A 72089-nucleotide genomic window follows, 5' to 3' on the forward strand; every position below is an offset into this window, starting at 1 on the left:
CAGCTCCAAAAATGGCTGCTGTGAAGTGTAGTGTTTAAATAAATGTATGCATCACTGTAATCATTTTGAATTTGAGGCCCAGGCAAGTGACATTATTATTATTAATAACAAGCAGTAATGTGGAAATGAGATAATAATGATTAGAAGATTGAGATTTATTGACATGTGGTTTTGGTATCTAGTTTGAGCAAATGAACTGTTATGATAATTGTGTATTAAAAACATCTTTAAAAGAAATCACATTTCTTTGCATAACCAGGAAAAAAATCATTAGATACAGCTGTAGGCTAAATTCTACCTAGAGTCATGTATTGAAAGATTTAAGGTTATCCTCTCACACTGGTGCTGGTTTTAACTAACTGCTAAGCCTGTCCCTGAGCCTGGTTCTGCCAGAAGATTTACTCCCGTTAAAAGACATTTTTTCCATCCCACTGTTGCCAAAGCGCTTGTTCATTGAGTGTTATCTAACTGTTAGGGTTTGGGGCTCTTTATGTTTTCTCTGTATTATTATTGTACAATATAAAGTGCCTTAATGTCAACATTTTGATAACCCTCAGGGTCAAGCATGACTTTGGATCAGTGGTTGGCATATTATACTGAGAAAACTGCAAGCAGCAGTACCAGTGACCAAGACACTGGCCAATTCCCAATAGGCACTTTTGCAATAGACTAACCGAGGTACCAGAGCTAAATTACTGCAGGACTAGATACCAGAGTGACACGTTGTTGTGGTTAGTCTGGAAATTCAGGTTAGTGGGAAACTGGGGTCAGGTCGTTTGCCATACACAACTGTGGATTCTTTTAGGCTAATTCTAATGTTATTGGGGGTTGTTTGTAGTAAAATAGGTAACCATGTGGTTGCCATATGGAAGAATAACATTTACCATAAATAACCACATAGTTTTGGATGATTATTCACATTTTATAGTATGGAGTTACGCTGGGGGGGGGGAGTTGGGCTCATTATTAAAATCCTAGTGCTTAGTTGTCGCTTACTCCGAATGCCAGTGGCAGAACAGCTGCTGTGTTGAAGTGTAGAGGTGCTTAAAAACCACCAAATTCACTCTCTCAGATTTTTATTGCTTGTTTTTTTTTTTTCTTTACTTGGATAATGTTTCTGTGGTTCCGGAGGCCTGGTGTAAAACTGAACAGTTAAAGCTGTCATGTCATGGACAAGTTTAAGGGTTATTAATTCAGTTCAATGAATATTTTGCACAGAGACCTGTGGATTTACTGCAGGTCTTATCTTCTGTCATTTTCCCACTATTGACAGTGTGTTGCTTGTTCCGGCTCACTTATGCTTTCATATTCAGTTAGAGTTCTTCTCATTCAAAAATTCTTATGTCCTCTTATCTCGTCAATCGTTTTCTGACTACCGTCCATGGGCCAATCAATCTAAATATCCTTCAGGCATATTTTTGCTCACTCAACCACTCCCCCATCACCACATAGATCTTTAGATTATTCTGGGAAACTTACCACCAGTGTCTACATTCCAGACAATATTATCCTTTATCTTCATTTTCAGCCTGTGTCTAGCTGTGACCTCACCCATGAGTCTGATTGTTACAAGCTCAACCCCGGGATTCAGTTTAAAGTTACTGAATAATGTTGAAAAAAACTGCCCATTATCACAGCTCTGGTGCAAATATCCTTAACAAGTAAATGGAAAGGGCTGGTTACCTTCCATTTTACATTTCCATACATTTTTCTCAAGTATACACAAGTTCCCCTGCAGGGAAAATTATGCACTTTCTCCACTAAATTGACCAGCCCAACATACCATGCTTGTCTTTAATAGCACACACAGCGGGAAGTCTGATATATCTGGAGAAAGAAAATAAGGCCAATCTGAGTCTGTCGCAGTTATGCATATTTAATTAATTCAATTTTTTTTCATCTCGACCACAAAAACAATTCCATCAGTCTTGGAAACGGCAAACTATTGAAATTTGGCCTTGTGGCCTTGACGTTGTATCTATTAATATCAGGATTAAAAAAATAATCATTCTTTATTTAATCTTCACAGTTTTGTTTCATTTGAATAAAAAAACTTATTTTATGGTGTTATACAGCTTTTGTTGTGGTGATTTGAACTGGAATACCAATAAATATATCTTTAAAATGAAAGGAAGAAATAATAAAACAACCTCTTGAGAGTCCTTCAATTATTTAGGGGCTTTGGGGCATGGAGCATGGCAGGCTCGGTGGAGCAGTGTTAAAGCTGAGGCACTTTGTGCTTGCAATCGGAGATGAAGAGGCTATTTGTCTGTGTAGTGTGCAAAGCTCTTATCAGGGATTTGTTTGTGGCACAACTTAATTTGCATAAATTTCTTGGAGTGTAAGATGAAAACTCTGCGCTCTTGGCTGGAGCAGGAGGAACAGATTGCCCTCACAATGCACATTCCTTCAAACAACTCAAATCGTTGTTCTAATGTGGAACTTAGATTAAGCTTTTCATCTCAATGGTCTGACCATTAAATATTTCTCCTTTTCTCCAAATTTTCACATGCAACAAGTATCCTGGCTGCTTATCTATCAAGTATTGAATCGTGAAGACTATTTGAAGTTTATTACAATTCCTATTTGTTACAGCTTATGACTAACAGCGTTTATGCCCTATGTTAACATTGTACTCAGGGATTGCTGAGATCTGAGAACATGATGACATGTAAGTGAGTCCTATACCCTCACTGAGCACAAAATGTTTATTTGACATTCCTACATTTAAATCAGTAACAAAAAACTAGCGATCTGGGATGTGTAACAACATTTTATTAAAACTATCTCTTTAATTTGTATTTATTTATTTATTTATTTTTTACAAATTACAGCAAAATCATGTCAAGTATTACCAGTAAAATGTATGCAAACATAACTTTCCTTATTTTGGTCAGAGATATCAAGCTGGCCTATTAATGAAGTCGAGGTCCCAGTCTAGTTGGCCTTTGTGTGCTACTTGTTTGAAGTATTCTTTATACATACATCATTGCCCTGCTAAACTTGCAATTAAAAGATGTGCCTGCTGATATTCTGTGTGTTACGGATATGTGAATCTAAAGCCTGGCATATCTGCTTGTGTGATGTGAAAATTATTCCAGGGCCTTAATGCTCCATCAATTCCCAAAATAAAACAAGGACTGAAGGAAAGTTGGGAGTAAAATCTAGTGAAGAGTTTACGTATAATGCCAATGATGCCTGCAACCTACAGAGAGATCTTTGGGCTAACGTAAGCACAGCATCACATGCAAAGTTTAAGAGTGACAGGTAAATGGTTTTTAATAAAAGGTGCACATTGAATGGTTGTGGTAAAGCAAGAAAACTGCAGCTACTACCTGAATGAAAATGTTGCTGTATGGGTATAATTATTTTCTACCAAAAGAATTATGATCCTATATTGAAATATACGTGGGCCATTCATCTTGTCTGAAGCACTGAAATATTGGTGTCCGGGACACTGTGAGCCAAAAGCCATGCACTGTGAAGTTTTAAAAGCTTTTGCAAAGGTGTGTGTGTGTGTGTGTGTGTGTGTGTGTGTGTGTGTGTGTGTGTGTGTGTATACACACACACACACACACATATATATTATATATATATATATGTTATTAGGCTGTAGAGCATTACAGTGGCTGTTTTTGGATTCAGATCTATTCAAAAAAACACAGGACACAGTACTGTGGCATGCTGAAAAGATGAGCACATAGACGATTGGATGTGGAAAAAGTATAGTCAGAGAGTTGATAATACAACAAGCAGATTGTTCTCCAAAGCTATTTAAAGCACATGAATGAGCCCTGGGTGACTGGTTCCTTCATTTCCATGAACACATCACATATTAGTGTGTATGTGTTCATGGAAAGGCTGTAGGCACCTTCCCACATATATCCGCACTGCTACCCTAAAGGCTCACTGACCACTAGTGTTTATTTTTCTGTCTCTGAAAATGGTCCCAAACAGATTTACCTGTGCAATGTTTGCTAAAAACTACCCAGTTAGGGATGAAACAAACACCATGCAATGTTTTTGCTTAGGTTTGACAACCACTGGAATAAGAATTCAAATTTTAATGTAAAAAGTTTTTAAAAAGCGCTTATCCTGGTTATAGTCACGGAAACCCTGCCAGTGTGACCCTGGTGCGATAGTTCACCTGGATATTCACTGCTGAATATCCAGTAAACGCTTTCTTTCTGATAATGATAATAATAATAATGGAAGACAAAAAAACACACGTGTAGAACCAATAGTCTTTTTATCCATTTTCCAATAAAAAATACATTCATACAGAAACTATTTTACAAAACAATTTCAAATGAAAAAATTTCATTATGCCATAAAATGAACAAAAATAGAGCCTCATATTTTCCATGTTTATCCAATAAAGATTCTCTAGCTAAAGATAGGGCATCTTTGCAGGTCAAGTTGGGGAAAAAATGACATGGCAAATAAAAAAACGTAATACTTAGTGAACACCAGAATTCAAAATTATTACAATTCAAGTGTCCAGAACAATTCACGTCTGAAAGTACTTGTTTTCTTCTTTTTTTTCTCTATTAAACATGATAGGCCACGGGTCTAGGCGATACTGATGTCATTTTAAAATGTACATTTTTTTTTCTGACTTTATTATTTTTTTTCCCAAAAATCAAAACAAAGATGTTACAGAAGCAAATGAAAGGAGTATGGAGTGCATCTATTTTACAATAATTCTTTAGCCTTTTATCATTCACATTTGGAAACAACACACTGCACTTGTTTTTGGTCCCACACCTGTTCAAAATAGAAGCTTCCTTACAAAATTCTCGTAGTTTACAATGTAACATGTCTTTGTGTTTCTCAGTGTAAAAACAAAAATAACATTGCAGACAAATGAATGTTCAACAGGTTCACCGGAGACGTGTTGAGTTTTAACAAGGCTACCTGTGATGTTGACAAAGTGAGACATTAAGTAACTGATGAATGAATGAATGTTCTTTCTAAAATGTTCCATCTGTCATAATTTTTGTGTATAATAAAGCAACGCCAAAATATTCCTACAAGTGGAGAAAGTGGCCATGAGATTATCCACTTGTGCGCTCATCAGATTTTTTTGTTTCAGCTCACTGAGAAGTGTGACGAAGTCATGTTACCCATGTTGAAACATGAACATAGTGAAGTTGGTACAAACAGCTTGTCCTTGTCTCAGCTTAGGTTACCAGCACAGACCTCTAGCTCTGAAACACAGCTCAGCTGAACTGGTTGGACTGGTTTTTTGTACCGTAAAGTCAGATTGTGGGCTGTTAAAACTAGAACTGAGTAAAGACACTGACTCACCTTGGAGGTGAGACTTCCCGAAACATCCAATATCAAACCACTCTCGTGACTGAGATTGTGGTCATTAGCCTACTTTAAATGAGTCATCCTTTGCTTTTGAGAGTATATGCTTGACATAATGGACCCAATGTAAATGTTGCCTTTGCAGTAAATCTTGATTTGCCACTCTCGGTGGCTGACCACACAACATTTCATGAGAACGTGCTTCCAAGACTCTGTACCTTTGACAGCAAGTTACAGTTAATCTGAAGTGCATCCACGCAATCGTATACTACATAGTAGTAAATCAATATAAAAGTGAATTGCTTTTCCAAGTTCTCCACAATTCTGTCTCAGATCTGGATAATTTTGAAGACTATGATTTAGTTCTGAAATATCTATGATATATTTAACACAGACGTGTAAATGGCAGTCATTATGAAGCTGATATAGTTACTTTTGTTTTAATATTCAAGAGTTTAGAGGAGTTTGTCGCAAGGGAAAAGGGCAAAAGGTGCAACTGTATGGATCAGAGCCTTTATAAAGCTATTCAATAACGCACAACTGCATTCGCAATGGTCATTTGGTGTATGTGTGTATGTATAACAGAGTGATCTATTCAACAGGACAAGGCCACTTACATAAGGCATCGGTAAGGTCAACAGTGCATTTACAGACAGAACAAAAGAGAAAAGCAAAAGTGAAGAAAAAGGAAGAAAAATCCCACAATCAAAATATTTGCAAACAGTGGTATCCCCAACTTATAAAGAGAATGAAAGAAAAATATGGCAAAACAAAATGACTGCCTTATGTGTTTTGTACAATACTATGATACTGAGTATTATGAAGGTAGCTGCTCTTGAATGGAATTTTGTTGTCCTATAAGGTGAGCAACACATCCCCAGATCCCATGCAACTTCTGATATAATGGCAATAACTGTGCACAATTGTTGTTGTTTTTGTTTTTTTCCTTTTAAGATACAAAGCTTACACAGTGGAAAACAAAATGAGCTTTATAGCGTGTATGTTTTGAGACAGGCTACGTAATACATTGCACATTTAATAGCTGCACTAAACAAAACAACCTCCCATTTTTAGACAGGGAGCTGTAGTTTCACCTCCAGGCAGAAAGGGGGCAATCTCTATCCAATCAGCCCCACTAAACTACCCCCCTACTCCTCTCCACAGCTGACAGAATCAGTCATGACAGACAGAACTTTTTGCTTGCATTCATTCTTAGAGAGACAACACATAACCCTCCCTCAAAAAGAAAAATAAACCTCCCGAGTATAACATCACCCTTGCTATGTCATTCACTCGCAGTTCCACAATGCAAGCTCCATCCACTCCATAAAGCCAGCACAGGCATCCAGTTGCAGGCACTCACAGTCCCCATGCGCACAGGCAAACACACTGTCAGTGGAGGAATGGCACCCCAACCCCTGGAGTCCCAAATTTCTCCAGGAATAAAGCGTTGAACACCATACAGAAGAGTCTCTTCCCATCTTCTCCAGCCTAGATCTTTCCCATATTGGAGTCTCTTTTTGCCCTCCTGCTCCTCCATAAAAGCCTTTCAAGAGCAATCACCACAGCGAGGTGTTGGAGGCACTAAGTATGGTGCAAATAATAGCCTGCGTTGCTTCATGTTTTTCCACTGACTGGAACACGACGGTGCCCCTGTTAACGCTCCCAGGACACACCGGCCTCGCTGATCTCCACAGGTCAGGACAATTAACCCGAATCATCCCTCAGAGCTCTCAACATGAAGACCATCTTAGATGTGCCTCTTCATGTGCAGCGCCAGGTGGTCAGAACGGGAGAAACACCTAAGAAGAGAAGAAAAACATCAGATCCAGCCACTAAACTGAAGAACTAAACAAATGACTATAACTTGTTGAAGGTAATAAGTTGCTTATATTAACAACTAACTAGGCTACAATGACTAAGTAAAATGCTTCTAAATTCAACTGAATCAGTTAATAGACCAAAAAAACCCCGAAACACTGTAATAAACAAAGCTATCACTTCGGCTGCAGGAGATGAAGGGAAAGGAAATGAAAAATCTCATTTTTAATTGAAGGAGAATGTTCACACATCCATCCGAGACGCTAATCAACACAAGAACCCTGGGGTGGTTTGTTAACATGTGAAACCAGTGAAACAAACAATATAAAGCTTCTTTTTCACCCACCAAAGATGCTTGTTGGATTCCATTTAGATTAAAGTACCTATGGCTATGCAGCCAATTTTATTCTGCTTGTTTGGTATTGGATACTATTCTTACTCTCTGTGCTATATAACATGAACACGTGATAGATTGAAAGAATGGGCTCATGCCTCCCCCTTCCACCTAGTCCCTTATCCCAGTCTGTATAGGTTTGGCTGATGTTTTAAATAGCGCCCTGGTAGAAGAGACCCAAACTTCACGCTGTTCAGTCTCATCACACTCCTCCCATCCATTGTACTCAACTCTTTTTATCCACCCCCTTGACCTCAACCATTTTCATCCTTAACCTTCATTCATCCCTCCCACTAGCATGTCATTTTGATAAACTAATTTGCTGCTTTCTTTGTCAGTAAAGAAATGCTTGGCACTCAAAATATAAAGAAGGGGAGTAGTTCTTATGAAGAGGGGTTAAATTAATTTACAGCACTTTGTTTTGAGAGGCATTTGCTATTGTAACAAAAAAAAATGTGACTAATCATGGTGACACATGACAATAAAAACCATCTCACCTGTCGCAGTGACTGCATTTAAATGGCTTTGCTCCAGTGTGCTTCCTGAAGTGTCTGGTGAGTTCATCGCTTCGTGCAAAGCGCCACTCGCAGCCTTCCCATGAACACCTGTAAGGCTTCTCGCCTACAAGAATGAACGTAAAGAAAAGCAAAATATTAAAGCCAGCCATGTCATTTTTCATCTGAGTTCAGAACCTTGCATTTACTTAGCTATTCAAGCAGCCTCTGCAGGTTTACCAGAGAGTTAAGAATTTCTAAATCATAATATGAATATTTTAAACTACAATTTCTCAGATATACAGCCAATATTTACAGTACAGGAGGTAAAATAAATATGATCCTGTGCAGGTGGTTAGCAGATTAGGCTGACTACTGTAAGATGAATAGAAAAACAACCTCGTGCCTTGTGGGCCTCGAGCTGTGGTATGCAGCTGTAAGAAGCTGTTAGAGTAGAAGGCTTATGTAACAGGGGGCGAGCTACATGAAAAAAATAGAGACTGTTCCTAATGGTCCTACAGACCATTAACCATCATTAACCATGTGGCTAACGTGGCTGGAGAACGATGCTAGGAATGTGACTTCCTCTGCTAATGGAGGGCCAAGCTGTAAACAGCCTGGCAGAGGTCAAAGGTGACAAGGGAAACTGCTCACATTTGAGCCTCTAACAAAACAGTGCAAATGTCAGATTCCCATAATGTTTCACTCTCTCTCTCTCTCTCTCTTTTTTGGGAAGTTGTATGCAAATGAGCGAGTTTCGGAAGCTTTTCCCATGGTGAAATCTGAGAACTGTTGATTTGTTTTCAGGATCCACATCCTCTGGGTGCTACTCGGCCACAAAAGAACATCCCTCCCCTTCGCGTCTCTCTCCCTCTCTCACGCACTCCCCGCCTCCCTTTGCCCTGCATGAAGTCATGTTCCTCTGTGTGAATTAGGTCATAGTTGAGGGCATTCCTCCTGACAAACTATTCAAAGTATGTGGGAGTATTTTTTTCAGAACTTTGAGCAATAACTCAGCGCTTCAGCTCGGCTATCGTCACTTTTGAAAGGCTCACTGTCAGGCCAGTTTACCTGTGTGTGTCCGCTGGTGTGCTTTGAGGTGCGAGCTCTTGGTGTACACCTTCCTGCATCCGTTGAAGTGACACCTGTGCACACGCCTCCTCCCGTCAGGTGATGCCTCCCCGCTGGTCAGACCTGACCTTTCCAGGCTCCTCTCCATGCCCCCAGCCCTTATTTTCCCTGTTGAATGCATCACTGTCTGTATCCCAATCCACGTCTGGGCTACAGAGCCCTCCTTGCCGAGCTCAGGTGAGGATGGTGGTGTGCTGATGATGCCAGAGGCCACGTCATCGCCGTTGTCGGCCAGAATATCAGTTAAAGAGCTGGAGGTGAAGTCGAGGGTAGGGGAGAGCTCCTCTGAGCTGTCCGAGGCCTCGCTGCTGGCATCGGAGTTGAAACCACCAGCATCATGGTTCTGGCTATCCTGATTGTCTTCCTCCTCCTTAATGTGGGTGATCTTTGGGTCCGACTCACTTGACTTGTCCCCGCAGGCAAGCAGCAGCTTGCTCCACAAGTCTTCCTGGGTCTCAAATTTAAGGTCTGTGGCTGAGACGTAAGGCTCGCTCTGGAGGTATCTCTCCAGCTCGAGACATGTCTGTGTAGATGAAAGACAAGATAGAAACGAGTTCAATGGAGCACAGAGCCAAAGGCGTGTAACAGAACTCTTACATTCAACCTGAAAGTCCTTAAAACCACCAAAAAAGACCATTTGTTTTTACAGGAAACACAAGACTCCGGTATTCTCCTCTGCACTGTATTTATTCTAAGCAGCAGCAAAAAAGGGGGTATGCTGTGACACTGTAACATCACCAGCCCTGTTTCTTCTCTGCCTGCAGGAATGAAGTAAGACACAATGTCCTATGCAGAGGATAGTCAAGTACACTCTAAGTGTGTTCTCTGAGCCCATATCAGGGAGGATTACAAGCACCACATTTCCTTCTGAGAGACTGCAAGAACAAGGTGCTCTTACCCACGAACGCAGGCATGGTTTGAATGTGTGTAGGTGTGTGCAGAGGTTGGTCATGAAATTTACATATGCTACAGAGCCCCCCATTGGGTTAGGGAAGTGCTTGTAGATCTTTTAAATCTATCAATTATTCAACATAATGTGGATTTAATAATGCATTTGGAGGCATTGCTAGAAATAACATAGCACACCAGGGACTGAGTGGAGGGAGGTCTGGTTCATGGGGGTTCATAAAAAGCCTGGCATGAATACTGCAACAGCCACTGTGGATTGTGGGCCTGTTTTCTGTGAAAAGGAAGTGAGAGAGCACTTCCTTAACCCTCTGCAGTCAGCAAGCACAGGCCAGATACGAAGGCCACAAACAGGCCTGTGCAGTTTCCTAATGAAGCAAATATAAAATTACAGCCAAATGTTATTATAACAGAACTGACTGGAACAGTGGCAGCCAAAGCTTGAGGAAACCTGGATCCAAGAGGTCATGGGACAAATACATTTTTCGGACTTTTTCCAAACTCCTCCTAAAACTATTTATTCCCTTAGAGAGAAATTGACATTTTCCTAGTTGCTTGGAAGTTTATAGGGTCAAAATGAAAATGAAACTATCCGAGAGGGGACTATCCCTCTTTGGCTGATCTGGTTACAGGCAGCACAAGCATCACTTGACAAAACGCTAAAATAAAGGAAGAACGACAAATCTCACCAACAACATTTTTAAAATATTATAATAATACCATACTGAATAAATAAAGCTTATCTAGAGATGGAGGATGAGATGGAATAAAATTAAACCACAGGTACCAGGCAGCAACTACAAACACCTTTCGTGTGTGTGTGTGTGTGTGTGTGTATATATATATATATATATATATATATATATATATATATATATATATATATATATATATATATATATATATATATATATATATATTCTAAAAGAGGGCTATCATGGGAAAATCTTCGTGTCTTGGGAATGAAAAAGAAGGCATTGACTTCATATGTTTCTTGTCAGCAGTGCTGGATAAATCCCAGGCGAGCTTTAAATGCCTGAGAGGGCGACTTGGAATGAAGCCCGGCCATATCTGATAGACGGGGAGACAGCGAAGACTGAAGAGTAAGGCCAATTCATTTCCCAATCTGAGCAAGAAGCGACTTGTACCCTTCCCGTCACTACCAGTGTAAAACTCCACTGTTTTGTCAACCAGGCGGCCGCCTGGTCGAGCAACTGTTCAATAGAAACCAGCCTCTCTCTTATTCTCTCTCTTTCTGACAGTCTGTCACTCTCATTTGTATGTGTGGGTCCGTGTGACAGCAAGAGGGAGTGAGCGGCAGGCAGAGAGAAAGTCAGGAGGAGGAGATACGCGCAAAGGCGCACGGCTCGCCATTCACTCGCTAAATCTGCAACACGGCGTGTTTTTCATTTATCACAAACCGATGTGCCTGTATAACCTGCATGCCTGAGTCCACAATACGAGCAAACCACCACTGAACAACTGTGCGCGCGCCGTAGCACCAGAAAATACTGTAAAAGTACAACTAATTTAAAGCATATTTTATGAAATGCGCCAAAAAACTAAAGAAGACACGTAATAAGTCTGCATTTTTACAAACATACTAAAAAAATACTGATCTGTCACGAGGGGAACTTGCACCATTTCCCCTATAACCGGAGGCAAACCAAGTTTTGAGAAATAAATTTATATTAGCTGCATTACTGAATCAAACGCGCGCTCACATTACATGAAACTACTCTGACATTTGCCAGTCGGCGCGCAGCTGTCACTTAAAACAAGTTTCTGGAAATTACGCACTCTGCTGGCACTTCACACATGAGCCTGTGGCACTATCTGTCAAACTGAGGAATCGAGTGTTTGGAATCAGTCGTCAGCCTACCTGCTGCCAATACTCTTCCAGAGATGGTAAAGCTGAAAAGTATCCAGTGTCGTGCACAATTTGGAGCTCCTGGAAGATGCTACACATAGGGATGACATCCATTTCACTCCTGAGATTTAGCCACAAGGATAAGCGAATTCAAGCTTGTGAGGAAACGAAGCCTGATGTGTTCAGAGAGAAGCTGGAGTCTTAGCTGTATTTGCATGTATACTAGTCTGGAGTCGTGCACTTCCAGTGGAGGTTTTGAGCGTGAGCGCACAACACCGAACTCTGCAAAAGTCCGTCAGCGCACTGTAAACTTCCCCCCCGATTCAAAATTACAGGCAAACCCACCCCCATGTGATTACATTACGTTACGGCACGTCTACCAATGGGCTTGCAGGAACTTTACAAAGGCCTACCAGACCACTTCCGACCAATAACGAGCGAGAGCAGAGTCATCCTGTGTGCCGTGATTGGTGCAGAGCTAGAAGCCTCTCTGGCTCCCATTGGACTAAATCAGCGCTATTTTTAGAACCGTATATAAGCGAGACTCTTGTTTTACCACAACGAGGAAGTTGAGTTTTCTACTGATTCGACTCTGAGCGTCAGCCGCTCCGGATCAGCGGCAGGAGAAGCGTCCGTCTCTAAATAGACATGGCTATCTTTATTTCCTCACACACGCACTAGTTACTCTCGTTCTCTTGGCGAGTTGCGCTATGAATCATACGAGCGTAAGTCTGTAAAGAAAATTGCTCTCCTGCCTGTAAAACGCAAGTTCATGACAACAATATTCAGACGCGTCTGCAGACTCGGGGGGATCATCAAGAACCTGATCAATTTCTGTGCTCTGCGAAACAAATGTGATAGACTTCATCTTTTCATGGCTGCCCAGAGATCCATGAGCATTATTATGAGTCTCTCTGTGACAGTGTAGACAATTTAATAAGCTATTAAGTTATAATAGAGTTGCCATAAAGATGATTATTCACATAATGCTGTGCGGGTTATTGTAGTGGCAGCAGCTTGAGGCATAGCGTGAGGGACAGGTTAGATTTTGCTGGGAATGATGCACATTGGCAGGCGCTGTGTGCGGATGTGTGCGTTTTAATGTCAGTCACCTGTGGCTCTCTTAAGAGCGTACTGCTTTTGCAGGAAAAAAGTGTATGACTGTAGTTGCTTGTAAAACCGCATCAACTTATTTCCTCTAGAAGGGGGAAAGTAGAACAGGTTAAAAACAGTGTTGCCACCCATGGTGCATGGTGAGAGTTCCTAATGCAAGACGGCAATATACCTCTACTCTAAAATGACACGTTATAAATACATTCTGGCACACTCCCAGAAATATATTTACCTCTTTCACTCCTTTGAATGTAAATTGCTTTGCTTTCCCACATCTCTCCTCCCAGAGATCAAAGAAACATGAATATTAATCTGTGTTAATACATGTACAAGTTGGTATATGATGAGATTTATGTCCTCCTTGTGTGCTATGCTTCATGCTTTATTATGTTGTTTGCATAAAAACTCAGTTCATTAAAAAAAGTCCCACAGGTGATAATTTCCACGTTTTGAAATACAGTTGATAGAAACTATAGCTTGTGCAAGAATTTGACTTTTATTTTGTTAAGTAGGGAGTCAGATTCCTCATATCCTGTCAGCAAATAAGGTTAACTGATACTTAAATCACTTTGAATGTGTCCTCTATCACTCCAAACACTATGACTAACACTGAGCTATCATTAAGATTATGAGTGCCTAGAATACTGTATACAGTAAATTTGAGCAAAAATTCATACTGAATTACATAAGATGCGAGATTAAGTTAAAGTTAAGCAGAACAACAGTGGCATTGACAAGTTAAAGGCAGGCGATGTGACAAACAACATGTTTGGAACAGAGTGCCATTGTCTGGCACATCGGCCCGGTCGGGCGCCTCCACAGCGGAGTCTCTTTTGTTGAGCTCTCGGCTGTGGCCACATTTGCAGCACTCAGCAGCATCACATTTTCGCATGAGTCTGTGGGTTTTATGGACAGATAAGACTAGGATGGGTGCTCTGTCATGACATACATGACTAAAGGGAAGCATCACTGCAAAACTTTCAGGCTGTAAATTGGGACAACAGAGAATTTACAATGTTACAAACCATAAAGTCAGAACACTCTGATTATTATTACATAATTTTATAACATTATATGTTTTTATGCGTATATGAAAAATGAAGTTAGAGAATGGGAGACTGACCTCTTAAATATTAAGTGATGAGAAACTATGGCCCATTTCTTTACCCTCAGCTCAAATATACCAAGATGTTTAAAATGTGCACGATAAAAGTTACAAGAAGGTTTCCACACAACAGATGCATTTACAATGCTGTGAAAAAAGTATTTGCCCCCTTCGTGAGTCCTTATTTTTTGCATATTTGCCACATAACATAAAAGGCTATATGTGATAAAGTAATTACCCCCTAATTGCTCCCCAAACTCATTGACTTGATGTGCCACCCTTGACAGCAAGAACTGCAATAAAATGTGTGTTGTAACTGGCAATGAATCTTTCACTTTTTCTGCAGATGGATTTTGACCCACTCTTCTTTGCAAAATTGTTTTAATTCAACCACATTGAGGGGTTTTCAAGCATGAACAGCCTGTTTAAAGCCATGCCAAATCATACACACATCCAGCTAATCCAAGTAGTTTGAGCTTTAGGGTGCAAATTAATAGCCAGAAATTCTCCTTTAGGATTTTCTGTTAGACAACAGAATCAATATGGCAAGGTTCCGAAGCAGCAGAACAGCCCCAAACCATCACACTACCATCATGATATTTGACTCTAGCACAAGGTTCTTTTGATGAAATGCTGTTTCTGGACTCAAACCTTCCAAAAAGTTCAACTTTTGTCTCATCAGTCCACCTGATTTATGTCAATGACTTGTTTCCAATCTGTTCTTGAGTTTCTTTACATTAGTTTGTTTAGCCTGCTTTAATTTATCAGGTTGTGTTTAAGTGATTTACTGATTGAGCAGGTCTGGCAGTGATCAGTGAAATAATGAAATTGAGCTCAGCTTCCCAGAAAATTAGGTTAATCATAGTTAATTCAAGATTTTATTTCAAGTAATTGAAACAATTACTTTTTCCACATACAGCCAAGTAGGTTTGGCTAGCTTTATTCCCTTAATACCGTGAACAAAATCCCATTTAAAAAAATAAAAATAAAAATCCTTGTCTAAAATAAACACTTGTTTGATGGTGTGGAACATGTAAGTGTGAGAAATACGCAAATGATACGAAAGAGGAAGGTTTCAAATACATTTTCACAGCACTGTATATAAAATGGAATTAATCAAAGCTAAGCTACCACAGAATAAAAATGTAACACTTGTAAGCAGTTTGTGGCTGTCTGGATGAAGGTGCAAAGACACATCTGAACGCAATTTTCTTAAAAAGCTAACAGTGCCTAGCTTGATGCTAATGATGCTATGCATTGAAGAGAATGCTAATTGGCTGGAAAGTTTGCCTGAACAGGGAAAGAAACAATAACAGAGGTCACTGTGAGGAACAAGAGTAAAAAATAGATTATTGGACATGAGTAGTGTACCAGAGGATGAAATTGTAATGATGATGTTATGAAGAAAATAGAGAAGCAAGAAAAGCATATATCTCTAAGGAATAGAGAGATGATTAAACTTGTGTATTAACATCATATTTAATGTAAGTGATGGTAGGGAAATACCAGTACCTTAGAGCAGTGGTGCCCAAACCCTGGGCCACGTACTGGTCCGTGAGTCATTTGGTACCAGGCTGCAAGAGTTGAGGCTCGGGTGTGAGATTTATGGTTTTCAGGGTTTTTATCGTTAACTCGGTTTCCCTGGGTCTTTTCCCGTGTTGTAGTTGTGTGTCTTATTTTGAAATAGTTACACGTTACCATAGCGACCAGAGAGCATTAAGGGGCAGAGAGGAGGATGTTACTCTCAATGTTGTTGACGCATTTCAGGAGGACGCTGCTAGTGAAGTTACACAATTACACAGTGAATTCGCGTTAATTATTATCTTTACAAAATACCACAGTTTTTGTCTTTGTCATATCATTTTATTTTGTTGTATTTATCCACGACACCTTAAGGCCAGTCCGTGAAAATATTGTCTGACATTAAACCGGTCCGTGGTGCAAAAAAGGTTAGGGACCGCTTACTTGGAGTATGTATCTGTGACCTGATTTATACTACTTAGGTACTATATATTAACTGGTATTACATATGGTTTCTGTTTTGTTTTACCAAGGATGCACAGTTTGTTTTTAATATGCTGCTGTAAGCAACTTCTCTCTGTTAAATACAGCTTGGACCCGCTGTTTCCATCAGCAGCACAGCATAAGCAGATTTTGTCTGCAGACTGAATATATTCATGTATCATTTGCATGTAGCATGAAAAAGGGATACAAATTATGTTAGAAATGCATTTTCATTGAGGGGAAATTATTATTATTTTCATTTGACTTGCATTAGTTATTGCAGTTGTGGCTTGTATGGAGCATGTTTTTCCCTTTATTGTACATTGACAATAAAGAGCTATTCTATTCTGTTGTCCCAAGAATGCAGTACAGTCACAACGTTTTAAAGTGACACTTTTGCTGTCATAAAAAACAAACAAAAAAAGCACTTCCTGCATGAAGTCTATATTTATCGTCTCTGTAGATATGTCATCAAATCAGATTCCTGCCAATTTTTTGTTCTGTGTGGTGGACGCTGATGCAAAGAAAACGAGTCATATAATTACAGTTGCCATGAGTTATCTTGGCTGCAGTGCACGTGGGATGCTGATCTGTGTTAGGATGAATCCATAGCAACAAAATATTGGGCATAAACAGCATGCAGGCAAGCAGCACAGATACTATCACGCCATCTATCCTGTGTGTATTTGAATATTTATCTGTCCTATGTCTCAACACTTCATATACAATGGCTTTCCTACCCGACACTGGGCAGGTTTGCAATTACGTAAACGATGCAAACAATACTGGTTCAGAAACGATTTATCAAAAATATCACATCACATGTAAAACAAAGGGTTTTCCATTTTTTCAGTCTACACCATAATTATTATTTTATTTTACACATAATTTTATTGACAATAAGACATGCTGCCATTTCTTTTAACACAGCTAACAGCTAAGAACACAACTTTGTATTCATACCACATGCTGCAAACTGAATAAGCAGCCAGTACATGACACAGGCCACAAAGTCAGGTCTTTTTTTAAAAGTCTAACCATAGACAATGACAGGAATCAAGCAGAGAAAACAACCCATTGCCTGTTTTGCATCCACTACACACAATTGAAATCCTGCATTTGGAAAGCATGCCAAAAAGTGGTCACTCACTTTTAATTAGCTGTCCTAAAATTCTATGCACAGCAGATAATGGCCAGTTCTTAATTTGCAAACAGCGTCTGGTGCCTGATTAGAAATCCATGGCTGCAATTAGGGTAAAAAGTTTTGTTGTTGCCATTAGGAAAGAAAAGTCAGATAGCATAATAACAAATGACAATGATTTAGAAGCCGCACATGTTGTGTCTGCGGTTTTGATTGATAGTCTCACAAATGTATGCCATTTAGTGGAATTACAATTTGGATGCATGAGAGACTTGATTTTGCTAACAACTGCCTTTTACTTGAGTCTAATCAAAATGCAAAGATATTCATAGTGAAAGAAAAGTACAGTATGTAAAAGCAGGGAGCAGGCACAATAAGCAAAAGTCTGTGGAGTGACTGCAGCAAAACAAGCAGAGTTAATTTAATTGGTTCATTACATCACATGTCCTATTGATCTTGGGTTTTGATGCACTGTGGATGAATCAGAATCATAAGACCTCTGTCATTAAAGGGAGTGGAATTCTGTTTCACAGTTGCTGTGTTTAGAAGAGAAAAATATCTCATGGGAGTACTGCTGTAAATCCTGAGGAGATAGAACAGACATGCTCTTCCCTTTTTCAACACCTGCTCTTAAAGTGCTTTTGAACAAGCTTTTCAGTTCCCAGCAGTCCAACATTACAATGTAGGTGTAATGTTGGACCTCCCCCCAACACACACACACAAACAACAGCATCAAGAAATCAAAACAAAAAAAACTTTGTTAATTTAGGTCTGGGGAAGGGTTTAGGTTAACATAGGGGATTCCCATTGTCATGGCAACATTAATAAACATCCTGATCAGGTTATGAAACAGAGCACGGTCTTTTCATTTTTAAACAGGAAGCAAACAGTACTTCTTCATCATTATGGCTACACAATAACAAACATGCGTTTGAGGTTAGGGAGACCTCATGATGGAAAAAGAACCAAAAAAACAACAACTGTGTGTCATTCGGAAGGTGAAAAAATGTTCATTCGTTGTTTTTGTTGACTCATTCATCCTCTCTAAACTTCTGCATGTACTGACTCAATGGCTTTATAACAACATAACCTCACTTCCCCCTTTTCTTCTCACAATGAAACTGAAAAATGAGGTAAATAAATCATCCTGTGAAACTTAAAGGCCAGATGGCCCTCTTACGAGTTCTGGGTCTACCCTCGTGGCCACCCACTAGTTGAGCGCTCCTGGAAACCCTCCAAAGGAAGGAGTCCAGGAGACATCCTGGTGAGAAGCCCAAATCACCTCAGCTGTCGCCCAAAGTGAAGGAAAATCCTCACCTTATTTCTAAAGCTGAGCCTAACCATCCTAAAAATGCATCTGACTTAGCTCTCTTTACATCACAATGGTCTGGGACATTACACAAATGACACAATATGGTTTTACAATAATAATACAAGGTATAATAAATAAACACACACCCAAGTGTAATAAAATGTGAGCAACAATGACAGAGACTTTCATGGTGAAATAATTCTGCTTCAGCTATGTCCACCTGTCAGCTGTACATAAGGTGAGCCATGACTCTGCATTATCTCATTCAAGGATCACGTCACATGTTCTTCTCATACATCGAGGTCAGATTTAAATGACTACAGTATGTTAACCATTTCTTGGAACGTCTGATTTAATTCAAGAAACCCAGGGGAGCATTAAAACAATGATCTGAGAGAAGACGTGATGAAAAGGGTGCTGGAAAGACTCAGATAAATGTATAGGGACGGTGAGTGCCTATATGTCTTGCATGGCATATATGAAAAGCTTTTAAGTGAGAAAAAGTGCGATGTTGTCAAGTGTTGGTAAATTTGTTGCTGGTGACATCATTTTTAAAAGGGACAAGCGAGAGCTCCAAACACTTTGCCAACCATTAGGAGTCCTGTGTGGAGTCCCAAAGCATTTTGAAAACAAATTAGTGCAGTTGATGCTGACCTGAAAGACGGTAGTGTCCGACGAATTGCAATACACTCAGCCTTCTACAAGCTTGGGAAAAACAGAAGTGGTGTAGCAAATGTATTGATGTGCTAATTAGTGTGTGATGTCATTTGGAAACCTTGTATGACTTGACTGAGCAGTGAACAGCTTCTTTTGTTTTTGTTAAAAGAATAGGCCACATGTGCCCTTGGGCAACCATAATGCATAGCTTGGCGGCTGAGAAATAAAACGTCCTGCACTCCATGTCATGATCATCTGAGTGGCATAAAACGAACGTTAAGTTGTAAAGCTTGTTTTCACTGACATATATATATATAAGACTTGTGGTAACACATAGCATGAACCAGTTTAACTAAACTGAACTGAATTTAATTCAAGTCACGTCAGTTTTATTTATATTTTGAGAGTTCACACCATCAGTAAGCTCAAGATGCTAAATGTTGTACAGTATACTGGTTAAGCAAGCGTTAAGCAAGGGTAAGGAGAAAAGACATCACTAGCAGGATCTGCCTTAGAGAAAAGAGATAACAAAAACCAGAGCAGAGAGATACAACAAATGAGATAAAACACAAAATTAGAGAGTCGATAAAAGTTAATGATGCTTAATAAAGGTGTAAAAACACACCGGGAGTGAAAAGGTGGAAGTGGAGAATAAGTGCTGAGTGCATTATGTGAGGTCTTCCAGCAGCCTGAGCTTTTAGCAACATAACTAAGGGTTCAGTGTCAACTAACTCTAAGCTTTTTCAAAAAATTAAAGTTCTTGTGTGTGTGTAAACAGACACAAAGCTTTATTTTAATGAACAATACACATTGTTTCAGGTTGTGCCATGTCAAAGAACAAAACACGGCAAAAACCACGGCACCTCTGAAGCAGCAATGCGACTTAATACAGTTATGCTATGCGAGGATTAAGAACTGATGTTAACTCTCTACAGTGAAATTTATCTGCAAATGCCTGAAAACTGCAGGTTAGAGTTTTCTACTGCATTTTTTCTATTAATTTCTATTAAATGTTGCAATGTCGATCATTCTGATTACAGTGATTACATCACAGTTAGATGCACTTATGGAGAACCCGTCCCTTGTGCTTGCCTATATAATTCTCTTCAGTGTGTGCAACTAATAATTTATGGACTGTAATCTTGTTCTACTCTCTTGTATTTATAGAGAGGATGATGCAGATAGTAATCCTGTAGGGCTCTAGCTCAGCTAAAATGGAATCATGCATTTGCTGTAACAGGAGTGTTGACCTGTGTACAAAACTGTTCGCTGGTGCATGAATGCACTTATTCCAGTCTCTGTCGGTGAATGCATTCATGCATACGTTTGTTTGTGTGTGCGTGCGTGTGTGTTTGTGCATATCTGAATTTGTGTGTTTGTGTGCACACACCTGTAATCAAAGGGCCATTTACAGGAATAGCTGATGGCAGCCAGAGTGCTGAGGAGGAAACAGCAACAGCTGACTGTGAGTCATCTTCATCTCATGACCGGTTACTCCATAGAAACACAATCCTTCACTTTACCTTGACCAATATGCTGTGAAGTGTGCAGAATTTCTGTGGTTTGGTCTCTTGCGAAAAGCATCCTCTAGTTGAACACTGTACTTTTGTTGTAGATTTGATAGAGCAGCAGGGTGATCAAATGGCAAAAAGACTAACCAGGAGCCAAAGTGTCACAAGTTTGTTCCCTGTATGCATTACAAATGTGGTTGTCAAAGACATTTTCCTTTGCAGAAAAAAAAATCATATAATTTAGTTGTTTGCATTGTTTTAGTTGTACATATGTGCCTGAATTTTAGGGAGCTGGGTGTATCTTCTTGCTGAAATAAAGTGAAACTGAAGAATTCAGCATCTCTGAACAAAAAGAAGCATCCCTTCCACACGATCAGCTAAATGTGTGTGATGTAAAAAATGTAAAAGATAAAGTATTGATTTCAGTTTAGAGGAGCACAGCCCTTATCAATGAGCGCTGAGGTCAATTGTTTTAGCTTTTGCTTTAGCTCTGGAGATTTATCACCTCTGTTGAATTGTAGCAGGAGTGAGATAAATTGAACGCTGATCCTTGGTGGAATAAGACAGCAGCTTCACCCAGAGAAAAATGTGAGATATGAATCGATGAATTTAACTCTTGCGTGTGATTGATGGTCTAAAATTAAAACAACGACTTATTATTGAATAGTAACCTCAACTTTTGGTTGTGATTGAATAAAACCGAAGAACACACCTGTTGATTGTCATATATTGGCACTGAGAACAATCTCTTCAGATGTTTTCAAGCTGTCGACAGATTATTATCACATGCTGTCAAAAACCCTCCGTTGTCCTTTCACTGCTTTTCTACATCATATTAACCAGTGGACAGCTATAATAACACTAGTTAAGTGCATGTTGCGCCATAATGAAGCTACATTTCCACAGTATAGTGCCACAGATTTCAAAGATGGGCGCAGTTTGGTTCCTCATCTCCATTACCAGTCCAGCACTTAGCGAGGGGCTTGAATTAATGAGTCGAATCATCAGAATCTCTACCTGACAAAGCAGAAAAAAAGATGAGAGCTGGTTTTAAAATGACTAAACAGTGCCTTGGGAATTTACGACTGAATCATATGAATGAGATATGCATAGGGCCTGTTAATCCCGGTAACGTAATAAAAAAAAATGCAGTTTTTCCATAATGGCTTATATTGTACTGCACCATTGCTTTTCTTGTTAAAGGAATTATGTTAATGGTTCGGACACTTGGAGATACATTAGTTTAGCAACTTAAACCTAAGTAAGTCCTTACAAGATACTTTTGCACAATACCACAATTTTAAAATGATACTTAGATGAAATGAGACATTCAGTGCTGTGAAAAAGTAAAGAAACGTTTCTTTTCACACTTTTCAGCTCAACAGACAAATCTTAATATTAGACAAAGACGACCAGAGTAAATGCAAACCGCAGCTGATGATTTTTCATTTATTAAGGGAAAAAGTGTATTTTCCCATTATGTCTGGGATAAAAGTGACAGAGCATTTCATAAAAAGAACGTCAAACATGGTGGTGTTAGCGTGATGGTTTGGGATTGCTTAGCCGCTTCAGGACCTCTACGATTTGCCATAATTGATGAAATCATGAGTTCTGTTCCCTACTGGAAAATCCTGAAGGAGAATGTCCAGCCATTAGTCCCCACCCTGAAGCTCAAGCTCACTCGGGTTATGCAGCAGGACAGTGCTCTGAAACAAGCAGCAAGTCCACCTTTGCATGGTTAGAAAAGAGCAACCAACAGAAATTAAGGTTTTGGAGTGTCCTCACCTGACCTTAAATAGGCTGATCCAGTGTGGCCAAATTAAAATAACTGCAAAGAGTTATTACTCATTGCTATTTACCAGCATATAGCACCTGTGACGGCATTTCCACTTGGAATCAGAGCTAAAAATGATTTGTAGGTCACAAAAACTTGCACGTACTGTCCAAGTAGCACACATCCTGTTGCTCATGAGAGGAAGGAAGCAGCCGTATCCCCTGTCAATGTGAAATGCAAAGGACACGAACAAATAGTGGAGGATATGGCAGCGATCTGGAGACACTGGATAGTGTGGAAAGATACTCAATGAAAGGAACACATGCCAGTTGGTTGACTTTTGTCCCAGTTTTGTCAAATTTGTTTTTATTGGATATATTTACTTTGAGTCTCATATTTCCTTGTGAAATGAGGTATTGGAGTATGCTGCTTAAACACACCTCAAATAAGGCAAAAGTAATCATCAGCTTAAGAGCCCCACTTTTGTTCTATATGCGGAGTCTACAGAAGCAGTGCATTCAAGCTGCTGAGTTTTATTTAAACCTTTGTTTATGCAAGGAAGTCTGGCTGACCATTGATGTTCCTTTTTTTGAAACTCATTCATTCATGCCAGGCAGCCACATAACAGTGCTTTAACTCAACTACATTCAGCGGGATTGAACAGAACCACCTCGTCTTTCACATTCAACTCCAAGTCCAACAGGCTCGAGGAGTGTACATCATGGGAGACTTTCCTTCTGCCCTCATCCTCCCACGCAGCCCTGCCCCAGCAGCTGCGAATGTGATGATGGGAGGGAATGACCCCAGAGGACCTTGCACGACCCATCCCTATTCAGATTTCTACTGCGCCTGCCATCCCATAATGAAAACAAACAGGAATGTGACCCCTTCCTTCCCACTGTAACCTAGATTTCCCACTCTAAAGGTTATCCCCCACCCAAAGGTATTCCATATCCTGTCTAAATGCCTTTTATGCAAAGCAAAACAGATCTTGTGAGGAAAATAAGCACCAAAAGATAAAAAAAAAATCAAAAAGAAAAGTATTTTATTTTGTTGATAACAATGTGATCACAATAAAAAACATAAATGTCCTTTGCTTACCTATAACGTCATTTGCAGTATGACTGAATCATTTGGTAGCAACATGGCATCTCCACAATGTCGTGGAGTCCCTTGACAATGTGCAAATATTGAAAAGCTGCCTTGTAGCAGTGGCAAAAAAGAAACAGATCCTCTGTCATATTCAAAATATATGTAAATGAAGCCATCCACACAGTTACCCCCATTAATTTACTCTTTGCTTCCTGACTTCCCCAGTGTGTTGCATATAGGTTTTTCTTAAAATATATATAGATGTTGGGATGGCAAAGCATGAAGATGCCAGTTTTTAAAGTTCAAGCATCTCTCTCTCGTGGTTGTTGAGGAAGAGGACTAATAGCTGACAGACTACTCCTTCTGAAAACGTGTTTGCACCACAATTTAATTGATTCTCTCTTTTTTTTTTTTTTTTTAAATTGCAAAAACACTTACACAGCTTAGCTCAAGGGAATAAATGAAAGAGTTAACCGTTAGGTCCTTAACAGTGCTGGATTCCCTTGACGAGGTTTAAAGGCCTTTTATAGACTCACTAGTGATTTTGATGTCTTTGCAGTTTCAAATATGTGATTTTTACCCTTCTTTTCAATTTTAATTATGAATACCTTTTGAAGCCTTGTCAGATAGTGATATACTTTTAAAATAGAAGCTAAGCTTTGCTCAGGAGATTTCCTCAACGTTCTCAGTTATGCAACGTTTTATGCTGACTTGGCGTTTCCTATTAAAAGCCCTGATCACTGAAAATCCTCCTGGTGGTATTTCCTCCTTATCTCCTAAACTGTAGACATAATGATCCTTGATCAGCCATGCTGTTTTATAAAGAAGAAGGTTATTTATCTTATGTGTCACTGATGAGTATTGCTATGAGTTTTGCCAGATCACCAAGCTCTCTGAGCAACCTCCTTGCAACTTATAATCTAAACAGAATACTGCAGAGTGAAGTTGGCAATCCATTTAACTGGGAATTCCCCCCCCCCGAGTCCGCTGTAAATGCATGCTTTCCCCATTCAGAGCAGTTGCACTCTTCTGGTCACGTGTTGTTACTGTATGAATCACTCCGCTGCAAACACTGAATGAGAGAACTCAGTAGGAATAACAGTCCTGTATTTACACAAGCTGTGGGTTATAATGCCAGGGTAATCTTGGGCATTTGTGAGTCACTCTGTCCTTAAACATGTAGTTGCTGTAGCCACACGGGTAACTAGGCAATCATGTCGGTTTCTCGGAGCCCTGTGTGACTCACCCCAGTCAGGTTCGGCGAAGTCTGAGTGCATCTCGTGTCTTGAGGAAAGCAGTGTGGCATTCCGAAGTAATGGACTCTATATTGGGCTCAGGGGATTGTGTGTGTGTGTGTGTTTCTCAGTATGTGGGCTGGTATGTCAATGCAATTACAGATGGGAGCATTTTGTGTGCATGTCTTTTTGTGTGTGTTTGATCGCTTGCAAGAATGGTAACCAATTTGTGTTTGTTTGTGCCACCCTGGTTCACGCTGACAATGAACGCTGTGATCATAGGCTTGTGTGTAGGTTGTTCTCTCTCTGTGTGTGTGTGTGTGTGTGTGTGTGTGTGTGTGTGTGTGTGTGTGTGTGTGTGTGTGTGTGGCCAGTGTATACTGGGGCAACCAGTGTGGCAGCAGGGCACTCCCCAGAGCCACTCAGTCCAACAAACAAGCTCTGCTGTGTTTCAGCTACTTAAGGCAAGGCAAGGCAAGGCAAGTTTATTTGTATAGCACAATTCAACAACAAGGTGATTCAAAGTGCTTTACAGAGACATTAGAAACAAGAACAAATAAAAAGCATGATTTAAAATAGATTAAAACAAGCAAATAAACTAACTAACTAATTAACAAACAAACAAACAAACAACAGTATATAAAATCAAAACAGATAAAATCAGAACAGTAGATAAAATCAGTAGTTAAATGTAAGTTTTGAAATTTAAGCTTAAAGTGTGGATTTGGTGCTTTATTCAAATGCAGCTGAGAACAGGTGAGTCTTCAACCTGGATTTAAATAAACTGAGTGTTTCAGCTGATCTGAGGCTTTCTGGGAGTTTGTTCCAGATATAAGGAGCATAAAAGCTGAATGCAGCTTCTCCGTGTCTGGTTCTGACTCTGGGAACTGATAAAAGACCGGATCCAGATGACCTGAGGGATCTGGATGGTTCATACTGGGTCAGGAGGTCATTGATGTATTTTGGTCCTAAACCATTCAGAGCTTTATAGGCCAGCATCAGAACTTTAAAGTCTATCCTCTGACGGATAGGCAGCCAGTGTAAGGACCTCAGAGCTGGACTGATGTGGTCCACTTTTTTGGTCTTAGTGAGGACTCGAGCAGCAGAGTTCTGAATGAGCTGTAGTTGTCTGACTGATTTTTTAGGTAGACCTGTAAAGATGCTGTTACAGTAATCAAGCCTACTAAAGATGAATGCATCGACTAGTTTTTCCAGGTCCTGTTGAGACATCAGATCTTTTATCCTTGATATATTCTTGAGGTGATAGTAAGCTGACTTTGTTATTGTCTTAATGTGTTTTTCTAAGTTTAGGTCTGCATCCATCACTACACCCAAATTTCTCGCCTGGTTTGTGGTTTTTAGATGTATAGATTGAAGTTCTCTGGTGACCTGTAATCGTTTTTCTTTGGCGCCAAAGACTATTACCTCAGTTTTGTTTTTGTTTAGCTGGAGAAAATTGTGGCACAACCAGTCATTGATTTCCTCAATGCATTTACCAAGAGCCTGTACAGGGCCTCGGTCTCCTGGTGACATTGTGATATATATTTGTGTGTCATCTGCATAGCTGTGATAGTTTATTTTGTTGTTGTTTATAATCTGTGCCAGTGGGAGCATGTAGATGTTAAACAGAAGGGGTCCCAAGATGGAACCTTGGGGAACTCCACATGTGATACTTGTCTGCTCAGATGTGAAGTTACCTATTGATACAAAGTATTTCCTGTTTTCTACGTATGTTTTGAACCAGTTTAGTACAGTTCCTGAAAGACCTGTCCAGTTCTCCAGTCGTTTGAGTAATATGTTGTGGTCAACTGTATCAAATGCTGCACTGAGATCCAGTAAAACTAGGACTGACATTTTTCCACTGTCTGTATTCAGACATATGTCATTAAACACTTTGGTCAGAGCGGTTTCAGTGCTGTGGTTCTGTCTAAAACCTGACTGGAAGGCATCGTAGCAGTTATTCTGTTTTAAGAAGTAACTGAGCTGTTGGGAAACTGCTTTTTCAATAATCTTACTTAAAAACGGGAGATTTGAGATCGGCCTGTAGTTGTTCATTTGTGTCTTGTCAAGATTGTCCTTTTTCAGTATAGGTTTGATTACAGCAGTTTTTAGTGGTTCTGGAAACACACCTGACATTAAGGAAAAGTTGACGATCTGTAACAGGTCTGACTCTAAAGTCTTTGAGACCTTTTTGAAAAAACTTGTTGGCAGGACATCTAAACAGCAGGAGGAGGAGTTCAGTTGACCTAAGATGTCCTCCAGGTCTTTGCTGTTAATAGGTTGAAACTGTTTCATGGTGTTTAAACAGTTTTTTGGTGGACACAGTACATATCCTGGATCTGCTGTTGATGTACCAATTGCTTGTCTAATTTTTTGGATTTTTTCAGTGAAGACACCACAGCAATGACCCAGCTGAACCATCGCTACACAATGGGGAAAATGTGAATGGAATATAAAATACCACCAATATTTCAATTTTATTAGATGAATTTACACAGTATCACCACTGTTTTGAATTAAAACCCAAAAACCCAAAACATTCATGTCTTGGTTTTGGTATCTTGACAAAGATCTCAAGAAAAAAAGGGGAAAATTAGAAGCTTTATGCATCTCTACTTCCAAATAGTTGATATGTAATTTCCACTTCCAAAGTATCATTTACTATTTTTTTTAATTTATATGTGAATATAGTTGACAAGGTATGCAGTACCTTTTCTAAAGAAAAAATCCATATGACCTTTCCTTGTAATGCTTCTGCCCTGTGGTGTACTACGATTGCTGATGTAAAAGTTTTGCGTGTTTCTTCCACTTTGCCTGCAGCGCACTGAGCTTGTATGTCACAGCAGGAGTCAAGTTGGATTGTGCAGAACTTTATGAATGACAAGCCAGAGCTTTGAAAATACAGGTGCCTACGTACAAAGCTTTACTATATGAAAAAGGTTAAACATATGTCTATATATTCACAGAACTTATCGAGATTACATTTTTCAAGATGAGAAATAGTTTATTTGGATTTATTACCACATTAGTAATCGTGCATATGAATTGTTTCAAATGAAACCACTGAGTCACTGAGGTGTTTCATTTTGCTCCTTTGATCAAGAATTAAACATTCATGGCAATTCACATTAAATTCACATTAAAGGGCTTCAATAAGTGTTAATTAGTATTGAGTAACATTTACCTTGTTAATCACCCCAAAGCCATGCGTCCACAGTGGAAAATTCATTTTCCGACTCCTGTGGTTGTGTCATGCAGTGTTACCCACAATGCAGCATGACGACAGTGCCAAAGGCTTACCGGGGCAGTCTGTCACTCTGTCCCAATTCCGGGTCCACTCCGAAACCTCCACTCATGTTTTTCTCACACATTCAAAAGTGTCAAACGCTCGAGATGACACGTTTCAACACCTACTGGGTTCATCTCACTTTCTTTTACATCTGGAGGACAAAGTGTTTTTGCCTTTATTCAACCCCTACTTCTTTTTAATTTTGTCACCAATAATTTATGCGTGTTTTTGCAACCTCTCGCAGCGCACAATTAAATCACACTGACAGAAGTGCCGTTTATTCCAGGCTTGAATGAATCTTGGCTAAAAACAAAGAAAAGAGCAGGCGCCACGGAATCTGCCTCTAGTTCATTTATAACCAGTCAACAGTTACAGAGACTGGCACTTTGAGGCATTAAATCATTTTGCAGGGAATACAGACTTTCATAAAAAAAAAGTGTGTGAGCAGCATGTGGTGGATGAAAGGTGCCAGGCTGGATCAGCACAGGACAGAGTGACACCGGTGGTGGGCTAATGACACAAGCCTCAAGCTGTTCTTGCACCTGCCATAGATCTGCCTCATTCACATGACATTAACATTGAGGAAAGGGGCCGTGTCAAACACACATAAATACACAAAGCCGGTCATGCAGATACAGCGATGGAGAATGAAAGCACACACTCTTAACATCCACAGACTGTTGATTGCTCACGGTCAAACAGAAACAAACAAATAAGCCATTATCCTTGAGAGCCCAATTAGGCAGTAAATGAGAGCGCTGACTTGTTCGTGGTAGAGAGCAATGCACACATGACTGAGCGGCATGATCTGGCAAGTGTGAAGCATTAAGGAAACTTTTAAATGTCACTCTCTTTTTGTTGTTGTTATAAAGTAATGGCAAATGAATTACCTCAAAGCAAATTTCATGTCAAGTCATCATCCAGGCTGCATCATACTTCCTACTCCTCAAATTAGTCTTTAATTAAAAATAACATCTGTAAATTGCCACTTTTTATTAGCTCTCTCTTTATTTTTAACTAACAACCTACATAATCTGTTTTACCTTTTTAAACCACATCCTTTCTGTAATGCAATAATATAGTGCATTAGCATACTATATTGAGGAATCACATTACAGTCATATTACCATGTTGCAGTTGTTACTTATGTTACAAAGGCTAGTCAATCATGCACAATATGCAGATAAAAAGTTCCACACCAGTTATAATTAGCTGCATCCAGGGAGGAGTTAATTGGTGGAACAGTTTACAACTTTTGAGGAGGGGAGATGTGGACATTATTATTTTTTTTGTACAACTTGAAAGGATGAGAATGTGGTGGCAAACTGTAAACTGCATCGGAGACAGAATCAACTCCTCTGCCGCTAACACGTAGGCTCTTTTCAAGCATCTGCACAGACAGCATGCTAACACAAAACTAACAAAGTACCCAGCATGATATTCAAGCTGAGTGTACGGCAACTGAAGACAAGCACTGCGGCCTCCATTTGTGCTTGTACCTGTCTTGACAGTAAAATCGCTGTGGCAGTAAAGTGCTTTTTGGGCTTGTTTTCAGCATAGCTGTGGCTTTGTGTTAACAGTTAAACAGCAAAAGAAAAAGCTTGTGTTTGTCCTCATTAGCATAGGAATTTGTGCCAGTGTGGGGGTCTGTAGCCTCAGGTCTGTATAGTAGACTGGTAATTATCTTACAGTGCTTTCCATGCTATATTATAGAGTATTGCAAAACTGTGAGAGATGTGTAACAAATTACTCTCTCCAGGGAGTAATTAGGGAATGTAAGGCATCACTTAAAAAAAAAAATATTCCATGGGAGCTGCTGCCATTGATTTTGAGTCCAGTTCATGCGTAATTTGGCATACATCAGCCTTTTCTCCTTCTTTATCTTCTATAAGAATGGCTTTTTAACAGCTACCCTTCCACTGAGACTATTTCTGATGATGCCTCAGTGAACAGCAGATGTATCAGTTGAAGACTCAGAAGATCTCTCAGGTCTTGTGTCAGGTCTTTGCTTATATATATATATTTTAATTTGTTACAGACATGACTTTCAGATACTTTTGATCTGTTGTAGATATATGCATTTCTCCTTTTTTCAACCAAGCGAAGACTCACTTGTCCAGTTTAGTTAGATTTTTAAAGGACACGCTGCACAATACACCTAAATCATTTTAATTTCTTTAGAACTCCTGCTCGAGACTGGGTTTTTGCCAAAATATAAGCAAATGAGGGGTGGCTCAGGACTTTTGCACATTACTATGTTCCACTGGCGACTATGCTTCAAGTCATATTTGTGAGCTTTGTGTCCTTCCCTTTATCTGACTTCACTGTATTGGCTGATTATGTTCATTTTCCCTCCTTTCTTACTTTCACCTTTACACACTAGGAACAGACAGAGGTGCAAGGCACCACTTTTTCTAATGCTGAATGAAATGTCACTTCTTTTATGCCTCTTTGAAAAATCTTGTCCTCCTGGAATCATGAGCTGGAGTTGTGTGTTCAGGTTTTCCCCATTTAGTCGCAGTGAAAACCAGACTTGCCCATATGAAGGCTTTCTTCTTGGAATCTGAGTGAGAGGCCTGTTTTCTTTGAAATCTATGTACGAGAAAATCTGCGTACAAGCTCAGACAACATCAATTATGCACTACATAACACTACATAAGGCTTGAGAGTTCATTGTTAATTAGCTTATTCATACAAAGACTACATATATATATTCAGAAACTGTGGTAAGCGAATGAATAGTTAATCCACAAGAAAATTTGTGAATAGTTTCCATTTTGTTTCTAATGCCAGGTTCAGCTCTTCCACATACTGGAATGACAACCGAAACATTTGACTACAGTTGTTGAGCTAGCTGCCACAAATATTCAACATGTCGTCAACATATAGCGACAGCTATTGCCAGTGCCATTTGTCAGATTCCATTGACACTGCAGAGATGCATGCAAAGTGTCCTTTTGGTATGCTGAAAGATTCCTGTCCTGTTTAAAGATAGATGTTTGGAACTGGTTTTGACATAATCACAGATCCCACTTGTAGCTTTGTGTTTTGCACCTTATCTGGCCTTGGTTTCATTTCCCCTGTATTCTTGCTTTCATTTTTACACACTGGGAACAGGCCAAGCTACCACTTTAAATTAAAAGTTCCCTTTTTAATTCTGCTTTGCAACTGTACATCCTCCAGAAATCAGGAACTGGCTATTTTGGTATTCCCTATTTAGTCACTGTCAAAACCAGACTTGCCCATTTGATGTTTTCTTGGAATCTGAATGAAAGGCCTTTTTTCCTTGAAATCCATCTGAGAAGAAACACACACACACACACACACACACACACACACACACACACACACACACACACACACACACACACACACACACACACACACGCAGAGCGTATTTGCAAATCACCAGATAAGTAGGAGTCTATAGTAAATGAGCTTAAAAATGGACTAAAAGGTTTAAAATTGTAGATAATCAAAACTCAGGTGATATAAAGACCCCTCTCCTTTTTATCTCAACATGCAGTTTGTAAGTAAAACCGTCGTACTTGCTACACTGTCACTGTGCTGGCATATCTCAGTCCCCAGGCAGTATATACAACGTCTACTGAGGTGTTTCGCTGCAATTTATGGGAGTTTGTAGAACTGGGATCCATCATACATCTGCTGGTTTCCCGCTTGAGCTGTTTAATCTGTTCCATGAGAAAATCTCTGTCGTCGTAGTAGTCTGGCAAGCCCAGCCAAATTTTGGCAGAGCTTCCTGAGGACAAAGTTACGTAACACTCCTTCTTTCTTTTTGTCACTCTCTGTCTCAGTTCCTTTTAATCTGTTTTTCTCTTTCTGGTATTGGCAGTTATTCTGCACCTTACTTACTTGCGAGACATTTCAAAGGTCTGAGCTCTTTCTCTCTTTTTCCCCATCTTTCCTTCTTTTTTTTCTCGTCTTACTTAGGTTTTCTGTTTATTCGATCAGGCTGGATCTTTAACCCTCCTGCCATCCTTTAAAAAACTCACACCCATCACCCTAGGGACCATTCTCAGCCACGCCATAAAAAGACCATATATCCATATTTTATTCCACTTTAAATTAGCCAACCTTGTAAAACTACTTCTCCCTGAAATATTCATGTAAAGTTTTAATTATATTTTCGTTGTTTTAACCCTTCAAATCCCAGTGTTATTACATGAGCGCCCTGTGTTATAAGCCCCAAAAACCAAAAAACGAAACTAAATATTTCCACAAAAAACCAGTTGAAGTAATATGTGATTGTCATTATAAGTAGGCCTTTAGATGGACCAAAGATTGGCACCAACATACATTTTGACCTGCCATTATTTTTTTTGCATTTTTTTTGCAATTTAAAAATTAAAACTTCAAGGCCCTGAGTCTTCATTGACATCCAAGAAAAGAAGAAAAAATAAAATCATATGATGATAATTTGGGGTTGAAAAATAGCGTTTATAATGGAAGTCAATGGGCAGAAAATGGTCCCCAGGGTGATGGGTGTGGGGATTTCTGCTGCTCAGCCATTTTAGGCTGATTTAAGGAATTCACACTGGAATATTAACATTGACAGGTAAAAACTATCCTGTGGCAAGTTTGGTTATATTCCACTGAACACAGTGGAAATGGCAGCCATTTAACACATAGCAGTGGCACAAAAAGGTCCCAAGAAGGCAGGAAGGTTAAGACTGAACCAGGAGGCTGTAGCACACACACACACAAACACAGACATTGCTCCAGAGTCTTACTTCAGCAAAATGTCTCAAGCCCGGACTCCAAGCGCCAAGCAAGCAGTTTCTCAATATTTTGCAGAACACAACACAGCATTACATAACAGGAGGCGGCTCATTCATTCACTCCCTCACGCATGCCACATGTATTTTTAATTTGCTCCCCCTATTTCTTCTTATAGCTATGTGTCCTTATGTGTTCCAACAGCCACACTGCAGGAGGATATGAAAGCCTTACTGCAATCTTGAGGTTTGTCTTTGCAGGTTTTTGTTTTGCTGAAACCTTTGAATTTCACCTTAAATAATTTCATACACAGAATCCAATAGTCTTGATAGAGTAGTATGAAGTGGTAATCGAAATAGTTATGGAAAACTTAAGATCACCAAATAGGAGCATTACCATCTCTGTCTTTTCCCAGACTAACTGACAGTTAAATAACATTTCCAAATAAATTAAAGCCACTTTCAAACCAGTGTTATTGTTATAATTCAAGTCATTTGTTCCAAAACAACTACTCTGTGGGTGCAGCAATCCAATATTTACCTCATTATCTCTCACATTTCCTTCACGGACGGCGATATTACCCTGCTGTGTTGTGGCAGAAGACTCTGCTTCGTGGGGTGTAAGCTTGAATTTTATGAGTGAAGGTATAAAAGTTAATGAGGTAAATATAATATATCTGCTCTATAGTGTGCAATAGTATCTACAGCGTATTTCAGAGTGTTATATGCTGTTTTCCTGTATAAAATAATAATTCGGGAGAGGGTTGAAAGGAAAGTATGTGGGATAACTTGCATCCATATGCGACAAGTAAGAGGAAAGACACTGAATTTTATTTTAGGGTACATCAGCCCTTTAATTACTAGAGGAATTGATATCATACCCAGGATCTGATCTCCACAGGGGCCACCCATGATAAAGTGAGCTGCGTGGTGCTGTGGAAAATGTGGAACCCAATGAAAAAATATTATCATACAGTTTCTATTTGTGGTTTTCATCTATCAACAGAAAAATAGACCTTGCAATTACATTTTCCACATCTTTTTTTTTTAGTTTACAGTAAGTAAGATGAGTTGGGTAAATAAGACCTATTTAGTGGAGCGATCTGTCAACACTGGACGGAAAGTTAAACAGCTTGATAATATAGTACATCTAAAATTGGGATTTCTGTTATTTTCACATTTGTTGATTATGTGGCCACTATTGCCATAGTTGATTCTTTTTGTATTGTTCAGATACAACTCAATAAGACCTCTGTTTTGTTCTTTTTTTAATAAAAATCTTTTTAAGTAACAGCTGACAGCGAGACAAGTTGCAATCCTAGAAAAATCCTAGTAATTCTTTGAGTAGTAATTAAATTCCATTTTCTCTACTGTTATTGGGACACAAGTATAAATCATACAGTTGATGATTTTGAATTTGTATGTTTGCTCACTTACAAAGAAATCAACAGTCTCTGTTTTTATGGCACTTTCATTTTAATGGAGAGAGGCAGAATATCAACCAAAAATCCAGAAACATTATACATTACATTGCAAGTGAATGAATGAGTATTCTCTCAATGAAAACATGATTTAGTTCTTGGTGAGAAACCCTTGCTGGCAAGCACAAAGACAAAATGTTTCTTGTAGTTGATCACCTAGATTTCAGACATTTCAGAAGGGATTTTAATAATAATAATAATAATAATGGATTGCATTTATATAGCGCTTTTCGAGAACCTCAAAGCGCTGTACAATTCCACTATTTATTCACTCTCACATTCACACACTGGTGAAAGAGGCGAAGCAGCGCTACGGGAGGAAACTAGAGTCACAACTCCAACAGAGTGACTCTAGGAGCCTGTGGCGGGGACTAAGGACAATAACGGACTATAAAGCACCAACAACCGGTATGACGAACGCGGCCGTGACTCTGGCAGACGAGCTGAACACTTTCTATGCTCGCTTCGAGGCTGCAGCTAAGGTCTCCAACAATGCTAGTGTTGGCGGCGCTAACGGCTGCAGACAGGAAGATACTGCCAGCACCGGAAACGTGCTCGTCATCTCCGAGCATGAAGTAAGGAGAGCCTTCAAGAGAGTGAACACCAGGAAAGCAGCAGGACCAGACGGCATCCCAGGTCGTATCCTCAGAGACTGCGCATACCAGCTAGCTCCTGTGTTCACTGAGATATTCAACATCTCTTTATCTCAGTCGGTGATCCCCACATGCTTCAAAGAGTCCATCATTGTTCCTGTCCCGAAGAAACCCCACCCTGCTTCTCTCAATGACTATCGCCCTGTAGCCCTCACCTCAGTAGTGATGAAGTGCTTTGAACGCCTGGTCAGAGACTTCATCATTTCTTCACTACCAGACACACTGGACCCACTACAGTTCGCTTACCGTCCAAATCGTTCCACAGACGATGCCATCTCTCATCTCCTCCACACATCACTCACTCACTTGGACACTAGAAGGGGGAATTATGTTAAAATGCTCTTCATAGACTACAGCTCTGCATTTAACACCATAATTCCCTCCACACTCACCACCAAGCTGGAGCATCTGGGACTCAGCTCATCTATGTGTCAGTGGATCTCCAACTTCCTAACTGGCAGACCACAGGCAGTAAGGATGGGCGGACATGTCTCAGCCTCCACCACTCTCAGCACTGGAGCCCCCTAGGGGTGTGTTCTGAGCCCCCTGCTGTACTCTTTGTACACATATGACTGTGTGGCCACTACCAGCTCCACCACCATCGTCAAGTTTGCTGACGACACCGTCGTGGTGGGCCTGATCTCTGATAACAACGAGACGGCCTACCTGAAGGAGATTAGGAATCTGGAGAACTGGTGCCAGAGGAACAACCTCCTTCTAAACGTCAGTAAGACAAAGGAGCTGATAGTGGACTTCAGCACTAAGCAGGAGAGGAACTACCAGACCCCCGTCATCAACGAGTGCCCAGTGGAGAGAGTGGACAGCTTCAAATACCTCGGAGTTCACATCACGCAGGACCTGTCATGGTCCTGTCACATCAACACCGTGGTGAAAAAGGCCCGACAGCGTCTCTACCACCTCAGACGCTTGAGAGACTTCCAACTGCCCTCCAAGGTGCTCAGGAACTTTTACTCGTGCACCATAGAGAGCATCCTGGCGGGAAACATCTTAACCTGGTTCGGGAACAGCACCATGCAGGACAGACGAGCTCTACAGAGGGTTGTGCGGTCAGCTGAGCGCACCATCCGCTCCGAGCTCCCTGACCTGCACTCAATCTACAGCAGGCGGTGCTGGACCAAGGCCAGGAAGATCGTGAAGGACCTCAGCCATTCCAACAACAGACTGTTCTCTCTGTTGAGGTCAGGAAAGCGATTCCGCTCCCTGAAGACCAACACAGAGAGACTGAGGAGGAGCTTCTTCCCGCAGGCGATACGGTCTCTCAATCACACCACCACACAGTACTGACCCACACATATGGTTCTTACACACACACTGGACTTTCTGGAAATTGTTTTTGCACACATTGTTTTTTTGCACAACACTGGTCACTATATTCTTCATTTCCGGTTAATACTTGTACAGCTGCTGTTATTGTGTATATATTTATTTATATTTAGATTTCTTCATACATTCTTATATAGTTCTATATTGTGTATTTTGTTGTACAGTTATTTTATTTTCAACTCTAATTTATATATTTTATCTTATTCCTTCCCAGTTAAATTTACCCTTCATTCTAATTTGTGTTGTACAGTTATTTCATTTTTAACCTTAATTTATATTTTATTCCTTCTTAGTTAAATTTACCCTTTTTAATTTTTCATATTTATTTCCTATCTTATTCATAGCCTTTTCCTTTTTTGTTTTCTTTAGGTCACGAGCAGTTGTCCAAGCATTTCACTACATATCGTACTGTGTATGACTGTGTACGTGACAAATAAAATTTGAATTTGAATTTGGTGGAGGCAGCTACAGTTGTAGCCACAGCTGCCCTGGGACAGACTGACAGAAGCGAGGCTGCCATATCGCGCCATCGGCCCCTCTGGCCAACACCAGTAGGCGGTAGGGTAAAGTGTCTTGCCCAATGGGCTCGAACCGGCAACCTTACGGTTACAAGACGAACTGCCAACTTTTGAGCCACGATTGCCCCTCTTTCTGTAAAGAGGTTTAGCCCAAACCTCTTTACAGAAAGAGGAATCTCTCTGAATCCTTTGGGTTTCTTGGCAAGTTCAAGCTTCAGCTCCTTCCATAGATGGGAGTGTTGTCTGGACACTGGCTAGGCCACTCAGTGACCTTAATGTGCTTCTTCTATAGCCAGTCATTCGTGGTATGTTTTAGGTAATTGTCAGTGTTGAAAAGGTTACTTTTAAAATGTATTACACTAAAGATTACAGAATACATGGCCCAAAATGTAGTTTGTAGCATATTCTGTTAAGTTACTAAATGTGAGTACAGTATTCTGAACTTGATACTTTGGATTACTTGATATATTGTCATGTTTTTTACAACTACATGAATGTGCTATTGCTGTGTGATTTATTGCTATTACTGTAGGCTACTTGCCACCAAGCTAACATTGTTAGCTGGCGTTAGCTGAGGTTAGTTCATAGACTGCAGACTGTTTGACTTGATGGATAGCATTAACAACCTGCTAGCTGCAAATAATCATGTGCAGCTCTGAAAGCAATACCAACTAGATTTTTAAATCTTACTATAAAATGAGTCACAGTAGGATGGACATTAGGTAAGGCTGCACTTTTTGCAATGAGGCCAACATTAGCTTTTAGAAAAAGAACTGACTTCCAGATGTTTCTTTAGGTTGGAGGCGGAGTCTTTCGAAGCTGAGAGCAGCTTGGTTGCTGGCAAACAGAGTTTGCATTGCACGGTCAGATTTTGCTCATCCCTTTCTTCTTTAAATGTGAAGCGATGTCAGAATTTCCAAGTAAGAAATGCATTCCTGCCCGTGCACTGCTGGCTCTTTTGGCTCCGGGTCCATTGTGTAGCTGACGCCATCAACATTAACAAGATGCTTACATTAGAGCCTCTTATTGCATTTTTTGTTTGGGTTTCCAGCACTGCATGGAATTACCAAAATTAGAGAGGGGATAGCCTAACATATGAAACAGGAAAAGACTGCTGTGCAATCCATTTATTTCAACAAAGTAACTATATTCTAATTATCACCTATTTCAATGTTAACTGTAACGGAATACAGTTAGGGGAGACCGGGGATAGTTGTAACGTGGGTCAGTTGTAACACTTCCAATTTCTCCAATCAGGGCTAAGTTTCAAATGATGTGACTCATCCTGTGCATGCCCAATTCAGTTCTGCTGTCACATGTGAAAAATCAGCAAATCAGCACATTTTGTCAAACACAGACAATTTAACATGAAAAAAAGTAATTTGTATGCCAAAAAGTAAGTTTTTCTACTTTATTTCAGTTTCTAATAGCATTATTTGCTTTTCAGTTAAACTCATCAAAATTAAATTGTGTTATTTGTATGTCTATGGGGATATATTCTGTGTAGGTCTTTAGTGCTAATGTTTTAGCCGTTGGCTGTAATGTTAGCTAGTTCATGGCTATAGGAGTCTGGGTCAGTTGTAACAGCAACAGTCTGGGTTAGTTGTAACAATAATGCAGATGTTACAACTTACCACACTATTACTTTAACTTATATTAAACAAGTTGGGGCAACAACATCAGCAGAGAGAGGTTCACTGGTCACATTTGTATATGTGGTTAATGCCATTGGCAACACAATTCCTCCACTGTTTGTGTTCCCACACATACATTATGCAGGCCACTGTGTCAGAGATGGACCAGTAGGAAGTACTGGTAGTGGAAATAAGTCAGGATGGGTGCAAGAAACAGATTTCCTCATCTTTCTGAAGCACTTTGCAAACCACACCAAGGTAAGCCATGATAAAAAGTAATGGAATTGCGATGCTGGTGAACAACTACATTTTTTCAGCTTCATTGTTATGTTCAAAATTGGTGCAAGAGTTGTAGGTTATAATGCCCACTGAGCCAATGAGGCCAAACTCAAGGAAGACCAATCAAAATTAATGAAATATTCAGTTGCAGAAAATTCCATAACTTGTCTTTTTTGGGGGGTTGGAATATGTTCAAAAGCTAGATTTCTGCATTCTGTCACACACACACAGCGCTACATAAATGGCTCTAAGTGCATTCATGTGTTGAATAAACAAAGATTATATGTTAATGCTTTGTTAGTACCCTTATTTCATTGTGTTACATTTCACCCCAGGATATGTTACAACTAACCCAGACTATGGGGTTAATTGTAACATTTCACTCTTTGTGTTTGAGACCATACCATGCAATGGGTAATTGTGCTGCAGAGAAAATAGCTGCACTAGTTAATAGCCGAGACATGTAAATACTTTGCATTACATTTTGAATCCACTACCTTAAAAAAGCTCCAATTTACAGACAGAAATGTCAAAAATGTTACAACTATCCCCGGTCTCCCCTACTCACGCTTTGTATTTTAAATATGTAACGCTGGTACATGCATTCCGTTACTCACCAACACTGTCCATCTTATATATTCTGGCTGAGAGAAGGTCGTCTCAGATTTTATGGTACACGACCCCTCACTGCAGCGAAGTTGTCCTCTGCCTTTAGCAGAGAAACAGCCCAAGGCATAATGTTTCTACCTCCATGTTTGATTGTGGGAATGGTGTTCTTTGCTTTTCTCTTCCTCCAAAAACAGCAGATCAATTTGATACCAAATAACTCAGTGTTGGTTTCATCACACAACACTTTCTCCCAAGCACTGTCTGAATCATTGAGATGCTCGAGCCTAAACAAACCTATACATGTGTCTTCTTGAGCAGGGGGACCTTGCAGGTGCTACAAAATTTCACTCCATTATGGCATAATGTGTTAGAAAGCTTTGCCAAGCTTCTTGCTGATGGTTTTGTAGCCCATTCCAACCTTGTGTAGGTCTATAATCTTGTCTCTATAATTGTTTGACAGCTCTTTGATCTAGCCCATGGTGGTAAAGAGGTTGGAAACTTTAGAAACTCATCTTCTAGACAGGTGTGCTCTGTAATGAGTTAACATCAGAATTATCTGTGCTTGATTGATGATTAAATGTAATTTGTGTGTCAGATCGGGAACCTAGCCAATCTGTGCGAGCCAGACTTCTGGCTGGGTTGTAAGGGATCAAATAATTATTTCACTCAATGACATGCAAATCAATTTATAACTTATGCAACATAAACATATTTTTAGTTAATATTCTGTTCCTCCTCGTTAAAATAACAATAATAACCATATAAATTACAGACTCTCTACAAGTGAACAAACTTAGAAATTCAGCACGGGATCAAATAATTATTTCCTCCATTGCAGACTTCAAGGCTATAAGGTTATAAGACATAAGGCTAATGACTTACACAAGCGACCTCATTAGCACTCACAGTAGTGACAGGAGGGTGGGGAAAAGATGTTGCATTAAGGCCCAACTACTGCATCATTCTCTAGCCAAAACACAATCAGTAACTGCAACATACATTCCCGAGCATTCAGAAAAGAAACTGTTTCGAGAGCTGTTAACTTGGCCTTTTGCAAAAAATTACAACTTTTGCATTTGAATGTGAGGTATTTAGTAACTGCTAACCTGCTTGTTTCATTGTAAACAGAAATTTTTAAACATCACATGTAGTTACCATTGTTCTGTTAGCACGTCAGGTAGCAAGCTTATTATAAGGCAATTTTAATAATATCTTAAGCATTAGTGATAAAAAGTATCAGTATTATAAATTACTGAAAAACTCATTACTTCACTGACAATGTATAAATTTCCTAATTATAAAATCTTCTTATAAAACTAGAAGGTAGGATGAGTTTACAAGTTGCACCAAGCATTTTAATGAGTAGCAAGATAACGTGTAATACATACTTCAAATAACTAAAAGTAACAGTAAAAAGTAGAGTTCTTTTTGTGTGGCTTATGTATAACTGGATTGTCATTTTCTGCTCTGACATGCATGCAGAAACAAAATTACACATGCAGTCCCTCCCACAATGGAAAAAAAGGTATTACTGGCACATGAGTCTTGTTTCGCCAAAGCCAAAACAAACACACCAAAGAAACCTCCCGCCTTTCTCACCCAACAATACACAGCATCTAAATGTCATCGCTAAGGCAGTCCAGGCCTTTATTTGGATTGATGTGTGACGATGTTCCCACTGTGATACACCATCCGTTGGTGAGGGGCCAGGGAGTTTGCATGGACAGTCGCCCACTGCGAGGTCCATCTGTGTGGGAGATGCTGCAGAGCTTGGCCCCCTCGCCTGTGGAGGAGATGGATCTCTTACAGGTGCCTCTGCCAGCATGGATCAATTAGGAATCAGATGCACACATGCACAGAAAACATGCACAAGTGCACACCCACTCAATTACACCAAGACATGCACAAAAATAAAATATACATAATTGCTGTTCCTCTCCTTTTGAATGTGTGGGTTTTCTGCTCTCCTCCATATGGAAAACCCAGATTTTCGTTTTCGGTAAAACAATTCCATAACTCTTGACTTTACAGAAAGACATCCGCAGGGCACTAATTATCTTATTATGATTCATTTCAACTCATTATGCTGATGGAATTCATGGAACACAAAAGGTTCGAAGGTTAATTAATAATTATACAAAACCCCCCACATTAAATAAACGTGGGAAATTTTACATAGCTAAAGAAGCACACATGCAGAGACAGAACAATACTTGATATTGCATGAGCAATTTTTTTCTGTTAAATTTTGCTGCTTTTAAATAAAGATGGCTCTTTTTTGAAGGTTAGTGTCCTTTTAAGTAATGATAAGCCATTTGTAGTTCAGAAAGTTGAGAAACTGAGGTATGTTTCTTTGCATGGATTGCACAAGTATATGGGTCCCTGCAAATCCAGTAAGATATTGCCTTGACAATTTACATTTTAGTTGGAAGGGTTGGCTCATGCTGATGGAACTATAGAAAAACAATTGTGCGCATGAATTATTATTATTTTTCCTAAACTAAATTGAAGTAAGGTACAAATAAGTAGCTATGAAGCGCTATATAGCATACAGACTAAGTCAGCTACTAGCTTGCAAGGATAGCTTATCTAAACAGTGAGCCCAAAACAGGGGCAAAAGGAATAAAACTCACTTTACTGACTTCCATGTGTCAAGTTGCAAGAAACAATTTGTTTTTCCATAACAGTGAATGTGTAGATAAAATCACGCTTTACTAACCAGTTCAAAATAACAACATTAAAAGTGATGATATGCAATTGTTATCAGTTAATTCAGCTATCGCACCATGCTGGCCATCTAAGTTTAGCATAAAGCTTTTTGATAAGATGGTGTCAGTAGGTGAAAAATTCAGGGGATCACCAAAAGGGATTTTTGTACATGAATGAAGGTACATGCAAAGTTCACATCAAACCATTGACATGTAGTTTCAGGTTTGCTATCTTTATCTGAGCATTTATTTATTTATAGCAAGAAGGTGGTTTAAAGAAGTCACAATGTCCTCTAAAGACACAGCAGTTACTACATACATACTTTCATTAAGACGTTGCTCAGACAACTTAGATTTAAGGAGGGGATTCTCTGAATTGGGAAAAACAAAATGTTCCACCGCTGAAACTTGTGGTTTTGTGACAACATCACTCTCCTCTGCAGTTCGTCTACACTTGCCCTGAACAAGACTTTTCCATGAATAGGTTCTACTGTGAAAGCTTCTACCTGAAAGAGCTGAATACCTTGCTAAAGCATTCCATAGCTGTGGTAAACAGGGAAGTACTAAGAATTCATATTCAGATTATCAGAAAAAGTTCCAAGAATCCAGCAGACATGTGAGTAGAACACCTAAACTTGTCAATTAGCATAATTACTGTGTGATCATAAAAAAGGAAGAGCAAGAGCACGTTATTGTCAAACATGCTAAAATAAGATGGTACAGAGACATCCGAAGAAGTCATTCAAAATTAATGCCTATGCTAAGCCTGGGTGGAGTTGGTCCCGTAGTAAGGTAAACACTGTTCTCATGAGCACCCAAACTGTTCAGTCACGTCACTGCAGTGGTATGTCATGCATATCCAAACACCTGTGATTCTATGCTTTGAACGGTGACAGGCATGTGTATTTAGCAATCAGGTCTGATAAACAAGGCATTTCTGCTGCGAGACAAACCATGAAGTTTCTCATACCTATGACTCACTCCTGCCGTGTTGCCTAACAGACAGTTTTGCTTGCTTAATCTCATGCCAGATTTTGTGACGAGAAATCAAAGTTATCTCAGTAGAACATAAGCCTGTGAATAGCTAATCAGTGCTGGCAAAAAGCAAGCGAGTTAGTTAAATTATTATTGACCTCCTAACTTCGCTAACATCTTCTTGGCTACAGCAGCACTCACATAGGATGTATCAGTGGCTAAGAAGTCATGCTTAAATCCCTTGTTTGCCTGAATTGGGTGTTTCTTTGATGTTATTTTTAGTGTTCTATTGTGATTACCTGAGCGAAAACATATCTTAGTTTTTTTCGAATCAAAGAAAAATGACCCATAGTGCTGAAAGTTTCAGAAGACAGTGAACATAAGCAAAACATTTTTAAGCACAACTCTCAAACTCTCGCTCTACTACTTCAACTGCCTGCAGAGACATTACCTCAGCCTGAGGCTACTTGACAGCATTTAACTGACAAGTTTTAGGCCAGGAACCTATATTCACCTGTCACTCACAGAAAGCTCTGCAAAATGCTGAGTAAATGTAAAACCGATTCCATTGTTATATTATTATACATTTACACATTTTACTTTGAAATAAAATGTATTTGTGTATTAATATCGGGTTAGTAATTTAGCAATTTTGAAAAAAAGCACATTATAAAATGTTTTAAGATTGAACATTCCCTTTATTTTTACAGTTGAACCATACAGCATTTAAGACATTTTTCTAAAGTCATTTAACTGCTTAAGCTAAATAGCCTCACCACTTTTCTGGGGGGAAATTGTGAGCAATTTTGTAAAGCCCTATATTTTCCCGTAAAAGACCTACTAAACATTTTTAGACAGATAAAGTCTGTCTTATCCAAATCATACTTTATTCCTTGGTAGGGTAATTCCCTGTTTGCTTACACTACATGAGACATGCAGACCAAACTGGACCAGACATGCCCTTTATAAGAATTAGAATGATTATATCATGCACATGCTGGCTGGCAGGTGTACAGCTACAATAAAGTGTTACAGATTTATTTTTCCCATGGCCTGATTCCAGCTTCTGTTATTAACAATGGTGTAATGTGGGTCTGTCTGCCTGTGCCTGCTTGTTCCTGAGAAACTCTAGAGGAGGTGTTGCTGTGGGGAAGAAAAGTACATTGCATGAGCTAACATGCCACAGCTTCTCTGACATGCATGAGATTTGGCTTACTCAATCTGCCGTTCCTCCTTTTGTTAACAAAGTTCAATGTTATGCTTGGCCCGTAGTGGAATCATTTAACCTGCAGACTGCATAATTGTTCCATTTTTTCCAAATTAGTTGCACTTAAATTCAATTTGGAGTACTATCAAAGTGTTTCTAATTTCATAGCTGATTAATGTAATGCTACATGCAGTGCACTATGAATATCTGTATGGTGGGGGCCTCGTATAATGGTCAAAAACACTTTATTCTTTTTGGCTGTGTAACAGATGAGAAAGCGAGTTAGGAAACAGAGGCTATAGTTATTAGCTATAGTACAGAAACTACATTTGTTGCGACTTAATTTAGTGTTTATGAATGTTAATTTGTGTTTTTTTATAGTGAAATCCAATATTATGTGCAGTCAGGGGCTTGGCAAGTTGTAAGTCAGAAAGTGAAGAAGCTACCATATTGTAAGTATTATTTCTGATAGGTGATCAGTTGGCGTTAGATTTAGGAGAACAATAACTTGCATGCACTCAAGTGTACCTAGTATCTAGTGTGCACGGTGTACTAATGCAAAGGTCTGAGATACAGTATACGAGTGCAACAACAATCCAAAACCCATATAATATTATACGAGGCTAAATGACTATGTAATAATTAATGAATACAAAATATTATGCTTTGAATATTTCAGACGTCAAGCTCTTAGCCAGCGAACCTCTCATGAAAATTGAAGGCATCTAAACAATACCTCTTCATCAGCATCTCGACAAATTAATGCTTTGGGTACATTTATGATCAGCTATAAGGGGAAAAAAGAAGCAGATCATTTGCACTGTGTGAAACAAATCTATTTCTCCCTTCAGGGCTTTCCCTGGCTTTGATTATGTAAACTGGTTCTCTTGTGCAGACTTGTGAGGTGATCCAATTCATGTAAAGAGTGCTGCAGGCTCTTCTACTGGTGCTGTCAGTGCTTCTCCATGTCCTGCAACCTACATTTCCACAGCACATGCATGTACATAGTCATATTTTTAATTTTCCTTTTTTTCCCCAACTTCCCTGCATCTGTCTATGACTATTTGCATAGCTTCCACATTTTTTTACTACTAGTGGAAGGATGAATTTCAATAAAAATTAAGAGCAAAACAACTGTAATGTAAATAAGAGATTTTTTATATTTCCCTTAGCCTGAATGGATGTTAGAAAACATGGGATCTTTTAAGTGAACAATTAAAAAAGAAATATATAAGATAATAAACGAGAGGGTAATGGTAAGGAAAGTCATTGGTTCATATACCTCATCACCTCTCCTAGGATAGGCCCAATACACTTCGCCTAGGAGGTCCTCATCACAGCAGATACACCAGTCACACCAGTCTTTCTGTCACTCTCCTGCTCTACTCACCCCTCACTCATGAACAAGACCCTGAGCTTCACTTGGTGCTCCAACTTGCCCCCGGTCTGCAGCGGGCAGTCTTCCTATTTTTGGGAACCACAGCCACAGATTTGGAGATCTCACTTCTCATCTCAACTCAGACTCAGCTGCAAGCCACCCCAGTTCAAGCTGGAAGTCATGAATCAACAGAACCAATTCTGTTCAATTCAATTCAATTTTTATACAGCACCAAAACACAATAATCGTTGCCTCAAAGTGCTTTATATTGCAAGGTAGACCCTACAATAATACATATAAAATCACATCATATACAAAAAGCAGAGATGACATCATGAACCCTAAACAAGAAATTCTTATTCTTATCATATATATATATTTTTTCATTTGTCCAATACTGGCAGTGATTAGACAGTGAACACTGAGCCTATGCACAATGAAAACTCTGTGTCTGTCACAAAATTAGAAAGTACACGTTGAATTGATATCATTAAACACACCAGCATATCTCTCAGACGCATTAATACATTATTTACATTCTAGAAGGAACTTGAATTTCCAGTCAAAGCACTGACATAAATGTCTTGATGCATGCTCAAAGCGAGGAAATCAAGAAAATCGATTTGTTTATAAGGATGCAGTATTTTCAGTTGCTGAAGCCAGGAACTCAGAGATGTTGTAGGTAACAAAACTGCTGACAATGTGTCTCGGGATGGCTGTAGCTCAGGAGGTAGCACCTCATCCAGTAACTGGAAGGTTGGTGGTTCAATCCGTGGTTGCTGGCCAATTAATTGGTGATATGTGTGAATGTAAGATAGAAATCAGTCAGTGGCAGAAACATAACAAAACCATGGATGGTGTGAAATTTGAGTGCTCAAGTAGAATGGAAAAGGTATATACAAGAACCAGTCCATTTACCATAGGTAGACTGTATTTATTGAGGTAAATACCTACAGACTAGGTGTAACTTGCACAGGGTAATCTCTGGCAGGATGTTCAATCAATAGTGATGTGTGATTCATAAACGAGCCAGCAGTAAGAGATAATTTTTTGTAGCGAACAGCAAAAGCCCACTCCCATCAAAAGCGGGCATTGGGCAACGCAGTGCTTTAAATCTCCTCATCCTCAAAGACAGACTAGGATCATACCTTTATGTAAAAGCCAGGGAGAGTAATGATACAGAGCGACAGAGGGGGGCTATAAATGCAAGTGGGTCGAAAAAAAGTGAAATAACAAGCAAAAACAGAAAAGGACCTGCATGTCAATGATATTGGTGACTGAAAAGCTCAGAGTAGAACTTGTAAAATAAGGAGCTGTCTGAAGCTAAACCCATTTCTATTTTAATTTTTCTTTTCTGCCCATATGGAAAATATATATATAAATCTTATAAAGTTTGTATCTGTCTTGTGTGAAACTTGTATGAAAAGCATATAAGAGTGAAAACAGATTTAAGAGCCCTTGAAAAATTATATAATGAAACTTGTATGTTTTGGATACTTACTAAAACAATGTATGAAAGTAATGAGAAAGTGGCCACTTTCATGAGTAAATCATGTAATCCTTATATGATTTACTCATGAAAGTGGCCACTTTCATGAGTAATCACATATAAGTTTTTACTATTTCTTTTCCATATGGGTGGAGAACAAAAAATGTTAAACTTTTGATCAGGCCTTAATCTCATGTATGTTCACCCTAGTAGTAAGTGCATAAAAATATGGCCTTCCAACACACAAACCATTCATAATTGCTAAATTAGGGTAAAATAAAAAGCCTCTGAATGAGGAGCCATTTGAGAGCCATAAAAGCTGAATCTCTACCGGTCAATAATCAGCTGAATGATTCAACTGTACTGTTTATAAGGTTAGGTCAATCTGCAGTTACCTAAGACTGAAGAAGTCACTTGGATGAGTAATGAAATGTTCCTCAAACTGAAAATGCTGCGTCAACTTTTTGGCACTGACACAAAAACATTTATTGGAAAGGAATAGCTCACCGTCCAGATAAAACTTTGTCATGCAAATCACAGTAAGTTCCTTGATGAAATGATATCACCAAGAAACCACCAAAGGGAAGTAGCATTTCAAAGCAATATACGCTGTTAAGACTTTCAGCAAGGAAAAAAAGCAAAGAAAAGTGAAGCCAGTTTCTAATGAACAATTTGTGTTTAGTTTACCAAATGAGATGAAATTAAAAGTAATGTGTCCTCATATGTGTCATTATATTTCTTAGTTTAAAGTGTTGATGTCAGTTCTCTATTCGAAAGATGTATTATTGCATCATAAATATAGAGTTATATGTATTGTTTCTGTCTTATCTGCAAAGATTCAAACTGAAGGCTTTTTTTTTTCAATTCATAAAATATTTGGCTATTAAAAAGCTTTTATTTCCATAAAAATACTTGATTTTTACTCTTGTATTTGAGTTTTACCATTTATAATTCTGGGACTGGCTGCTTGTTATTATTATTTTGGTCTTGGTCTTGTTATTAGACCAAGACAGACTTTTAATTCATTTGAAAGCCTGATGTTTAGCCTTGTCCACCCCAGCTGTAATTGAATTATTTTTTATTTAAGAGGTATGACTTAGAGTTAGCCATAGTGGGTAGAATTTGAAGATTCACATCTTTAATATTACCAACAAAATGTTAAACAGCAACACATGCTCCACCACTACTCACCAGAACTGTATCATTTAGAATTTGAAAGATGTTATAATTACATAGAATTGTAGACAAAGACCCTTTGAATTTAAAGAGGCTCTTCAAATCTGAAAGCAAAAAAGGTGATCATCCTTTTTTATTAACACACGTGACATGTTACCTACATGATTCTTCCTGTCTCCAGAGATGTTGCTGCTGCAATCCAGCTATCATGATTAGTGCAAATCAAAAGAATTGTGTTTGCTTGTATTTTTGACGTGTCTGTTAACATACTTAATATACACTTCTTTACAGTATACTGTAATTCCTTGGAATCGAAAATATAACTGAACTTTGAATAAACATCGTAATTCTTGAGAAACTGTTTTGTGCACTGTCCCACATTATCAGAATTTAGCAAGAATCCAAGAGTACCCCACCCCTTTGGCCCTGCGGGTAACAAAATAACATGTTCAGACACATCTCAGCGTAACCATGATGCGATCCACTCAGCTTATGCAACGCAGGGAACCACAAAACAACATCAAATACCTTTTCCCATGACACCATCAAAACCTTTTTATAATTAATTTCAGGCATCGCTGCAATCATATACAGTACAAGCACCGTGTTTGACAATTTCCTGGCACTTCAGAGGGACAGAAGAAACATCGATAGGATTTCACTCAAATTACCACATGCAGGATTTTCATCTTTGGCAAGAACATGGTGATCCAGCGTTCTATCAACATCATGGTTCAAATTACTGTCATTGGGTAGCAATTAGATTTATTGGTTTAGATACCAGCACCAAAAGTGGCATTATGCTTTGAAAACAAAGGGCAGTGAAAGCTTGGAAAACCTGAACTGAGGACTCTGAACATGTAAAAAATGGTTTAATGATAAGTTTGTTTTTTCTGAAAGAAATATACCTTATTTTAGGATAACGACCAACTGTCATTGGGTTTTCCATCTTGTACATTCTCCCATGCACAATGGTTCTGTCTGTCAGTCTCTGTCACAAACATGCTATACTCACTATTACTGTCATTTAGTCCCAAGGGCATTTCTGGCTTCTTCCACTGGTGCTGGGAACTCTCCCTCCACCCCCTCCCAGCTCATTAATGAATGAACTGTCATGTAGGTTTACTGTGGGACTCGTCATCCCAAGAGATGGCATGTGGGAGAACTTTTAATAATTAATACAGTGTGGTGTTTAGAGGAAGAATGTATTTTTATTTAGACAAACATCTCTTGGCACAGGACATAAAAAATTATGGATTAATGTTCAAAAGAAGTACATAGTGTTACAAACAGTGTGGCTAACATGTTGCAATGCTTGTAAGTTTTTTGAAGATGTTTATACTGTTATTATTATGAATGAATAATAATAAGGCTTAAGGCGTCTTCATTTAATATAAGTAACTTCAGTTCGGCAATCTTTATTCTTTTGCTTATCCTACTTATCACAGCTGCTGACCTTTAATCATTACTTAAAAGATGAGCATGAATCCAAAGCATTTTTGTCAGTGATCATCTCTTCTGATTTCCCAAGTGAACTCAAAATGTTACTGGAAATACGCCAATGGATTTAAATCAAACTGCATACTGCTTAATGCTAAACCATAATATTGCATTTATTACAGCACATTGTTTGTAGGAGAAGAGTCCATGCGCTGAACTGGCCTGCCTGCCTGCAGTTTTAGACCTTCCACCAACTAAAAATATTTGGTGCATCATGAATTGAAAAATCTGACAAAGACATTTATCAGTCTGGAAATGATAATAAAGTCATTTTTAAGGATCTGAGACTTCTCCGACCCATGGTGAGATCCAAATGGAAATGTTCCTACAAATGGACTCAACAATTCAACCAGGAGGTCACAAAAGAATCCAGAACATTAAAAAAACTACAGTAATCATTTGCCTCAGTTCGTGTTCACAATTCAATAATGAGACAAAATGGACAAAAATACAAAAATGTTTTAGGGAGCAATACTTTTTCAGATAGGATCAGGTAGGTTTTTTTAAATCATGTTTAAAAAACTGAATTTTACATTTACTTGGGTTACCTTTGTCTAATAATAAAATCTGTTAGATGATCAGAAATGTGTGAGAAATATGCAAAACCAAAAAAAAGTAATCGGGAAGAGGGCAAATACTTTTTCACAGCATTGTACCAACAGCTAAAGCTTCAGCTAAATAAGGAAAGCAAATGTCATGGTTACTAATAATCATGTTGGGACAGCTAGTTAATCTAGTTCGTCAAGGAGCTAAATCTAAGTACATTCCTGTTTTTCTGTTGAACTGACAGCATTGCCTCTGCACTGGTTCACAGGTGGTTCAGTTATAACTTTAACAGGGCAGGTCAAGGCTTGTTGATGGCAAAACACTGAGTGCAAGTGCAAACTTTATGCACAGGAGTTAAACAGTGGGTGCATATTTTTAATACAAAACACATATGCACAGAAATAAATCTCAAACATTCTCCAGTCGTTTTTTTGGAAGTGCAGAAAAATGTTTGTATCCAGTTTCAGGGAGTTGAATATATGTATGCACTGGCTTTAAAAATGGTTGCACCAGCACTTGGCATTTGTTGCCTTTGACTTTCATTCTGTGCCTCTTGAACCTTTCAAGCACAAGCCAAAAAAACTGGCTGCATGGCTCAGGTCAATGAGGCCTAATTCAGTTAATGAGATTATTTCTGCTTCTGAGAAATGTTTGAATAACTAAAACACCTTCATAATTCTTGAGTAGCTTTGTAATGTAGTGTGTCAGAAATAGAACATTAAAGTCATTGTATTATGTTGTGTATAAAACATACATATTTAATAATGGCGCGCCCCCCCCCCCCCCCCCCCCCCCCCCAAAAAAAAAAAAAAAAATAGATAAATTAATATGAAACAGCAAATACGGCAAACACAAACTGACAGACCCTCAAAGGGCGTGATGAAAGGCCCCTAAAAAAAGGTACATTTTATTAAGTCTGTACTGTCACTGCGGAGCAGATTAAAGTGGAGGAACAAAATATGCAATTAAGTCCATGAATGTGCTGCAGATACAAAGCCTTCTATATTCTGTTATGAGGTGATGTTTCTAAGGCTTTGGGGATTTCTATCATTTTCTTATTATTGTTTTTGTTGTTTACTTTTTTATGTCTCATATAATGTGCCAACAAATGCAGTCTCAGCTTCACTGAGACCATCATTTTTTTCATTGTTTGAGAACTTCCTTTGGTTTATTTCCATCAAAATCTAATTAAACTCTAAAATGTTCACAGTTTGTCGTGTTTATGTTTAAGCACTATTTTATTCTGTTTTTTTGTCACTCAATCTTTCACTGCTTGACACGCAGGCAGCTGTGTGATAATATTATTCAGAAGCTCTTTCACTTCCTTTGTATAGAGTTTTTAAACCTTTCAGTCAGGCTCTTTAATTTTCCTTCTCATTGTCTAATTACCTCTTTTCCCATCATATCTTTGCCATCTCCATTTGGTCCATCCTTTACTTTGCGTCTGTCTAGTCTGTTTCCTTTCTCACAGTCTCTGTCCTTCCTTCTGTCTCTTTTGGAGATCTATGCTCACTTGATTTAGTGGGGTATATTAAGTGAACAGAAAGTGATGTAGCAATGCTACAAGACTCTTCTGCCACTACTTCAAGGGAGAAATCCTCAAAGTCACTGGCAAATGGCTCCTAAAAAGGACTGTTCAGTTTTACCAACACAGTCTTTCTATAAAGTGAATAATTAAACAGAAATGCCACCTGATAAAACAATGGTTACATTGCACGGACTTCATTTTCCCCTTTATTCAACATACATTGTTTTCTAAGCCTATGAGATGTTTACTATCTCTCCAACTCTTTACATGAATATATTTATTCATAATTAGATTTTCCTCATTGAAAATAAATATATGTAGCCCAAAGACATGTTTTATTAAACTTACTGTACATTAACCTGCTCTCATACTGACAGTGTGCTTCAGACTCCCCTGTACACATTTAAAAACAGGTGATGCAGTCATTTAACCCTATAATGCCTTTTGTATCATATTTGATACATGAGTTTCTGAGACCTCTATCTCATCAACATGATCAATACTTGCCATAATTTCAAAATGTTATGGACAAAACTCCTTTTTTGTCTAAAATTGACATTGTTTTTAACAAGAAGTTGCCAAAAACGCCCAATGTACCAAATACGATACAAAAAATATATAATCAAAATATATCATACACAGCATGATATAGCAAAAAGAGTTTTGTGAATTTTGTTATAAGGGTTAATAAACATCTCAGTTTCAAAAAATCTGAATTTTCTGGCTATTTTTTGATGGGTTGGGTCTAACAAGGTTAAAGAGTCAAATTTCCATATTACTGAAAAGATGTCGAGCTTAAATTTGCATTTCTATCCTGGAAATTCAAAATTTCTGCAGTATTCAAAAAATTAAATATGACCTAATCAAGATTAGGATTAGCTCGCAGTTAAACATTCCAATATTAATTTTAACCCCAAACAGAAACGGAAACCCTTTTTCCAATCCACACATGTCAAAAGTAAATTGTTTTGGAAGGTTTGTATAAAATAATTCACATGACAAGTAGAATATTGAATTTTTATGCCATAGTGTAGCCACAGCCTCCTGGGTTGAAATATTTCACATAATCTTATGTAATTCAAACTAAAGCTTACTAGGAAAAGATATCAAAACATGACTTAACACTATTTTTGGACTGACCACGTTACCCAGTTTCACACAGGCTCAGTAGAGGAAGGAGCGTCAGAATTGCGACTGCATCTCAGCAAGTCTCAGCGGAGCTTCATACATGTCATCATGCATTGCACAACACACCACAGTCTTAGTGCATAATTTAATATTTTGATCCATTTAAGCACAATGTTCTCTCTATCAATTGTCAAGAGTCCACCAACAGACTAACCACCTCGGACATTTAAGGTGGCACCCGTACGCTCATGTTGCCACGTTCAATCTAAAGGCCTGTGATATGTTTATTGAATTATATATCTTCTCGGTCTCGTTTAGAGTCGCCTTTGTCACCACAGGCGATCGATAACCTGGCGCTGCCGAGGCTAACAAGGGGCTTCGTCTGCTGCGGCCAGCACTCCTGCCTGTCACCAGACGGTATTTATTACGTGCTTTGTTTTAACATCCATTCAGTATGAGTGGAAATCAATTTTTCATTTAGACCTAATTGTCTCTGTGCAATGGCAGCTCAAGGCTCTACGGCCCTGAGCCTCGACTCCCTTTGGTGTTACCATGGCCCAGGCCCACCCTACCTTCCACACAGCTGTATTTTACACCTAATTACACATGTCTGAGGCCTACGGCGAGGAGTACGAGGCTTTGGGGAATTGTTCCTGCAAAGACAGGCCAAAGGGACTCACTGTTGGTATCTCTCTGGTAGGGATTTAGTCATGCTTACAGTAACTGCAGTACAAAGAAAGAGACTCAGTGACCCGGACTCACTCTGCCTGTGTTGTTTTACGTCACTGTTGTGAGTTTTGAGGAACTGCACAGCTTAATGGATACATGATGAAACTTCCAGAGAACCTGGAGTTAGACTGAGGACAATGGAAACAGGATTTCATTCCCCTGCTAACCCAAAATGCTTAAACTGGATCCTGTTAAGTACAAATAACTGCTATGTTGCATCCATGTGTTTTTTTTTTTACCCTGAGTCACACTAATGTCCTTCAGCTGTTGCTGCTTTGTTAATGTGGAAGTGGATAAAGCAACTAACTGTGAAGATTCAAATCCAAAAACAGCAATTAAAAACCCATATTTAGCATGGCTTGTTAGTGAGTAGCTTTTACTCTTTGGACCAACTTTTCTCCATTATCCCAATGTTGCATTTCCTTTCATGTAGGGCAGCAAAGAAATTGCATGTTTTTTGGAATTGGAAATTATTTTTTATTTTCTAACTTGAGCGTCTCAGCATCTAGTTTGAAGTTGCTGCAGCTGCTTCTCACCCACTCTTCTCACAAACTTCCCACAGTAATATGGAGCTATAATCATACACACACAAAAAGGAGAAGAGGAAAAACATTCAAGAATTGGCTGCTAGTAGAGGTATCACACATCTCAGATTTCAGCTTCTCTCATCAGCTAAGCATGAATATAGTGTATGTTAATGCTTCTAGTCAAATCAGAAATCTTGGGCTGATGCTTTGCTTGATTTAGCTTGGTTAGTAAATGTCGAATCACATGTAATATTCTCTTGCTTTACAGTGCCTAGTAAATGAATATATCCCTTGTTTTCTTTTATTGTTTTTCTTAGTTTTCTTTCTGATGTTACGTACAATGCCTTATTTTCCAAATGTATCTATGGCAGTGAACTGTCATAGTGAATCAGTATACTTTTGTAATCATCAGCACCGCACCTAAAGGAACAGTTGCTTTTCTCCATTTCATTCCTAGTTCTGATGTTTTACTGTGGTTGTGATCAACACCGAACATAAGTGTACGGCAAAGGGAGAGTTAAATTAAACTGGCTGAAGTGTTACTACCTTGGAGCAACTGTGGTAGAAAATCAGTTGCTCTTTTATAGCTACATGGCAATAATGAGAAAAATGTACAGGAATTTTCAAATTCTGTCAAGGAGACCTCAATTTTAATTTTATTTATACAGCGCCAAATCACAACAACAGTCGCCTCAAGGAACTTTATATTGTAAGGTAGACCCTACAATAACACATACAGAGAAAATCCCAACAATCATATGACCCACTATGAGCAAGCATTTTGGCAACAGTGGGAAGGAAAAACTCCCTTTAACAGGAAGAAACCTCCAACAGAATCAGGCTCAGGTGCCGGTCTCGGCCATATGCTGAGACCTAAGAATAGAATATAAAAAGGAGGTTTTAAAAAACAAACACATATATGAAATTATACTTAAGCTTTCTGGGTAGGAAACAACATCAGTAAACATGGGAAGAAGGTGCTGTATTCTGGGCTAGAGAACATGGAGAATTTGTTGGAATCTGATAGCTGTTAGCCCATCCTGCCCTTTAAACATCTATAGTACTTTACTACATCCCAAAATTCAAAGCATAGATGGTTGCGGGACCTTTTTTTGGCTCAAACTTGAAACAAACACCTGGTAGTTGGTTCAGATCACAATCGCATCATAAATGAACCACTTGGAACCGTACGAAGACCACCTCCTCCAAAGAATCTTGGTACGATTGTTTTAGTCCACACCTGAGTGTGATTACTGTGTTCACATCTGCACAAATGAACTGCACCAAGGGGAAACACCAACTGAATGACATCTGTATGAGTCAGAGGGAAAAACAACAAAAAAACCACAGTAATCATATTTGGAGAGTTTTTTTTTAATCTCTGCAGTATATTAAAATTACCATAAACTGTTTGTGATTGACAGGTCAAATGTTGCTCCATTACACTACTGCTGCTGTCTTGCAAAATATCACATGCTGACTTCGGTTTCCCTTGTTTATCAGAGCAAAAGCATTGGCTACTGAGGTTGAAAATAAGTATCATAACCTTTTTCTGTTAAGTCTGCATTTAGTCATAACATAAGCTTTACATTTAAACTAAGTTCCTGATAATAATGAGACCATAAAGAGACAGCATAAAAATAGCTGGTGTAAAGTTTGGCTGTAGTGACATTCGAATCAGTCATGTTCAACAGAAACAAATGTATTCAGTCTTTTCTAAGCCTAACAGAGGTTTGATCTGTTTGCTGTGTAGCAATGTTTTTTGACTTTGTTGCTGCTTAGGTTGTTTTTCTATTCCTAGTACAGTGGCAGATGTGATAGGTGCATAGGTACATCTGCACAGGATCTGTTTCACTACTGCAAGACTTCTGTAAACAATTCCTATTTGGGATACTGCAGACACTTACAGCTTCTCAGCATATACAACACAGTGTCTATAAAAGGACTTGCACAGCATCTACAGTATGCACACTTAATACATGGAACTTAAGTGTTCATCTCAAAAGCACGTGAAGACATTCATTATTCGCTCCTTCTACCTTTTGATATTGAATCAAATTTTCTGTTTTGTATTACAATTTAATGAACATCTTTCATGGAAGCTTTTGCTCCAGTGGATCTGTCCCCCTACAATGCTGATAAAACTCTTATGTCTTCAAACTGCTCTGATGTACATCATATCTGTAGTGCTCTTTCTGGTGCTTGCTGGTATTCAGCTCTCTTCTTAACATAGCTTCAACAACTCTTTCCCATAGATGCATGTTTTTTGTCATCAACTTTATCCATATATAGTTACTACAGCTCCTTTTAGCCTCCAAGACTGTGTTAAACAATTTGTTTACAAAGGATACTGCCCTATCTCCAAACCATCTGTATATCTCCACAGGTATGGACGAACTTCCTTCCCATTCTTCATCCATTCATAGCAGAAGTCACGTCCTCCTTTCTAATCCTCTGCTCTTCCTGAGTCACTGTCCTCCATCCATCTTCCTCTGTTTCTCATTTTCTACATTCATGAGCTCCTCAAAGTACTCCTTCCAACTTATCAACTCAATGTCTGCAGTCATTAGTACATTTATGTCTCTATCTTTAATCATTCTAAACTGCTGCACATCCTTTCCAGCTTGATCGATTTTAACTACCCAGTCCATATAAATTCCTTTCCTTCTTTAGTGTCCAGTCTTACATACAACTCTCTATAAGCCCTAAACCATAAATGTGATCAAATATGTAAACACATATTTCCAAAAACAACCAAACTACAATGTTATGCCCCAAAAAGTTTATTCTGTTCATCTGGACGTGGCGTTTTCAGTGGGAGAAACGTTTCGTCACTCATCCAAGTGACTTCTTCAGTCTCGAGAGTGTTATGTGTCAAACAATATTGCACCATTACTTTTAGTTTAACTTCTGTGGAAGTTGGTCTTTCCTTTTCACAGTTAATAACAAACAGCTTTCAAGGGGAAAGTAATACACACACACACACACACACACACACACACACACACACACACACACACACACACACACTCACTCTTGCAGTCTGCCAGGGAAACTGAAAAACACTATCTGTACTGTTACTGGAAATGAATGCATAGCTGGATGAGATCAGCAGTTCTTGCTAAGCTTAGGGGGGGATCTCTGCCTAACACTCCTTCCTGGATGCCAGACTGAGTTCAGCCACAGCAGCTGATAGGAAGCTGAGTCACTGAGCAGCAGATGCTGGCTGGATAGAGTAAGTAATGCAGGGTCAGGGCATTGCTGAGTGTAAATTGTGAAGGGTTTTGTTTATGCACCCCAGAGAGGCTCAGACAGAGCTGGGAGTTGATATGTGCTATTGTAGGCCAGATCCATTAGACATACGCAGTTGACTTTTTTAGTGTTTCAACAAAACTCTAGGATGCCATGCAGCATATGTGTAAAGAATCTTGCATACAGCATTAAACTACATAAAAACATATGGTTTTTCAGAGGTAATTTGCAATCCAAGAAAAAGCAATTCTTTGAATAGTAATCAAATTCCATTTTCTCTACTGTTATTGGGACACAAGTATAAATCATACAGTAGGGATTTTAAGTTTGTATGTTTGCTGACTTACAAAGACACGAACAGTCTCTATTTTTATTGCACTTTCATATTAATGGCAGAGGCAGAATATCTACCAAAAATCCAGAAACATTATACATTACATTGCAAGTGAATGGATGAGTATTCTCCCAACTCAAAACAGGATTTAGTTCTTGGTGAGAAACCCTTGTTGGCAAGCACAAAGACTAAATGTTTCTTGTAGTTGGTCACTAGATTTGCACACATTTCAGAAGGGATTTTAGCCCAAACCTCTTTACAGAAAGAGGAATCTCTCTGAATCCTTTGGGTTTCTTGGCAAGTTCAAGCTTCAGCTCCTTCCACTGATAGGATTGTTGTCTGGAGACCGGCTAGGCCACTCAGTGACCGTAATATGCTTCTTCTTTAGCCAGTCGTTGGTGGTAAGTTTTAGGTCTTTGTCAATGTTGAGAAGGTTGCTTTTAAAATGTATTCCACTAAAGATTACAGAATACATGGCCCAAAATGTAGTTTGTAGCGTATTCTGCTAAGTTACTCAATGTGAGTACAGCATTCTGAATACTTTGGATTACTTGATATATTGTCATGCTTTTTACAACTACATGAATGTACTATTGCTGCGTGATTTATTACTATTACTGAAGGCTACTCGCCACCAAGCTAACATTGTTAGCTGGCGTTAGCTGAGGTTAGTTCATAAACTGCAGACTGTTAGACTTGAAGGATAGCATTAACAACCTGCTAGCTGCAAATAATCATGTGCAGCTCTGAAAGCAATACCAACTAGATTTTTAAATCTTAATATATAATGAGTAACAGTAGGGTGGACATGAGGTACGGCTGCATTTTTTGCAGTGATCTCGTAAAGAAAACTATTTTTGTATCAGCAATATGTTTTTTTCTGTCTGCTTTCAGAACTGCACATGATTATTTGCAGGTTGTAATGCAGCCTTCAGTAATAGTAATAAATCACACAGCAACAGCACATCGAAGACACTGAAGTGTCACAAAACCCAGGTAGCTGCCCCAACTAAAACAACATAGCTGCAGTAGGCTAACATTAGCTTTTTTAAAAAAAGAACTTACTTCCAGATGTTTCTTTAGGTTGGAGGTGGAGTCTTTTGAAGCTGAGAGCAGCTTGGTTGCTTGCAAACAGAGTTTGCATTGCACAGTCAGATTTTGCCCATCCCTTTGTTCTTTAAATGTGAAGTGATGTCAGAATTTCCAAGTAAATGAACTGTAAATGTAAACCCCAAAACATCCATTTATTTGCCTTGAGTTCCACAAAATAAACAATCTATCCTACAACAATCATAACCATAGTCACAATACTAAATTTAGATCTTTGATAAAGGATTTGTACACAAAAATGGAGCCTTCAAACCTAACAGATGGCTAGTGGTTGTAAAGGGGATTTATACTTCTGAGGGAGAACCTTAAATTGATACTAAATGATAATATTTGGCACACAAACTCATAATTTCTTATCACTATCAAGTTTCTGTTTTTAAAACCATCTCTAGGGGATTTTAGGGATCATATATTATAACGTGCCATCTCCCTAAACTAAGTGATTTTTTTAAAGCCTGAAGTATATGTTTTACCACAAATTTTCATGGAAATACATTCATACCAGTTTGAGATATCTTGCTGACAGACAAATGAGTGTTAGCCGAATGTCCTTTGTGCAAAATTGGATTCTCAGGTGGACGCAAGTGATACCTGTTCTCCATCTATTCAAAATACACAGTTGAAAGGAAGGGGCTTTGTGACAGTGTATGAGGGAAAAAAAATTTATCTCATTGGAAGTGAATACAGTAAATATCTTCTATGTTTATAGATGTAGATTTCATGCTAGGTGGAAATATAAATTCTGGTAGATATAGTCTGGATATGAGATGGATGCTGACTGCTTCAATCTTTTGGGACCAGCAGTTGGTCCAAGTACTGGTGGGTGTCTAGATTATTTTGTCTGCATTGGCGGCTCTGACGTACAGCAAAGATGGTCAAAAAACACAGCTAGCATAGCAGAACATTGTATCATCACACATGTAAATAATGATAAGCTTTATGATAGATTGTAAAAATGACCAGTCAGCTTCTATCTGTTACCCTTATCTCTCTTAACATGACAAATAAGAAGTTCTAGAGTGATAAATATTGCTTGAATGTTGTTTTTGCTTGATAATATGATTTTCAGCACTTTAGAAAACTCTGCAGGAAGTGTTTAGTGTAGAAACAAATAACACATGTCAAACACCTGTGTTCGAGGGCTGGCTCTCCTGTAGTTAAAAAAAAATATACGCAAACATAACCCAGACATCAGGGAAACGTATCAAACCTCAACCTTTGACCTATTCAGAATATAAATTCACATTCTTGCCACAACCCTAAAACTCTCGATAAAAAGTCTTGATAGCAGATTAAAAATAATTAAAGTCTCAAACTATCTGTTCAACACATACCAGCAATGAACCATTGTTATATGATGTAATGCAGTGCAATACATTCACTTTCTAATTAAGAGTGAATTGGTCTCATGGTAGCAGCATAAAATAATGTGTTTGGAAATCAGCAGCAGTCTGATAACAGCAGCTGAAGGGAGATCACTTTATATCTTTTATGTCGATAGACTCATAAAATTCTAACTCTGTAAGCTCCTGTACATTGTCTAAATGAACATAAACATATGTTTATGTTACTTAATGTAAAACCGAATCCGAATTCTGTTTTGTATTTGCTTTCAATGAATTTAGAACATATACATGTGTACCTTTTTTCCTTGCAGTGAACTTGCTTCTAAAAAAAACAGTGCCACTTTATCAGAGACCAAAAATAATATTCTGTATTGCCTTTAAAGTGGGAATCCCAGCAGGCTTTGCATCATGTGACCCATCCAATGAAACTTAGACATGATTAACTCATCCGTCATGATGTCATGCAGTCGGCCACTGAATTTACACACCTAAAGACCCTGTACTCTATAAAAATCTGTGGGCTTCACAATGTTTTACACACACACACACACACACACACACACACACACACACACACACACACACACACACACACACACACACACACACATGAAGTAGAAAATTGCAATAGACTTCCTACAAGAATTCACACACAAGCAGGCACAAAAATCACTCTAGGACTGAAGCTAAATACACACACATGCAGAAGCAGCATGGTGATGTCACTGCACAGACTTCATTTCCAGTGGCTTTAAATCCCCTCCAGTCCAAGTGGAAATGACTGAACATGGAGGAGCCTAAGTGGCTTTGTCAAATTGGAGCAGGGAGCAATATGAGCAGAACAACACTCCACTTAACAATATTCAGCAGCCCAGGATTATTACAGTAATGTGCCTGTAAAAAGCCACTGGATATTACCTGCTTATTATGATGTGTCTAGCAGCTGACACAAGTGTTACTGCATAGCAGGGAACCAGCAGTTCTCTATATAGTTTAAAATGCCAAAGCTCTTTTTAAGGATAAAAATATGTTTAAGAAACATGTTCTTAAAATTTACAGTTGTTTTTTCTAATGCGTCAGGTCATTTCGATATTTTTCTTTTTTTGCCACATTAGGTACACTACCTCATGTCTACCTAAAGATGCTTTGACTCAAGAACAAAACTCGTTTTCAATCTATGTCTGCAATATCAAAAGCTAAAAATGAAAATGTAAATATAAAAAACAAGTAATGTTCCATTATTAAAAGAAACAAAGTAGGCCAAACTAGAGAGACGGAGAGAAAGACCTAGGTCTAGAAAGGTTTTAACAATATTATTTTCTCCCTGCCTTCACAATATTATCATAAACAAGATGGTATTACCCAGTAATGTTTCACTGACAATCTATTCTCTTGGATTGATTGGAGAAAAACAGGACTAAATGCCTATATATCCACTTTTTGATTAAGCACGTAAAAGTGGGTCATGTAATCAGTCATTCCACTGCTACGTCAAGAATGCCCGATTTAATACGTTCTCTTGGATATTGACAAACTGTAATATGAACATCCGAAATTCTACATGGTGCAATGTCTGCAAAATCTCATTACGGTCTCATGTTTCGCTTGGCCTCCCCTCCTCCCTGCTGGAGTACAAAGACAAGAGGGTAATGCCAATAAGAACGAGATAAATTGGGCTACAAAGAGGGGGGAAAAAATAAATCCATGTGTCCATTAACCCTAAGAAGGGGGGAGGGTGGGTTTACTTTATTTATTTTTTATTTTTCTTTGTCGAGTGTGAGTGCTGAGCCAGACGGCAGGTCATTATCCGTATGCTGCCGAAGCTAATTTCTCCCAACTCAGCCAGGCGAACCTCATCCTCCTCACTGTCCTTTAGAAAGGTTATAACTACAGGACCTTATGAATGCTACTCTTGACCTCACACGATCTCAAATTGTTCATAAAAGTTCAGTAAGCGATTATTGCTAAAACTTTTGCTAGGTTTTTAAAGTGAGGGTCTTTAAAATTTTTATTAGCTTGTTATAGTCACCTTTAGCAAAGATAGAACACAAAAATAAAGGTAGCTGCTGCGCTTTTATAGAATAGTCCATTAATTTTTTTCCATGTATTTGGGGTTGCCCAAAACAAATGTAAGAAGTAGAATAAGTTTAGTTTCCTGGCTCATCAACATTACAAGCAACCAGTAGTCAAGGGGGGCAAAAATGAGCACCTAGATGAAAGATGGAACAATTTCTCTGTCTCTGCAATGATAGTCTTTGTATCACTTATACGAACATCAAATTAAATTCTATAATTTTAAGTAATATCATTTTTTTCAGATTGCCTCCAACATCTTTAAAATCTTCCACATACTGTTTGACTGCCATCTATTATAGCACTGGTTGTGTTTCAGGTGCATTTTATTTGTAATTCAAAAGAGAGTAATCAAAGCACATAACCTTGAAATAAAGAGGCAATTTAGGAAAGTAAAACATCTCTTATTTGCAAGCGTGGCATGTGGGGTATTGAAAGCTACTTAATTAAACTTGAATTTAAAGTACAACTCTGAAACATCAAATAAGACTAAGTTCTCTTCACCAAGAATAAATTAGTTTCCTTTCATGTAGTTTGCATTTTGCAAATTTTGCTGTCACAGTTATGAGTGTTTTGTGGAACAAAAAAAAGCAAAAAGTTAGAAATGTAATTAAACATACATTTAAAGACTCATTGCTTTTTCCACAAGCTGGAAATGAAAGAGTATATAACTTTATTTTAGAGTGCAACTTAATGCAATTAACCAAAACAGCTAGTAAATTGTACAATATGTCTCGAACACCAGTGAATGTGACTGGAAAAAAGAACCAGGCTTCGGATAGATGAGCTGCTCACGAAAATGAGAGGCTAAAGCCTGCTAAGCAATGTCCATAGAGTGTCTTCTAATATATATTGCTTCTAGCTTTCCTTGATATGACTCCCCTGACAATGGCAATGAAAATGGGCTACAGTGAGCAAACAGATCAGCCTACATCAAACATACCCTCATATATTACAGACATAAAAAGTCATTATCCTCAGTGGAAATCGATAGCCGACGTGGTCAAGATGAAGAGACCCCGTGTGGTTTTCGGGGTCAGCTTACAAAGGAACACGACTGCAAATGATATCATTTTTCTATCATTAACTGGCCCCCAGGTCGATGACCATGTTTAAAACTGAGGGATAACGTTACTTATAATGTCTAGTAATGAATGGTGCCCTGGCTGGGATGTGTTCAACATTGATTGAACATGTGGACTGGTGAGGAAATCAGCAAGGCTGAGGTTAATACACCATTGTTTCCATAGTATAGCTGCAATATTGAGGTGTGGGCAGACCTCCTATATGCTGGAGTGTTTTATTTGGAGATCTTATTAAAGGACTGTGTTATTGTTTGTCCAGACTAGCAGTGTTTGTCTACAGTCTAGCAGAAGCATTGCCTATACTTCCAAAGGGAATCAAAACTGCACTTTCTTTACTGTGATACTCTGCAGACGATTAAAACTAAGCATATATTGATATATATTGATGGTATTTTTACCTAATGACCTGATAAAATGAAAACTACTATTGTTGTAGTTCTGCTTTTCTTACGGCTGAAGCATAACTATCAATAATTACATACACATACAATTTACATATGCATATGCAAAAAAATCCCCAAACATTTCCTCTTCATGCAATTGTTACATTGTTCAGACTGGCTGTTTGTGTGTGAGTAACTATGTCATCAAATAACAATTTCTGCAAAGGCTGCTAAATATCCCCATTTGAGTCGCTAGTGACTTAGCCAACATCAACGTCTACTAATTATAGACTTAACAACAGCAATACATGGTGTGAAATAACTGACATGTTCTCCTAAATCAGTTTCTTTTTAAAACTATTTTGTGTCTGAAAGTCCTTTACAAGCTTATTACTAAATGCAGTATACTAATAAATACCTTGGGGTCATCTTATAATTTTTGGTCAGTATGACATGAAATGCAAAGGATTCCAATTGAATTTGGCATACTGCATACTACTACATACTACAGATTAATGTGTACAATTGTCTAATAAATCAATTTTTCGTGTGTTAAAGCACTGCTTCTAATGATGGAAGGGAGATACTTGCCCCGCCTGCGACCCTGAAATGGATATGTGGAAAGCATGGATGGCTGGCTCTTGCAAAACAAATTGAAGTAAGGTAATATTGTCTTATTCAAAGATTGCCTGAAAACATTGAACATGGCAGTTTAGTTAAGTTTAGTACAGGCTAAACTTCTTGGTTGCAGTACTTGGTGAAATTGGTCAATTGTTCACAAGCTTTACAATGTCTGACAGGAAATCAGTCTTATGGCTTGTGAAATATCTGCTTACATCTTGTTGAATTAAACTGGCTAAATCCACAATGATCTGTGTTGCAGCACAGGTCAGCTGATCACAACATGTACACACACACACACAAAATGGCTTATTTCATTGTTTGCTCCATGCTGCACCACTACACTCAGCTGTTTCATCTTCCACAATGCTAAATAATAAAAAACTCTAAATTTTATTCTGTTGTTTTTTGTATAATGAGTTAAGTTACTCCTCAAATTAAATCTGATAGGTTTGTAGCTTGAACCCATCCGCTGGAATCAACTTTAATTTCTGCTCAAATAAACAATCAGGAGAAAGTTGAAAATAAATGCTTTGTGAGGTGGATACTTTCTGGCACATTTAGTTGGAAGAACAAAGAAAATAACAGTGAGTTATAATGAGTCTGTGTGATGGCCATAATCATCTAGAACCATATTATTGTGTTTCATTATGCTACTAATAGTACTAAATAAAAGTTGTCATTTGTCAAATTTTGATACACTATGATACTTCTTCTAGTGTTCTTTATGAAGAAATTTACCATCTAATCTTCATTATGGCTCTGTCACCAGTAAATCCCCCCCAACATGCACGAGCTCAGACACTAGCACACATACACATATCAAGGAAAGCTACTGTGCCTGTGGCTGGAGGCCCATATCCGGCCATCTTTTAGACACAATGCTTCCATTGCTTCAGTGGAACTGTTCAAAAGAGGCAGAAGGGGAAAAATAACAAGTCAAGGAATGACTTACTGCACGTCGCCTTGTGTCGTGGTGCTCACTGCTCCATTCATGTGGAGTGCCTATCATCTACAAAATCACATCCAAACAGCTTTATGACAGCAAACGGTTGTGAAGATATATTTCATCAAAATGAGAAGGTTGGAAGATCCCATTTTTGGAAATTTAAACTGTTTGTTTTGGTATTTAGAGCATATGTTGAGTATAACTCAGATCTGCACAGATGGGACCTCAAATACAATGCTGTGAAAAAGTGTTTGCCCCCTTCCTGATTACCTATTTTATTGTGTTTGTCACGCTTAAATGTTTCAGATTATCAAACAAATTAAATTAGATAAATTAGATAAAGATCACACAAGTAAACACAAAATGCAGTTTCTAAATAAAGGTGTTTATTATTAAGGGGGGAAAAATCCAAACCTACATCACCCAGTGTAAAAAATTGAGTGCCTCCTATACCTAATAACTATTTCAGCCACCCTTAGCAGCAACAACTACAATCAAGCGTTTGTGTCACACTTTTTCAGCGCTGTGGAGGAATTGTGGCCCACTCATCTTTGCAGAATTGTTATAATTCAGGCAAATCTGAGGGTTTTTGAGTATGTCCCTTTAAGGTTGTGCCACAGCATCTCAATCTGATTCAGGTCAGGACTTTGACCAGGCCACTCCAAAGTCTTCATTTTGTATTTCTTGAGCCATTCAGAGGTGGACTTGCTGGTGTCTTTTGGATCATTGTCCTGCTGCAGAACCAAAGTGTGCTTCAGCTTAAGGTCACAAACAGATGGCCGGACATTCTCCTTCAGGATGTTTTGGTAGACAGCACAATTCTTGGTTCCATTTACCACAGCAGGTCTTCCAGGTCCTGAGGCAGAAAAAACATCCCCAGACCATCACACTACCACCACCAAATTTTACTGTTGGTTTGATGGTCCTTTTCTGAAATACTGTGTTACTTTTTATACCAGAGGTATGGGACACATACTTTCCAAAAACTTTAACTTTTATCTTGTCAGTCCACGGAGTATTTTTCCAAAAGTCTCGGTGTTATCAAGATACTTTCTGGCAATCGTGAGATGAGCCTTTATGTGGCTTTTTTTGCCCAATCTCTTTCTTATTGTTAAATTATAAACTTTGATCTGACTTGAGACATGTGAATCCTCCAGTTTTTAATTTGTCTGGGTTCTTTTGTGCCCTCCTAGATCAGTAGTTGCTATGCTCTTGGAGAAATTTTGGCTGGTCAGTCAATCCTGGTGTTACACCCCGGCCTAGGCAACCGGAGTGCAACACGAAAAAAAATAAAAAATAAAGAAAAAAAAAAACACACACAAAAAACCCCCCACTAAAGCTCACCACCAAAATCCCAAAACGAAAGTATCGACAAATCTATTTACAGCTATTTACAACAAACTATTTATTTACAACAAAACACCAAACTATTTACAACACGGGGGAGATCGCGACCATGACACACTGAAACACAGGGTTTAAATACCTACAGGGAGCAATCACGAAAATGGACAGCAAGAGGGAAACTGAGCTGGGGCAACTCAGAACTGACGAGACAGGGAAACGTTAACTGAAAACACTAAGATAACACAGACTTTCAAAGTAAAACAGGAAACACATAACAGTCACGCCAAAAACAACACACTGACAACACCGAAACGTAACAGTTCCCCCCACCCAAAAATCAAACATTTAACACCAAGTGAAAAGTTTGATCCAGACAGACGAAGCTGATGAAGGCTGGAGCGGTCCCACTGACCCTCCAGCAGACGACGAAGGCTGGAGCGGTCCCACGGACCCTCCAGCGAAGGCGGATGAAGGCTGGAGCAGTCCCACGGACCCTCCCCTCAGCGAAGGCAGACGAAGCTGATGAAGGCTGGAGCGGTCCCACTGACCCTCCAGCAGACGACGAAGGCTGGAGCGGTCCCTCGGACCCTCCAGCGAAGGCGGATGAAGGCTGGAGCGGTCCCACGGAAAACACTAAGATAACACAGACTTTCAAAGTAAAACAGGAAACACATAACAGTCACGCCAAAAACAACACACTGACAACACCGAAACGTAACACTGGGAAATGTCACCACTGTTCCAAGTTTCTCCATTTGTGTTTAATGGTTCACTGAAGGCTTCAAAGCCTTTAGGAATCACTTTTTAACCCTTTCCAGACTGATGAATGTCAGACAGGTTCCATTTAAGTGATTTCTTGATTCAACAGGTCTGCTAATAATCATGCTTGTGTGTTTAGTGGAACTGATCTCAGCTTTCCAAACAATTTGATTAATCACAGTTAATTCATGATTTCACAAGAGGGGCAATTACTTTTTCCACACATGGAAAAAGTAGGTAAGTAGGTTTGCATAAATTCTCTATTGCCTTAAGAAATAAATTTGGTTTGAACAAAGTGGAAAGCAGGACTGATACAGAACAGTGTGTTGTCCAGAAATTTTTTCACAGATACAGTCCACTGACTGTGGACATGAAAAGCCAATGAATCTTCCAAATTCACATACATGTAGCAGCACAGCAGCGTCATAGTTTTGCATTAATTTCAGCGCTGGTTTTGAGCCAAATGTCTTTGGAGTTTGACCATCTATGTAGTCTGTGTGTGTTTTGTGGAGTAAAACATGTTCTAAAACATTTTGTTGGTGGTGTGGCAGAACAGGGTATGATTGACAGTGCTATGAACCATGTGGTCTTTTTACAATCGAACAGAGAGGTGTATATCTGCAAAACACATGTTTTAGTCTGTGTTCGACTCCGTTTATGACTGGGTCTTGTCTCCAACCATGTTATTGACATTCATAATTTCAACTTTCAAGTGCAGTCAGAGTGAGAAGGTCAGATCTTTTGGGAACCACTTACATACAGTTTTTATGTGCTTTCTATTAGCCGAGTATAGACTTGTGGGAATGAAAACAGTCTATCTCAATTCGAGGCCAGTTTGATGCCTCAAAACACAAATTACTCCTTGTAAGTTTTGGATGATTTCTAGTCTCAGGGAAATTAATTCAGAACAGTTTTTTTTCTGGTAACACTTTATAATACATCCAACAACCAAGGCCATTATTCCTGTCCAGTTAAATTGAATCTCAGTGTATTTTACATTTTACAATTTAATAATTGTAGAAATTATCTACAAACACTTCAAAGTGGGTACACTAAAATAAGGGGGTAATAAGTAAGTAATTGAAAGCATTATATAACTTTATATATTTTTCTTAATAGCTACCATTATAGATCAACAGACACAGCGATGAGACTGTGAGAATTTTGGCTATCCAGAGGGTGGTGGTAGTAAATATACATTTCAAAACAACCAAATAAGGTGCTTCAGACATCTGATTACAATGCATCGTGGTCACCTTCTTTTGGGAGGTTTCCAAGCACATCCAGCTGGGAGAAGACCCCGGGAAAGATCCAGAACTCACTGAAGAGATAAAGTATCCCTCCCCGCCCGGGGAAAGGGATGTCTGGAATACCCAGTGTAACTTTCTGCCACCACAACCCAGTTGTGGATAAGTGGAAAAAAATTGATGGATGGATGGATGGATGGATGGTGTGAGCTCAAACCACCTATTAGCCTTAGTACAGCCTTGAAGAGCCTTTAGTGCTGTTGACAACTCTTAGTCGTGTTAGTTCATGAAGGAAAATCCACAGACGGTTATGCTAGTGGATCGTTGTGTTACCACTGCCAAATAGTCATGCATATCACAGTTCATCGGACTGAATTTGTGTGTTACATGCTTTTTCTGCTATCACATAGGCCTAAGACTGGTCTGTGCAAGAGATCAAATCACATTTGCAGCAACTTAAAGGAAACAAACTTAACACTAAACAGCTCAGAGGTTGTTTGAACTGCATTATGTACATAAGGACTGGACGCACACTCAAAAAATATCCAAATTTGTAAGATCCTAACAACAAGTTGTCAACAAGATTTCTTGGTCTCTGCATTCCACACACACAGACACACACAGACACACCCACACACACACACTCACACACACAGGGCTCATTCAAAAGAATCCATTTAACTGCCTTGTGTCTCTCATACACATTGTTTTGTCTATACGTGTCATCCAGTTCAGAGGATGCATTCTTACAGGAAGACACAGCAAGGCTTTACAAAGCAGCCCTGCTCCTCCCCCCCCTTCTCACATCCTTCTTTCCTTGCTCAGACATACGCAAGAGGTCAGCGATTAATTTTGGCTCAAAGCTATTTAAAGCTTTTAAAGTCAGTACTAAAATTTTAGGATCAATACAAAAACATAACGGGGAGCAAGGGTAAGGTGGCTGTAGCAGAGGGTTTTATTGCCATGTCTCCCGATTTCTGCAATAATTTGTACAGCACTGCTATGCACCAGTTGGAGACATAGCAGAAGTCTTATGGCGTTCTGCACACAGCCTCCAACAGTCCATCCATCTGCTTTATGTAGACTTTAAATCTGTGCAAAGGAAAAAGCAAAAACATCAGATTATCAAAAGGTTTACAAAAGTTTACATAAAACTACATTTATATGCACTTTTACACTTTCTTGGGATGTAACATTCTAATGGTAATTATTTTGTATTGAACTGCAGAGTCTGTCATCTTATGAAATAAATCAGTCCAGAAATGTAAATGACTTCCATTTTCTGTCTTGGAACATATCTGACACATGACACAAGCATTTCATTCACGCCTCATTGCTTCCATCCACATTACATCCTTTTGTCAGTGAAACGGTCATACTGTGCAGCTGTAACCCTCCTCTTTTCCCTAAAAGGGCCTGTACAATTTCAGGCAGTGCTCACACAAGAATGCACCCACCATTCTAAATGAAATCATTCTTACTCCTCCAGTCTGTGATCCAGTTAACAACCCAGCTCTGCCAGGGAAAAGACAGAAAGAGATAAGAAAGACAGAGAAGAAGAGAAATAGGAATAAAAGTCTGAGATGCCCTTTGCACCCAGCCCTCCCCAAGCTTCCAAAGATCCCTTTTCAAAGAGTTGCAAGCTATGCTGTGAATCAGTAACAATTGGAACATTCACAAACACTGCTCTGCTGCCATTTCCTTCCACTAAGATCTATGATATGCCAAGCATGCCCTCTGAGAGTTACCAGTAGCCAAGCAAGAAATCCCCCCACCATCTCTTCCCCAAGCAGAGAGAACACCCCTGGAGTGCTGAGAAATTGCTCCTGCTGTGTCCCTTCAAATGCGTGTGAATTCCAAATAATGTTCTACAGCCAAATAGGAGTTGGCACGGTGCCGTGGTGAAGGCCTCAAGAGGGACTCACTCCCACGGAGAACAGGGAAGGGAAGAGATAGTTAGGAGGAAGGCGTGGAAAGTCCAGTTTGAAAAGGAAAACTTTAAAATGAACCTGAAAACAGAACACATGAGTTTTCTGGCGTGGCTTTGAATTTACTCATTCTAGCTGGTATCCTTCTGATTCCTAAAACATCTTGATATATCCTATATATATAAAATTGTGTGTGCGTGTGTGAGAGCATTATGTGTGTAAAGAATTTGGCCTCAGTAGGAAAGCTGGACATTGAATCAGCCACATGTATGAGATGATATACTTCCACACGAAAGTTTAAACAGGGTTTGAGGTCAGAGTGAAAACTATAGTAAGTACAGCCTCCATATAGGATACATTAGTTGCTTTACCTCAGATTTGTCAAATGTAATGAACATGATCTGGCGTTTTAGGAGTCTTTAATTAGTTTTCATCTTGTATACTAACGAATGGGTTAACCTTATATCACTTCAACAACAGCTAAAAATGTGCGTTTTCCGCTGACATAGGCTTACTTTAATTATTTCGTGAATTATGAGGTTCAACAGTTTAGTTGCTGCTTACAGGCTTTCCACTGCCCAGAATGTCGGCTCATTTTTTAACCATGTTTGATATTTTCATTGATGCCCTTGCAAAACAATAGCCTGGATAAAAGATTATCGACCAAAAAAAAGTTTTATTCCATGTGCATTATGCAAAACAAACAGTCATTTTATACTGGGTAAGTCTACATCTTTGTTTGATTCCTTGAACCTCTATATGGTTTATCTCACAAAAGTTGAATAAAGTTTTCAGAGTAGCAGAACAGCGCTTACAATAGCTAGGGGGAATCCCTGGAGGAGAGATGCGAAGGCCATGTTAGATAACTATTGGCATACAAACCAGGAGCAGGAGTTCACTGGCGCTTTCTGTTGGTTGGAAATAGCATACCCAAATCAGAACCCAGACTGTGTGTTTAAACAGAAGTTGTTTTTTCTCTTTGGTTTAAAGCAGCGGGGAGCAGCAGAAGCAGTAACTATAAGCTCATGTGTAGCTTGTGTTACTGATCTTGTGTGACAGGATTTCAGTGACTCTCTGCCTGGCAGTGCGTGCCGTCATTCCAACAAAATACAGTTTCATACGGTCGCAGCTTTATTGCTTTACTGCTTATTTAAAATGTTTTTGGTTCCTGTGTTTGTAATTTTTGTCAATTTTATGTCATTTTCAACTGATTATAGCTTTAATTTGGAGGTTTGGTAAGTGGACTGGTTCGTATGTAGTGTTTTTCTAATCTACTTGAGCACTTAAAGAGCTTTTCATCATGCCTCATTCACACAATCAGTTTTCTGTGGTTTTTCTAACAACTCAG

General features: G+C 38.9%; 1 protein-coding gene across 1 annotated transcript; it reads right to left on the bottom strand.

Moving 5' to 3' along the window:
* Nucleotides 1-4230: 4230 nt before the first annotated feature.
* Nucleotides 4231-12259, bottom strand: LOC146647639 (Krueppel-like factor 6). The gene is made up of 4 exons (XM_085389187.1): nucleotides 11942-12259; nucleotides 9094-9676; nucleotides 8026-8149; nucleotides 4231-7115 (listed from the first exon to the last, which is right to left on the bottom strand). The coding sequence occupies exons 1-4, from the start codon at nucleotides 12041-12043 to the stop codon at nucleotides 7064-7066; spliced, it is 861 nt and encodes a 286-aa protein (XP_085245313.1). The 5' UTR covers nucleotides 12044-12259; the 3' UTR covers nucleotides 4231-7063.
* Nucleotides 12260-72089: the final 59830 nt, after the last annotated feature.

This window comes from Rhamphochromis longiceps, linkage group LG18 (genome assembly GCF_057381845.1).
Source record: "Rhamphochromis longiceps isolate RC_006_pf linkage group LG18, R_longiceps_female_GT1.1, whole genome shotgun sequence".
Lineage (NCBI taxonomy): Eukaryota > Metazoa > Chordata > Actinopteri > Cichliformes > Cichlidae > Rhamphochromis > Rhamphochromis longiceps.

Excerpts from the sequence above, each read along its gene's own strand:
- LOC146647639 (XM_085389187.1), bottom strand. The coding sequence starts at position 12,043 with ATGGATGTCATCCCTATGTGTAGCATCTTCCAGGAGCTCCAAATTGTG. Across the intron at positions 9,677-11,941 it reads TGGAAGAGTATTGGCAGCAG|ACATGTCTCGAGCTGGAGAG; the intron begins GTAGGCTGACGA and ends TCATCTACACAG. Across the intron at positions 7,116-8,025 it reads AAATGCAGTCACTGCGACAG|GTGTTTCTCCCGTTCTGACC; the intron begins GTGAGATGGTTT and ends TTCTCTTCTTAG.